Source organism: Pseudopodoces humilis, chromosome 3, assembly GCF_049639895.1.
Source record: "Pseudopodoces humilis isolate 2021_Gansu_Grassland_sample_001 chromosome 3, ASM4963989v1, whole genome shotgun sequence".
Classification (NCBI taxonomy): Eukaryota; Metazoa; Chordata; class Aves; order Passeriformes; family Paridae; genus Pseudopodoces; species Pseudopodoces humilis.
The window spans coordinates 75,554,736-75,626,824 of record NC_142202.1 but is presented as its reverse complement, the minus strand read 5'-3'; the positions used below and the strand labels follow the sequence as shown (position 1 = coordinate 75,626,824).

At 35.7% G+C, this 72,089-nt stretch overlaps 1 protein-coding gene across 1 annotated transcript; it reads left to right on the top strand.

Moving 5' to 3' along the window:
* Nucleotides 1-28,448: 28,448 nt before the first annotated feature.
* Nucleotides 28,449-46,363, top strand: MANEA (mannosidase endo-alpha). The gene is made up of 5 exons (XM_005518216.3): nucleotides 28,449-28,504; nucleotides 33,712-34,304; nucleotides 37,629-37,738; nucleotides 40,053-40,129; nucleotides 41,363-46,363. The coding sequence occupies exons 2-5, from the start codon at nucleotides 33,755-33,757 to the stop codon at nucleotides 41,997-41,999; spliced, it is 1,374 nt and encodes a 457-aa protein (XP_005518273.1). The 5' UTR covers nucleotides 28,449-28,504; nucleotides 33,712-33,754; the 3' UTR covers nucleotides 42,000-46,363.
* Nucleotides 46,364-72,089: the final 25,726 nt, after the last annotated feature.

Sequence of the window (72,089 nt, the reverse complement as noted above, 5' to 3'; positions counted from 1 at the left end):
TCAGAACTTTTAAATCTAACTTTTTAAACTATAATAAATGATAGATTTATGAGTTTAGTTATATCTCATATGTGCTCCTTGGCAAATGATGCCATATGAAATAAACTTCATTAGTACAAAATAGAGAGCTAACATACAGCAGTACTTTAATTTAATAAACAATGACTTTGAAAGACCTTTCTCAGATTAATAGTTCACTTATATTGATTACACCAAGATTTTCGTTTTAGCCACTTTAACCAAGATAGTCGATACTACGTTTTGGCTGTTACACTTTATTGCTTTAAATTATTCAGGAAAGGAAGTACAAGGGCAGACAGATAAGGTCTTTTTGTTCTTGCTATAAGTAGCATACCATATTGTCTTCCCCTCTGCCCTACTTCTTCCCTTCCAGTTTTCATTTTGATGTTCTTTAATTGATCACAGTCTGATTTCAATATTTAGTCCTTTTTTTCTGAAGTCCTATAAACCAAATAATTAGAGAAAGTAAAGTGATACTCTTCTAGACAGAAGAGTGACAAAGCAATGCAGAACACATTAAGGTATCTTGATATTTGCAATCTAGTTTTGATCACCTGCATTAGTCAAAATGAAGCCTGGATCTTCACAATGTAGTACCTCATAGCTAAGAAAGTTGAAAGTATGCGATATTGTTACATGCAGCAAAATATATAAAAAAATACAACAGCTATTTCTAAAATGTCATCATAATTTTTATAATACCATCAGTTTACATTGGTAGGAAATTTAGGATGCCTACTTTAGATTCAGTGTAAATACAGACATTTTTCTTCTCCACTGACAAAACTTTCAAATTATTAATGCATGTGCTTAAGCCCCGGAATTACCCTTTTAGGGTACTTTTTTTGATGTTTCTATATTATGGTTCCTACAAGGGGCAGGCAGCATGTATCAATACCAGTCAAACAAAAAGGAAAGTCTTGATCATTACTTGCTCTGATAATGAAAATCAAAAGGTCTTTACAAACCTCATAACAGAATTCCCAAGTCAAGCCCACCCTAGCACTAGGCTGAAGAGCTACGGCCGAAATACAACTTCTGTGTTTAGATTATCCATTTGATTGAATAAAGCTTATTCCCATTTCATCCTGGGAAAATGCCATCTGATCCTCAGTGTATCTTCTCCTGGAACACATGGGATACTTAGAATCTCTAAAATTACTTCAGAAGAAAGTTAGGGAATGTAAAGCCAGAGTAAAATGGAGTAAAATGTTCCCTCTTTCACTTCATCTACTTAAAAGGAAAAATATGCTGTTTCTTATCACCTGTCATTTTGATATATTCCCAGGTTCCATAGAACCTCTGTTCTATGTTGAGACAAGTTATTGAACTGAGTTAATGTCTGTTATTTATAAACAGGCACATCTCCTCCATAAGGTTTAGAACACTGAAACTCTTCATGTCATAGTGCCCTAGCAAAAAAAACAACTAAACATCAGTTTCTTAGTGCAGGATGTTAAAATTATCATCTAACATTTGTTCATTAAAGCTTGTAATATAATGAAGTTAATTATTTTTTGGAAGAATTTTTGGACAGAGATTATTACCTTAATTATTGATGTAATTTCTAATGAGGGAATTCTAACATTCTGAGTAATTTTAAATTACAAATTACATATAAATGTTAAATCTTGCAGCTTGGTATTTTGAACTCTATGGCATGCATCAGGACATTTTAACATAGCTATTCAACTGAGTACAGGGGAAGAAGAGCCTGAAAAGTTGGCTTATCACCTCATAGTAGAAAGGTCTATACAGTGTAACAGGAATGTGTGGGAGTTTTTTTTAATTTTTTTAAACCTTATGAAACTCAACAGTACATATAATTTGCAGTAGCCTTTGAATGTTAAGCTCTGTAGGGTGTCTTCATCTTGAAAGACATAGAGTAGCTTATAAAAGTCCTTGGTGCACAGGGGAAGATGGGGATTGTGGTGGATAGTCTCACTGAGACTTTTTTTTTTTCTTTAAGACTGCTGCTGTGGCAGGAAAGCACAACACCAAGGGAGGTAACATGGATCAAATCCACATAGCCTAAATTCCACAAGAACACAAAACCTAAAGTATTATTCTCCAGTTTAGGGGCCTTTGTATTTAAACATATCCAATGCTTAAGCATTCCCCTCATTGTCCAGTGGAAAAAAAACCAAACCCATGCGTAATAAACAAACATCCATACTGAATTATACCTTCCTACTGAAACCATGACTGCCTTGATGCATTTTAACAATTTAAACAAAAATTTAAACAAATTTTTAAATTTCATTAAAAAATTTAAATTAATTTAAACAAAATTTAAACAAAAGTGTATATATTTTCTAAGAAAAAAGAGACAAATGATAGCTATATGGCAGTGACATGTAAGAAAGTGGAGAATGTATCTTGTTCTAGAAATTGCTCTATGGATTGGGCCAAACATTTACAGTACTACAAAATTACTATATCCTTTTAGTACCTAGGCAACTCCCTGAAAATGCGTTGACTGTAGTCTCTGACAGGCTGTTTTTTGGGCAAATCAGTCAGGTTTGATACCACCTCCACCTCTGCTAAAAATGAACTGAATCTGTAAAAAATTGCTTTATTTTCTCATCAATGAGGCCACAGTTCAAGTGCTATCTCCAGTCCTGGGCCACTCATGACAAGACATTGAGGGGCTGCAGAGTATCCAGAGGAGGGCAGTGGAGCTGGTGAAGGGATTGGAGCACAAGTCCTATGAGGAGCAGCTGAGTGAGCTGTTCAGTCTAGAGAGAGGAGGCTGAGAGGTGACCTTATTGTTTTCTACAACTACTGGAAAGGAGGTTGTAGGGAGGTGGGAATCTGCCTCTTCTCCCAGGCAACAAGAGGAAATGGCCTCAAGCTTTACCAGGAGAGGTTCAAGTTGGACATTCGGACAAATTTCTTCACTGCAATTGTTGACAGCCACTGGAATGGGCTGCCCAGGGAAGTGGTGGAGCATTCCCTGGGAGAGTCCAAGAAACAACCGGATGTGGCACTTAGTGCAGTGGTTTAGTTGACGTGGTGGTGTTTGGTTGAAGGTTGGACTTGATGATTTTGGAGCTCTTTTCCAACCTTAATGATTCTATGAGCACTATCACCAATCTTAGGTGTCACAGCTAAAGTCAGACAATACACAATTTTCAGCACCACTGAATATTCATTATTCCCAGAGAAGTTAAGTTTAAAACTAAATTCAACACGTCAACTTGCACAGTACAGAAAGCACACAGGTTATTTTCAAAGCAAAGTAAACATCTGTGAAACAGAAGTAACTCACATTTATGGCAGCTGCCACACATGTACCATAGTTTATAAAGTGCTGTTTTTCCCATTTCTAGTTACTAGTCTTCATATATTTGAAGGACAACACTCTAGACATTTAAACCTGGGACAAAGCTTCTGATTTGAAATATAGAACTTGTACTCTATGATTTAAACAACAAGGAATGAAAACTGGTTATGAACATTAGAGAATTTTGACAAAAACCTCAACCTCCTGGTATGCCACAAATAATTTTCAAAAGGCAGAATGCAAAAAGATTAATATTCAAAAAGACAAGAAAGCATATAGCAGTAACACTAATTAAATCACACTTAGCATGTATCAAAAAAAAAAAGCGAAAAAAAAAAAGCTTTTTCAAATCTGGAAGAATAATCTCCTATCTCTCTTCCTCTCATTTTCCAAGCCCTTCAGGCAGTTCCAGTGACAAGAAATATGGTCCATAAGTATGTTCTGATACCACATTCATAGAATATCAGGAATAGCAGCTTCAAAGTTATTATATCTCTAAATTATTTTCTGGTAATATAAAACTGAAAAATCTGTAAAGACAATATGATTATATACATATATAATTAGAAAAAAATATATCAGGTCATGGTCAGAAAGTCTTTATTTTAACAAGAAACATAGCTTCAGGCTAATGATGTTTTCCACCATTAGAAACAAAAAAAGGCAAGTCAGGCTAATTGATAAGCTGGCTATTACCCAATTACTTTAGTGACTCTAATGGAATTTGGTTAAAGTCAGAAAACCTGAGGCTGACTAGTCAGGCTTGACATTCCCTGCTAAAAAAGTTCCTTCATCAATTATATTTAGGGAAAAAAAAAAAAAAAGTATCTACAATACTTGTAATGAAAATACTGTTTTGCACCTCTATAAAACCCTTGATGCTAATTGCATAAACAAGACAGCATGGTGAATGCAAGCTACTTTTGGTGCAAACTGGGACCCAGCCAGGCCTCTGAGGCAAATCATACACTGGTTGAATAATTTCAATGTGCAGACCCCCAGAAACCATTCTGTCTGAGACTTTAGATTTGCCCTGTCTCATCTGAAAAGTACTTTGCCTCCAAAACGTATCTACATCATGAAGGCTCCCAGATGTTGAAGACATCTCTGAGATGTCTTGAGGGACCTGAATGACCTTGCTGCTCCCACAATTCCCCCGTGGGTCTCCCCTCCCATGTAGCTCTGAAAATAACAAGATAAAGTGGTCCACAGCACAGAAATGCTCAAAGAAAAAATTATTACATCTCAATTATCTTATTTATAGGAATTTATCTTACTCACAGTGAAATGGATAATATATATATGAAATAGTCTTGAATTTGGCCTTGACTTTCACCCTTTGGTATATGCTGTATACACACTTGGTGTATGCTGTACAGATGCCTTTGCAGGATAATTTGGTTGTAACCAAACTATATCTTACCATAAAAATCATATTATTTTTTCAAATGTGCAAAATGATTGATTATTATGCAGCTACTATTTTACAAATTCAGTTTAATTAATCATATTTTTAAAGAAAAATTAGAATAATTAGAAAGAAGCTCCTAATTGCAGTGGGTTAAATTTTGGTGTTTAGAAAGTAATGTTACCATACAACATAATCACAAGCAGTATTTTGTGCATAATTGAATAGTTTTTCTAGTTTAAGAGCTAAAATAAAAAGTTTTGAATGGAAATGTAATTTCCAGTTTCCCTTTTGGGATCTCTGTGTTCAATTATTGATAATCAAAATAGTGATTCAATCACTTTCAAAACTAATTATTTCTAAATTATCCATTAGCTGTTCCAACTTTTTTAATTAAAGTAAACAGCAAGCAGCTGTTCTTCCACAGTCACTACCTGCTTCTTGTAACTGAATCCCTTTCATTTTCTATCTTGATGAAAATTAAAATACTCTTTTGCTAATTCTATCCAATTATTTTTACCCTCTAGTATATAGAATTCCATTACATTTCAAGTATCTTTGAAGGCAAACGAAGATGTACACAGAATGAGGATGTGCATATATTTAACAAAAATAAAATAGAAGTTCATAAAATCTGAAATTATGTGGACGGAATCAGAGTACTTATTATGGAGAGATCATAAAATCAAAAATTTTAAATGTCAGTGTATCTATTAGGTTAAAGCAAAAAAAAAAAAAAGACAGGTCTCCAAAATAAGCCTCAACTGTTGCCCAGCTTTATAAACAAGTTTTCATTCTTATTTCTTTGGATAATTCACTGTGACTACTCAATGAAGAGAGAGAAAGAAATTTCTTACGACCCACAGAGGTTTTGAGAAGCGCCTATGGAGAAAGGCATGATGTATTTTCTTATAAACTTTGCGAATTTTAATGAGCAAATTTAAAGCATTGAAGCAATATTTCATGGAGATAAGAATAAGTGGTGCTAAATTCTACCCCTTCATAAACAGCAGATGAGAATCTTTTTCTTGTCTTATAATCACCTCCTTTTATTTTGAACAGGCATGTACTTTTTAAAAAAATTATTTCAGAAATTACTCTTGTTCTTTTACACTTTTCTGGCTCTTTTTTTCCTTATCATTGTAAGCTTTGTTTTTTTCCTTAATACAGTTCTGTCCAGAGCTTTTGCTGAATTTTTTGGGGGAGAGAGGGGATGGGGAAGATGAGGGATGGGGGGCAGGGTTTTTTGTTTGGTTTGTGGTTTTTTTTGGAGTGCATGTACAGATGGGAGGCTGCTAAGGCAGGAGATATGGAGACAGGCAAAATAAGCAGAGGGAGTCCAAAACAATTCCACTGAGAGTTTGGATGTGTATATCCCTTCCTTAGTTCTTAGGAAAATATATGCTGTCAGATGTTCAGGCTGTGTTCACTTAAAATATTGCAGACATGATTTCAACAGAAGTGACAATTATTTCCTAAAATTTCAGAGAATGTGGAAAAAATTCCCTGTCACCAAAAGTAGAATTTTCTGCTGACATTAGAATGAATCTTTATTCAAAATATGGAATTCAAAAATAAAACCTTCACATCAGAAATTACTTCAGGAAGAAATATGTTATACAGTTAGTACATACATAGCATTGGAACTCCTTTTTCCTCCCTATCCTATCACCAAGGATTTCTCAGCCTATTTCATCCCCAGGATTCACATTTCTATACTGTAAAGCATTGAGTGCTGGGAGAAGCAGGAATGCTTCACTCTGAATAAAATGCAGGGTCATTTTATGCACCTAAGGAAATATGAATCATTTCCTCTGCCACTCTCCTGCTCTCCCTGTCAACTTCCAACCACCAGACTGCCATGCCCTCCCCCTTTTCTGCATCTATGCTGTCTTATTGACAGTCAATCATATCTAAATGATAAACAAATGGCTAGCATATTAAATCACACCTATATCACACATTCAAAGTTGGTTTGACTCTAGGTTTGTACTTGCACACTGTTAGGTAGGTGTGAGTACTCTGTGGAATCCTGCATCTCAGGCCACCATGCCAAACTGATATGTGAGCTGATTATTTTTGAAAAGCAAGTTTATAAAGCTGTTTTGAAGCTGTTAACTGCTGTTTCCTAAAACGAGGAGAATGGAGAATAACTCCTGTTAGCTGGGGTCAGACTAAGGTGAGGTATAACAACAGTTCTTACCAGCTGATATTGCCACCACTCCTGCAGACCTGGCTCTCATTTCTGCTTCTCCCAAGAGCAGGCAAGCACAAGATTTTTGGGGAAAATTGCTGTTATTCCCCACCTCTCCACTGAAATCAAAGCATAGATGCAGTGGCACCTACCACTCACCCCTGCTCCTGGGAGGAGAAGCCTTTCCAGGAAAATACTTTCAAAAAGTCTGAATATACATCACTACTCAAGCATTCTAGTTACAGTTTAAACACACAACCCATTATTGCAATTGAGGCTTCCTAAATTCTGACTTTTCTGGCAGATAAAAAAGGTGAAGGGGTTGTGATGTTGGCAATGACTCCTGTCAGGACTCCATTAAAATTACATAGCATACTTCTTTCTCTTTTGTTGGTCAAGAGAAGAAACAAATCAATGTTTCTCTGCTTTCACTATAATGACACCACCCAAAATAGATGGATAGTGGAAAGTGCCATCAAATTCCCTCTGTCACAAAAGCTCAAGGAGTAACATGAAGAGCAAAATACAGGAAACCCCTAATGCACCTAAATATATTCCCATGTGGAAAGAGCAAGGATAAAAGGCTGTGGTCCACTGAACAGGACACTGATCAAGGAATAGAAGATTTTTGATTCCCTTTCTAGCTTCGATGCTAATCCAGTCTGCACTCATATTCATGTGACCTTAATGCCTCATGACTCAGAATTCCCATACCGGCAATAACTGCAATAGCCTTTTACAGATAGCTTCTGTTGCACCAGATTGAAATTCAAAATTTTTACAGCTGTTTATTTAAAGCTAGGTTTTCTTCTAAGATTTAAAGTGAGCAGAATTTAGTAGGAAAGAAACCATTTTCAGCTTTTACTGTGGTTTGCAGGAACAGTCTGCACCAATTATCGTGTATCACTCAACCAACAAAATGCAAAACTAGGAGCCAAGGTTTACTTATCCAAACATGAAGACTTCATTTCAGCCCCTATGATCTTAAACAGAAAAACTATAGGGTTTTTTCCCCCATTTTTCTTTAAGATTTGAAATCATAGGATTTCAAATTTGGTTCAAGTGAAATTAATTAATCCTTTAACTTCTACCAATGATATTCAATAGTACATCATCATCCCTAGAAATTTTTCACTAAACTTACAAGTTTAGTGAAATTTGCTACAAGTGTAGTGAAACATCTGGTTTTATATATTGTTGAATAGAATTATTCCATTTATTTTTTACTGGAAACATGATTTCAATTAAACACAAAAACCATATGAAGAACAGAGTTTAACTGCCCAAATGAAATCTTGGAATTATTGTTCTTAATCAAATCTCTTGCAATGCATATGTCAACAATTCATTGCTCTCATTTGCAATAGTAATAAATATTAAGGCTGCTGTTTTGTACATTCTAAACATGTAAATTATAGTGAGTGCATTAATTAGCAAGTGACATATTACCATTTAGAAGCTTTAAGGAATACCACTGCTTTCAACATATGCTCTTCCTTATTTGTTAATGAAGCATAATTTGAAGTGTGTGATATCTACTGCAAAGCATGACAGCAATCATTTTTCAAGCACATGTGGATCACTTAATTTATAATTTGTTCTAATACCTACGTGCTGATTTCTAGTGTTTGAAAAACACACACAAGGAACACAGAAGACTTCCATTTTGCTATAAAAATTATAGTGAGAGGCTTTAGTTCTTCTGATGAGGTCTGTCCTCTTGCAGTCACCAATTTCTAAATACTACTCACAGCAGTAATAGAATATTTTATGCATATACAGAAACTAAGACATCCGGAGGGGGTGGGGGGGTGAGAAACAAAAATCATAAGCAATTCTAAATTGATTGCACATAGAGATTTCAAATCAACATTTCCAATTATTTGCACTATTTATAAAAAAATACACAAGCAAGCATGTGACAAAAATGAGTTTGCTGATGCTGATACCTGTGCTGATAATGCAAGTCTAGTCGTTAAGTATTGAAATACTATTTATTATTATTATTTATTATTAATATATTTACTATTATTTATTATTATTATTAAATCTTTATGAACAGAGAGAAATGTAGAAACAGACTAATGGCCCTGTGGATGTAAACTTTGACTTAACAGACAAGAAACAAAAGTATACATCTTACTGTTTTCTCGACTCAATCTTCTTTCTCACAGTCAAAGTCTCATTATTTAAAGAAATTCGTTTGGATTATATAAATGCTGATATTATTCCAGACTGTTGCTTTAGATACTTACCTGCTTAGTGACAGTGTACAGCACCTAAGAACATTAAGGCTATCAAGAAACTCCATTACCTGACCCAGGGACAGAAATGATGTCTTACACAGTGAAATGCCTAATGTTTCAATGTGCTCTTACTGCAAGAGAAGATTAATAAACATCATCGCACAGACAAGCTGTAGATTCCACCCTGAAGGGTTTTGTTTTATGTATAGATCAAATGTATAGACTGAGTTGCCAGCAACTTCTTCTGAAAGCAAGTACAGCAAAGGCCCTATGAATCTTTAATGCCCACACATTATTAGAATACAAATTACAGTAGGTTATCTTTTAAAGGGACAAAATGTGACTCTCTTAGTTGAGACAGATCAACAAGCGATTTGAAAACAAATTTTTCCAGGCCTGTTTGAAAGTTTAGAGAGTCAGTCCTTATCCTTTCAAGCCTTTTCAGTGGCTTTTAACATTGTATTAAACACTGTCTATCCATTTGCTTTCCATGGCTACATATTTCCCTTCCAAGCCTCTGAGACCTGTCTGTGTTCACTTCCTATTCAACATCCCTTCTCTCCAACATCCCTATTTCTGTCATTCTTTTTGGCCAACCTGCCTTTCTGAAGATTTTTTCAGGTGAGTAGTGTCATTTGTTCTCAAGGAAGACGGTCTCATTTCTGTCCATGAACTTGGAGGCAATCTTTGAGTAGGAGCCATGCTAATCTTTTCTGTATCATTCCATTGGGACTTCCACTTTTTTTTAATATGCACTACTTACCTCGGCTGTAGATAGTATGAATTTCTTGGCTTATTTCAGTCTTGAGAAGAATTAAGAATTATAGTTTTTCATGAAGGACAGAAGGATTCAGCACTTACTTAAATACACAGATTTATCAACAAATACCACTGATAACAGAGATTTCATTGAGCCTTTTTAAAAAAATTAAGATCTGTTTGACCTGATACTATTCCCTTTTCCCTTGGATAGATTCAGTAAAACAATTGTTTTCTTTATCAAGCATATTCCTAAATTTTTGGGAAAGCCTGGTCAATATTTTTACTTTTGAAAGAAACAAAAAGTCATTTAGTCATTTAGTAGTTAAAATGTTAAAGAAAATCTGAAGTAATCTCCAAGTGCACAAGAAAAAAAGTTTATACAATTTTCAGACAGTGCTTTGCATTGTCAGAACATCTTGTAATCATGTAATGAAAAACTGTTTAATAATACCTCTACCTCAGATGGGCTGATTGAATACTATTAGTATTGGTGTAGTGTTCTGAGGATGTGAGAGGCTCTGTAAAAGACAACTATTACTGTTATAGATGATAGCTGTAGCACAGGGACTTGCAAGACAAAGGGGAGAAATACTGCCTAACAGATAAACCCCCAAAGAAATATTTCAAAACAAGCATCAACTTCTATGGTTGCCTGAGTGATTTTCACTTTGAGGGACTAACTTCAGTGCTATAAGGAAATGCCAGTAGATGTGTTAAATTTAGCCATTTTAACCAGCCACTGAAATTATTTTTGTCTCTCAGTTTTATATAGTCTAAATCATTCCTCAGTTAAAATGTGCAATGAATGAAAAAGTCTAGGCTGCAGTGATCAAACCAGTTTTCAAAGAGTTTAGACATCATTTTATTCAGATAGAAGCCTACATATATTATGAATTTATTTTATCACATAGACATTTAAAGACATAACATTATTTTTAATTAATATTTATTATGCATGTCAAACATTTACTAGAAGGTGATAATGAATGGGATGTCAGGGTATTTTTAGAGAAACAGAATACAGGTTAAACCAGGAGAGGAAAGGAGCTATACATTAAATCATGTGAACTATATATCATCCATATCCACAAGGAACACAAAAACCAAGCATACTGAAACCCGTGGCAATATAGTTAAAGGAAAATATTTTGCCTAAACACTCATGACGGTAACAATGAGAACAATTTGATAAGAAGTCAGAGACAATATTAATGAAAGATTTGGCTGGCATATGTAGACCCCATAACAGCTATGTCCATTGGAAGTGACATTTATAACTCCTCTTTATGACTCCTTGAAGTGATTTATGAGGGAATACAACAGAAGAGAGATTTGTCTTCTGTATGGCATAAGATTTGGTACAGAATGTGATGCTTGAAGATAGTAATATACTCAAATTTAACTTTAACAAATTAAAAAGTTAAAGAAATGCACTATATTAATATCTTAACTTTTGAAGAAGAATTATAGCAACTAAACTTATTTTAAAAATATTTTAAACAATTGGTTAAAAGAGAAAAATGTGGTTGGTATAGAGACTGTTCAAATGCACTCATTTAGAAGCTGATAGTAAAAGAATATGTATACTATCTTTAAGTGGATAGATTATTAAAAAAAGGATAGATTATTAAAAGAAAATCTGATTAAAAGAATTGCCTATGATAATAGCTTAGCTGACTGGGAATTAATGAATCAGACAAAAGTCTATGTCAATAAAGTCATAACAAAACAAAACAAACTGAAAAAGTAATTAAAAAAAATGAAAACAAGAAAAATACCAAAGCTAACTAGCTATTTATTGCTAAGGAAATGGGCCACAGAGGTAGTCTTACAAAAAAACTAGCTTGTCATTTAAGAGAGATCAGCAAGTCAAATAGCATGTTAGGAAGAAATAAAGAACAAAACACAAACCCAGTATCATGCTATGATATAAACTCAGAATTAGTACCTATGACAAATGCTGTGTGTGTTCCTGACCTCCACATATCAGTAAAGCTATAATAAAAGCTTTAAAATAACATAGGTGGCGGGGAGGAGCACAGAAACAAAAGAGCTTCTCTACAAGAAGAATGGAATTGATAACAACTCTCCAACTGGAGGGGAGACTCCTGGTGAGAGATATGATAAATTATAAAAGCATGAATCATATGAAACTCAAACACCTACTTTCCATTTTCTCACAGTCCAAGATCAAAAAAAAAAAAATCTGTATATTATCAGACAACAAGTTGGAGGTTCTTTAAACAAAAATGAAAAAAAAATTAATTTAACATATGCAGCATGCAGTTGAAGTGTAGAAACACACTACTACACAAACTTATTTAAATCAATGGTATAAAAGAAAAGGTAGAAAACAATTCAAAAGTGAAATTGACAAATCCATTGTGAAGACAGTCTGGTACACTGCTGGAAGCAAGCTGGATGTTCTAGGGGACTCAGGATAGGTTTGATCAATTCAGGTACTTAACGGGTCACTGGAAAAAAGACAATATGGTCTGAAAAAGATGTTTTGTTCATCCTAGTGCCAGAAAGAGTGAAGAATATCAAACCATTTCACAGGCTTGATCCCTGAGAAGATGACATCTTCCCAAACTCTTCTGAAATTCTGGAAAGAAGATGGATGACACCAATTTGCTGCTCCTCAAGATGGATCATACGTGTTGTTTACAACATTCACAACTCAGATGTGCAAAATATAATTTTCCCCAGCAGTTAAAATAATTGCAAAACTTGGCAGCAATACAAGCACTTCCTTCTGAACTTATTTTCTACTAAATTAGTAAAAAACATGTGCACTAAACAGTAGCACAGCTGCAGTACTAATAACATGGCAAAATCTGGCATGCAATTTTTCACAGATAGAAAAAAAAAAGGGAATCAAGTATGATTGTCCCCAGGTCAATGAAACACTAAAGGATTGTTGTCATAGTAATTAACAACATAGCATCCTAGGTAAAACAGGTAGAATCAATTTGTTATTTTACACCATAATCATTGTTTGATTCAAAAAGAAAAAAAAAAGTCATAGAATACCTTATTTGGGCCTACTTTATATCACAATCCATGTAAGACTAAAGGAAACTATAAGGTCTTTCTTAAGTCAATGGCTTAGAAAATCATTATGAAACCCTGCTATAAAATAGATTTTCTGCTGTTGGGTATTGAAGCTTCTCAGAAGACTATGGCTTTCTTAAAGTATTTTATCTTACCGAAATCATATGGAATACTGTATGAAATAACAGTAATTGTAGATTTGGGGGATACTTTTCTTAGCAAGCTACAGTTTCAACAGAGGTAGTCATATTTATTGTGCAGGAAATTAGAGACAATGTGATACTATACTTTCAACTGTTCAAGCTGTCAGAGAAAATACCACGTTAGAGAAATCTAAATACTACAGAGACAAAAAATGCATATGCCTCGCTTATGTGACCTACTTATTCCCTTTAATATTATACTACTATAATTATTCCATTAGTCCCTTTATTATCCAGTTTTCTGCACTATCATGGGTTTACACATATTTGGAGAAATTTGTAAAGGGTTCAGTTGCTATTCATGAGGAGAGCCAGTTGGAAATCAATGCAAAAAATATTGGAAGACTGTTATAACTATTTATTAATTAAAGATGTGTTTCTCTGAAGATAATTAAGAGAGAAAAGTTCAGTTCCCATTTTCCTCTTTTCCTAATAATGCTCTTTTTCTCTTTATTATCTTGCATCAGAAATCCTAACTAATAGACTCTCATCTGTGAATACATTGTTAAGTTTCCCATTCATTTTAGTCTTCATTATTTTCACACTGCTTCTCAACCACTGATCCTCCTGAAGTAATTATTTCCATGTTTTGTTTGAATTTTTTAGCTGGCCTTGCATGTCACATGCCTTCAAGAAGCCCTTTTGTGTGGGAACATCTAAGCAGTATGATCACACAGCTGCAGTCTTTCCCAGACTTGAAGCTCATTTACCCAATAAACACTATCCTTCTGCCTCAGAACAGCAGTACCTCAGCTGAGAATTCACGTAACCCATTTCTTTTTCCCCCTCCAAGTTCTCTGCTTTAGCCTGCTTGTGTTAAGGCTTTGCAAATTGCCATCCATATCCACCCATTTTTGCCCAAGCCTTTCTCTCACCTGTCAGGTTCCAACCTCATTTCCTGCTCTGAAGAATAAAGAAACCTAGGAACAAAAAATACTTTCTGAAATTCTGCCCAGGTGGCAACCTAAAAAATAGATGTAAGAGCTTTGCAAATAATGATGCCTAGTTTATTTATTTATTTGCAACTTGCATTGTACTGTATATATTTTACTTAACTTTAGAAGTTGCTGTTAAACCATAGAGGTTTGTTGTGCTGCGTGTGTTTATGACCATTTGCAAGTATCATCTAGAATTCAAAGAAAAGCAAGAGATATCCAAAAATATTCAAGAATGCCCATATTCAAAACATAAACAACCTGCAAAATAAGTGAAAAAAAAAATTGTCACTATTAATGCTGGCAGGAAACTGTCACTGTCAAGTCATATTAGAAGTTTATCCTATAGTTTGAAAGTGGACTGTCAAGAGCATGTTGAAACACACAAAATGGATAAAAGCCACTTTTATCCATGTAGCAACCTGGAAGGAAAGTACTTTTCAGAATGGGGCATGGAAAATCTTATTTGCAAACTCACATTTTAAGTGAGATTTTTTTTTTTAAGGTTATCTTTTCCTAGTTTAACAAAAACATTATTTAGCCATGGAACCCCCGCTCCCTTTTTAATGCAAATAATCTCAGGATAAATGGGCAGATGCACCTTAAAGCTTTAGCCTAAATCACTTTGAGGTCTGTCCATGTAAAATAAATCTGTAATTTATAAGAAAAAAATATTTGTTGGCTATTATGGATGGGAAGAGACGGCCAAAAGCAATACAAACACTAAACAATAAACCCCACTCTTCTTTCTTAGTTATTTGTGCAAAAGGTTTATGGATTCTACTGTGCTAAGGATGTTGTATGAAACTACTTCTAATTGGCATACTATTTTAAAAATAAGAACAACAAAACATTCATTTATTGTGCATTCATTTATTATCAAGACAGAAAAGACCAATATGATACATCTCCTCTGGTATTTAAAAGTTATATGAAGTAGATTTGCTATGCAGTAAACGTGATTTATTGTCGTGCTGGGTAGAACAAACCGTAATAAACACTTACAAAAAGACCAGAAGAGTTGAATTTCCCTACTTTGGGAGAAGGCACTTCTCAGCATGGAAAATGGGTTACTGGAACAGTCTATGTTTATATATTTTCTCCTAACTTCTTAGCGACTGAAAATTTAATTTATTACATTTTTCTTTCAATTCTTTCTTGATTTTTCTGAATATTTGTGTGATTGTATGAACCACTTACTAGTCCTCCAAGACCAAGAACAAGTCCTCTGTGGGACTACCAGCTGAATAAGATTATCAAATTCAGAGCAGTAAGTAGAACAGGAAAATACAACCCTGCTTATGGCAAATGAGGGAACTATTTCTCCTTCCTTATTAAAGTAGGATATAAATTTCTAAGGATGTCATAGTCCTCAGCATTATACACAGGAATTATGTAAAGCCCAGTCCTGATGCAGAACAAGAGTGACTCATTTTTGCCGTTCTTATGGAAGGATGAAAGTTGAGTGCTCTAGAAACTATATATTTGAACCTATAGTTTTCACCATAAAAGTAAACACATATAGACCTAGAAGAAACTGCCACTACTATTAGCCTGCTGGGGAACAAAATATTTTCCAGCCTGATCACCATAAAAGTGGCATTAATATGGTCTCATGTCAGATAACAAAAATAAAAGCCACTTTTACAGTTTGTTAAGGAAGAATGCAAGACTAGACTGGATAGCCATCAATATTGCAGAAAATGATTTAATATTACACTGGATCACAGCCTCTGAACAAAAGTTAAAAATATACTTTTCTTGTGATAAAATGAAGTTCTGGAATTTATATACAAGAGTGTTGCATTAAAACACATTCAGAATATGTCTTTCTGTCATGTCAATACTCTTCAAGCATCTGCTGGCTCTTTATTTTTTATTATTTTTTATTATTTTGTTGTTGTTCTTGTTATTTTGAAGGAATACAGCTTAGGAAGGATATGGAATAATTTGAGACAGTCCAAAAGAAGTAAATAGAAATGATAATTGGTATACATATCTTGACCTACAACATACACAATTATTTTTTAAGACTTTGAGAGAAGGTCTTAAATAAGAAAATTCATCCATCTTTGTATAGTCTGAAGACAAAATAGAAAGTAATAAGATAAAATTCCAGAAAATGAGATTTAAATTAGAAATCATGAAAATATCTTGAAGAGTGAGGACAGCGAAGTACAAGAACAGGCTGTTTAGGAAGGCTGTGTGATCTATTAAAGGAAATATTTTACAACCAGCCTTTAAGAGTGACACAATTATAGTATATTCTGTCCTCATGCACAAAATATATCCAAGGAAAGGATAACCATTTTTACTGCTATTTATTACTCCAGTGATCTAATGAACCTGTAAATATATCCCTATAAGATGTATTTTCCCAGGAAAAAATTCCACTGAAAAATATTTTTTTCAGTTAACGTAATGTATCTAGTTCTTATGCCTAGAGTTTGCACTAGGCATAAGCAAAGAAAACTTGAGAGTGATTCACAAGAATGATCAAAGCCATGTGAGGCATCTCTTCTAGATGTACAAATTAAATTTAACTTATCAAACAAAAGAACAAAGAGTGACTTATTCTTTCTACCACCACCAGAATGTAAATTTCAAAAGTAACAGGATCTTCAAAGCAGCAGACTAGAATATAAGGCACTGTAACAGCTAATGAGCAAGAGCACAAATTTTTAACAATTAAATCGAATTAATTTACCAAGGCCTATAAAAGGACATACACACTTATAGAAACAGATGTGAAAATTATACTCATGTTTAACTATAAATTTAGACTCAGAACAAGAATTTTATATTGACCCATTGACATATGAACCTTCATTCAATGTCACAGGTGCAACATTAGTAGGCAGGAGCTGAGATGCTGAAGTGTTTAAAATACCTGGTGAGCTGTGAATGGAGAAACATGACACACCAGAAAGTGCAACTGGATTTCAAAAATGCAGAAGTATCTACATCTCCCTTGAAAGGGGGGACTGAAGCCTTGCAGTCTGTTACGGTGTGTTTGTGTTCTTTATATTGTTAATATTATATTCCTGAAAATTCTCTGTCACCCCTCGGTTCAGGTGGTTTATTCCAAGTTGTGCCCTCCTACCCTGGTTGTTTATCTTACCCTAGACGTGCCCCTTTTATACAGAAAATTCCCTGTCTCCCTTTCCACTGAGTTGTCAGGTCCACTTTGTGCCAACCCTTTGTTCCAGAGACTTCTATGCCAATTTTATGTTGCTCAAAGCCACATTGGTTTATGTAAGTTGTTCCCTCCCCTTGTGTGTTCTCATTGGTTGCTATATTGTAAACCCCGCCACATACTCCTCCCCTGTATGTTCCTTATTGGTTCAAGATTGTACCCTCACCCTGAGACCTCCCCTGTATAAAAGGTCCTGCACACCCAATCTCTTTGTCTTCCGTCCTCGGACCTTCCCAGGAATAAAGCCTTCCTTAGAACCCATACAAACGACCTCATCCTTACCTCCACTTGTGCCTGACAACCAAACTGTGCTGGCTCCCAAGGTGTGTCCCGCTCTTGGCACGGAGCTGTGGGTGAGCTAGCTGGCTCCGGCACCATGTCAGCAGTCCATGTAGAAGTTTGGAGACACTAGGGAGGCAATGCAAGTGGAGTTCAGTTGTCTAAACATACTCAGTCTCATGATGTCTTCCTGTTCAGTATGTTTAACTCTTAAGACATGGATGTTTCACCAGAAGGAGGGAGTGAGAATCTGTTGTGATGGTCCAAAATCTTAACAATCTTGCCTTAAGGAAGGATAAAAAAATAAGTAACAAGTAAATAAAGAATTATGGATTCACTGCCCAGTGAGGTCACTGAAGGTTCAAAGTTTGAATTTACTCACTTCCTAAAGAATTCTATATTTGTGTTGAAACTTCCAGCTCCAAATGTATGGGAGTTTTATGATGATCTAGTGGATTTTAGATGGCACTGAGTGATTTTGTTTAGGTAACATCACAAGGTTGACTGCTGATAATCAATTTTTTAAACCTTTCGGTGACATTTTTGTCATAGCTGTGGTCAAGGTAAATTATCTAAGCCACTTTCCAAAAACTGAATGCCTGAATGCCTGAGGACTTGAACTAAATACGTTCTGCTTCAGACTAAAACGGGAATGAAGGAAAATACTGACAGAAAATACATGTTTGTATTTTTTGTTTTGTATTTCAATTATTGTATATTATATATTAATTTCAGTGGCATGCACAGGATATAATAAAGAATTAAACTCAACTATATTATTCTTGTTGCCCGATCCGAAGAAAACACAAACAACCGAAGTCGTTTATGCGGTGCTTTATTGAGGGCCCGGGAGCCTGTGGACTAGCGTCCAAAGACAGAGCCCCATTTCACAGAAAAATCACAGGGTTTTTATATGTTTTCTACACGATTTCTTCATCATCATAATTTCTTAATTCTCTCTCACTACCTGGTACGATTATCTCTCTGACATTTAAATTTTGCCAAAAGTACATTCCTAGATTATCTCCTAGTTACACTGCTTACATTGCAATATCTGCCGTATAGTTCATCTGCAGGTTACATGTGGCCTACCAAGCCTTAGCATAACTACTACTAATGTCAAACTAATGCTAACTAATACAGTTTATTGAACCAAATGGCAACATTCTTATTTATATTATAAAATATATTATTATATATTATATAGTTGCATGTACAGAACACAAAGATCATTCCTGCTCTCTAAAATTTTAATGCTCACGGTCCATCAGGCTTTTCTAATAAATAATGAATTATAAGTAAAGAAATAGAAGGGCTTTTTCTTTGTGCTATTTTCTAATGCACTATTATGTAAGTTAGTTCTTAGAACATTGCTAACCACTCATAAAAGATGATCAGAATGTGTACTTGACCCCTGATGCCAATAGGCATGCAAAGAATCAATCACTATGTATAAAAATAAAATGTTGCATATATACTTTTTTACGTATTTTGCTATTTTCTTTTTTTCAGTACCAATTGGAGAACAGGTCACTTCCAACTCCACTAAGAAAAGCAGATACAGTGAAATACTACTTGCCTTTCTTCTCCTCATACATTTTTCACTGGAGTATGAGGCAAACAGTTGTTTCCAAGCATCTGCTGCTTTTACTCACAAATTAACACAACAGAATTCTAGAAGGCCATCAAAATCTCAAGGTTAACTTTCAGAAAGAAGCGACTGAAATGCATCAGTGCTAACATTAAACTGTCCCTTTTATCTTCCTCTTTGTGCTGTATTGTTTTTCCTTCACATGATACCATACTGCAAGATAGATTATAAATTATTATCTTTGATTCAGTGATTTTTGTGCTAGTTATATGAGTCTTTGCTTTGCAAAGTTTTTTTGAAAGTGTGTACTAAAACATCCCTGAAACATAAAAGAAAATATCCATATAAAGATTATGATGGCCTGTCATGTCCATTAAAGAGCTTTCTACTCCCTTAATATACCTTCAAGGTAATAGAATTAATCACCTGTGCAGATTTCCTACTACAAGTTCATGTAAAGCAATGTCCTTGAACCAAGAGTGGAGGCTGAAATGTGCCTACAGCTCAGAACTTACTTGAACACTTCTGCAGCTGTGTTAGCTTTTCACAGCATACCTGGCCTTCTGCTGAATCCTGTGGATAAAAAGCCTTTTATAATGGTTTCTAACTTAGCAAAACAGAAATTGTAATTTCTCATGATCTGCTACTTATTTGTAGGAAAATTGCAAAAATTATGAAATGGACTGAATTGTTTTTAATCGAGGGATATATTTATTCCACAAAGCATTCTTGTTTTATCCCCAGTGACTTCCTAGAAGGAATTCAGTCCCACAGCAGAGTTGCCAATCAACATCTATATTGCCTGCAGCATAATACTGTATCATTAAGCAGGGCTAATTATCTTTACAATAGAAAATCAGTAATTACAAAATGATTTTCAATTCATCATCTATGTTGGGAACTGTATTTTAATTAACCTCTTGGCTCACATAAGCTGATTTTAAAGAAGTGAGAAGAAAATGAATCCTACAATAAGTCTTAAAAGTGAACAGTCCGTATGTTTCGTTACAGAGAGCAGAGAAAGTTGTTCTTCCCCGAAGAAAGACACTCCACAGAAAAATCAAGAAGTCCAAATATTTCCAAGTGAGAACCAATTGGCATGTCATCTCTTGACAATTTTGTTTCCTGAGAGTAAACCATAACCAGCTATACACCTGGGTACTATATTTTAGTAGAACAACCACAACAAAAAGGCAAAATCTGTGCTCCCATTTGGTATTTTGCTACCAGCTTCCAACTCATCTATGTAACTGTCTGTGTTTTCCAATATCCTACATATATTTTCTTCTGAGCAGACCTGCAGTGCCGCTAAGGTTCTCATTCAGACCAATTTATTATGCAGGTCCTACAAGAAGTTAGCCAACTAAAACTGGTGTCTTACTCCATTTTTGGAAGTATCAACATACAAATTACAGTCATACAGGATAAAGCCATCAATGCCTATGAGTACATCTCACTTCTAACACCATATTAAATCACACTTGAGAGGCTCTCAGGACAGGCAGTATCTCTTTTCACCTATTTTGAGAAGCACTTTCATCCAATTAGGTGTTACAGTAATAAATTCTTATTTTCATTATTAAAGAAGCACTGTTAATAATCTAATGTCAAAAGACGTTAATGTTTGTAATACTGAAAGCTGCAGTGTTTGATAATTTGCTAGCTTTGTCAGGGTTCATCTTCTCTTTGTGATAAATCAGATGACAAGTTTGCCTACAGTCTTGAGGCAACTTCAACGAGCTGTATGAAGTTCATCCTCTCTCACCCTATAAAATAATATGATCTTTAAATTAATCAGATGCCTTCATGATGAAGCCAGTTTTAACTGCGTAATTATGGAAATTACTGCACTCGCTTGGCAACTTTTCAGGCACTAATGCGTAGCTATACTGTACAAATGGGTTTTTTTGTGAACCAATGCACTCATTAATAATTCCTGGTCTCTGTGATCTTTCTTTGCTACTCCAAACTTTATCAGTGTTACAAGATCCCAAATTTTTTGTAGGTAAAATACATCTCCAAGTGCAACAGAAAATGACTGAAAGAACAATACAGATTCTATGCCTGTGTGGTATGCTCCTAATGTTTTATGCACCAGCACAGCATCTCAATTACATACACACAGACATACAGATGGAAAAAAATGTTGTTTTATAGAAAAAAACTGTAATAAAAATGGTAAAACACTTCCCATTCTAGCTTATGAGCTCAAACTAACAGGAATGGAAGACAGAAGTACTTCAACACAAATACATCTCTTTTTTTCTTTTCTTTATGAGGAAAATCTGTGTTTCATAGTGCTTCCATTACTAGAACTTCTCATTCCATCGTATAATTCCACATATTTCCTCCATTCCTTTGTGTCTGCTTCAATGCCAGCATCTTTAACAGTGCAGCCTAATTAGGCAGAATATACACTGCTTTGTAATCTTCTGTCATCACAGCTGCACTACCATTATCAGCTCATGCATCAGCAATACGTTTTGGTGGTTTAAGACACTGCATACCTTTGTCTTATCTTGAGACAATATTTATATTTAATATATGAAAGTATTTAAACTTGTTTACTGGGAAATGAGAAAAATATTTTTGTTTATTAGTGATCCTTAAATTTAAAAAAAAAAAATTGAAATTGTATATTTGTTGCCATTTACTCACCTATAGATTAATTGTGTACCTAGTGGTCAAAATGAAAATTTAATCACTTTTGTATGACATTTACATGTTTCAATGTGAAACGCGTTAATGATTCATTTATTCCTGAAATAAAAGGTATTAAAAAGTTGGAAGTGCAAGAATGATACATTATTTGATACTTCTACATTTTCATCCTGTTATTCCACCAAACAAAAAAGTCACTGTTAATGATAGTACTGATTTGAAAAGGCAGCAATTAAGTATATGGTCCCTTTAAACCTCAGAGTTTTCAATAGTGGTGGTAGTTATTTTAACTCTGGAGAGGGTTATGGGTACCTTACAAGACTGGAAGAACTCTCTTTCACCCTGCAGAGCTATCCTGACAAGATTACAAAATCACTAGACTGCTGTATCATGAGAAATGTAATTGGCACTCTAAAAAGGGGCCTCTTAAACTAAAAAGAAGTACTGTGAACACACAGCAAGGAAAATCTATGCTTGTGTACTTGCATTTTACCTGTAAATTGTCTTGTACCTCAACAAGAAGGGTACTTATTTCTTCTGAAATAAGTATTACTGCATTAATACATGACTAGAAACTGAAATGCTTGAAATGCTTGGTTAGTCCTAGAAGTGCGAAAAAATACTATTCAGATAATTTATTTCCTTTCTTAATATTAATCTAACTAAGGATGGTTAAATGGTATTTAAACACTGAATCCAAATATATATGTTTACCTACAGACTATGTGTGTCATATTTTTTTAAGCTCTCCCTTGATTTGGCCCCTTCTTTTCATCAATATCACCCTAACTCAGATATTTTTAAAGCGTGCATCATCCTCTAATCTCAAAATTATTCTTCTTTGAAAAACTATTTCTTCTTTTACAATTGAGGAAAAAAAAAAATTAAAAAAAAAAAAAAAAAAGGAAGAAAAGAAAAAGATAAAGGAAAAATGAGTGCACAAGACTACCTGGGCTGAATTATGTTTTCTGCAAGAATAAGAAAACATCACTGTCCCAGCACAGTTCATTTAATCTGAGAGGAAGATTCTAATTTCTGAAGGAGATAAGAATCATAATAAAATACATCAGCAGGATAGCTATGTACTTTAGGGGAAATCTTAAAAACAACACATAAATTCTTTCTGTACAATTTTCTTTATGGGCAGAGAGAAAAATTTGTTTCCCCTCACTCTTTACGATGTCATATAATTTTATTTCTAACAAAACAGTATTAGAAAAAGCTATGTTTTATCTGACCATACCATTCCAGAAAAGGTCTTAAAACCTTTTGTATAAAATGTATATAATGTATAAAACCTAGTATGAATTGAATGAAAGAAAAAGCACATCCCAATATGTGCTGATGTAAATGATGAGACATGTATTTTCCATACTCATTGCCCAATCAATAACCTTCACAGAAATCCAATATATACAACAGGACACAGTTCAAAAAGCCTGGTAGGCACTCCTGGATTAACAAAGTATACAACATTTTGACTTGTACAATTAGCTACATTAGATTACTTCTCTTTTTAAGTAAAGGAAATTTCTATTTGCACGCATTACCTTCACACACAAAATAAAATGGAATTTTCTAATGTGAGTAGAGTACATTATCATAATTATCATTATAATTACAACTCTTTTTTCTAGCTTATCCTGCTGGATTTTTTTAATCTCACAACAAAAATATGTAAAGCCCTACTCTTTGTGAAGGCAAAACCCTTGTTTTTTAAATACCAAAATTACAATAGAGTATGACATAACTTCTACACAGAAAGAACAGTTTCCTTTCTGAAAAGCTGGAACAAATCTCTCATATACTGTGCTGGTTTGGACTAGGATATAGTTAATCTTCTCCTAAGAGCACCTAGTATGGGCTATGTTTTTGATTTGTGCAGGAAACAGTGTTGGTAATTTCAGTACTGCTGAACAGTGCTTACACAGTCACAGCCTTTTCTGCTTCTCACTCCACCCCACCAGTGAGAAGGCTGGGGGTGCACAGGGACTTGGGAGGGGACACAGCTGGGACAGCTGACCCCAACTGACCAAAGGGATGTCCAGTACCACGGGGTGTCATGCTCAGCACATAAAGGTGGGGAAAGCAGAAGGAAGGAGGGACCTCTGGAGTGATGGTGTTTGTGTTCCTAAGTCACCATTACATGTGACGGAGCCCTGTTTTCCTGGCGATGGCTGAACATCTGCCAGTCAAATGAAAGCAATGAATGAATTCCTTGTTTTACTTCACTTGTGTGCATGGCTTTTACTTTACTTGTCAAACTGTCTTTTTCTCAAGCCATAATTTTTTTCACTTTTACTCTTCTGATTATCTTCCCCTTCCCACCCAGAGTGAGTGTGTGAGTGGCCATTTGGGGCTGAATTGCTGGCTGGGGTTAAACCATGACATACACACAGTTCAAGAAACCATTCCAAATAATCCAGAGATTATTTGCATGACAGAAAATGAGTATGAGCTTTAATAAATCTTGTTTATATTTCAAGTTTGAAGATCTATAGCTGTCATAGGATGGCAGACAGGTAATCCATCTGTGCGTTATTAAAGTGAAATAATAAAAGCTTTCATTGCTCTAAATCATCTGTGCTGCCAGTCTTTACTGTTTCAAAGTTATCTTTTAAGATTTGTAAAGAAGCAAGAGTATAGTTATCCAAATTGAACCAAACTCTTACTGTATTTCTACTGCTACTAAAAACTTCCAGTGAAAAATGGACCATCACTTTGCCACTGTTTTTTGTAGCATAAAAGAAAGGTTGTCTTAGCTTATGCTCAGGAAAAGTATGTGATGCAGCAGTAGGAGGCTCTGGGAAGAGAAATTCAAAGAGATGGCTATGTATCAGATAAAGTGGCAGAGATTCTCGAAACTTCAAAGGAGGAGCTCTGGTTCAAGAATGATTACTGGAAGGAAAATAGATTCATGATCTGGAGACAGGTAGGACTATTAAGAATAGAAGCAAAGGCTACATTCACAGACTATTCCCTGTTCTGTGTTTGTTCTGAAGCCAGAACAGTGTATCACAGCTATTATATCCATAAATACAGTACAAGTGAGAAGACACAGGATATAATGGAGAAGAAAATAATGGAACCTAAAGGAAGGATAAGAGTAACCTTAATAGAACCTAAAGGAAGGAAGGAAAATAGGTTAGGGAAAACTACATCTTGAGCTTACACTGAAAAAAACCAGCAGTCACAAGACCAAGGAGGAAAAATAAATATAATGCAAGACATTAAAAAAGAAAGTTAATCGATAATATTACCACAATCATATTAACATCCCTTGTTCCACTTAAACTTACACTGAACATAATTACTTCATTTCCTTAGTGTGCAAAAAAGCTTGGAGGAAGTTGTGTTATATGGGTTTCCTTTTCTTGCTTTCTGAAATCTTAGCCAGTAGATTCAGTCAAATCAGCAAAAATCCTCTTAACATAATAGAACTATGCCAGAAAAACAACTTTTAGAATTTTTTCCTTCTCATTAAATTATTTTTTTTCTGCTAATTCTCTAACATTAGTATACTTTTAGCTGAGTAAACATGTACTCTTAATGGAACATTATCAAATGCTTCATTTATTTTTTTACACTCTTTAACTTTCTGATTATCTTATTTTCAAACAAATTTTCTTAGTTCCAGTAGAAGTTCTTCCACGTGGTAAAGAGAAAGTGAAAATTAAAGTTATGTCCTCCACAAAATAGAAGCCAAGAGCACCCCTTCAATACCTTTTATTTTGAAGGACAGAAATAAAGAAGAAAAAAAATGAGAACAGAAAAGATAACAAAAGAAAGAAAACAGTAAAGAAAAAAACTGAAGAGACTGTGAGGAAATAGAACAGATATCAAGGTTTGATCTCCAGACTATTCATATGCCAACTAATTTATTATTAAAGCATGACATTTCTGAATCACTTACAACATGCTTTGTTAATGAAATAGTTCAGATACATTCAAGAAATATTAGGAATTAGAATTACTGCAGGTATTTTCCCCATAATATCACTCAGCATAAAGAAACAATCATGCAACAGTTCCTTCAATTTTCTCAGAACTCAAGGAGAACCATGGGAGCTATTGAATTTACTTGTTTATATCTACAGTATGAGACATTCATTCCAAGTCTTTTCCTTCACATATGAGATGAAATCCTGTCTCTGTTGATTTCAATGAAACCACAATTCTGATAGTGTTTGTAATCTCTCTCATGGCTTAGTGAGATTCTTAACAAAAATTCAGGCAAACTACACCACAGGGATCCGATTCATTACAGTAATTTTTTCATATGGCAGAGGGAAGAAATGTTTTGATTCAATGGGAAGATTGTGATGTTTACCTAGTGCAACAATTTGCATTGAGTCAATCTGCAGTGATCATACACAAGTGTTCTGTTCTTCAGACTTACGTTGTTACAGTAGACAATGAGAATATATTTATTTCGTTGATTTGGTTATTAATCTCATTATGAGAACGATTCATAGCTCATTTTCACTGCGTAGGAAAAAAAAAATAAAGCACATATGAAATGTTAGTGTATGAAAAGATCAGTGAAACCATTTTTACAACATTGCAAAATTATAACTACAAAATGACTATATAACAGGATTGTTTAATGAATTTCTATTCACATATTTTTTCCCAGATTTATGCCCATATAGCTGACAGAGTCAAGGATGGTAATTCCCCCAGCGCAATGACTCTCTCAATGTATCATTGTATCGAACACCCTACTCTAATGTAAAATTGAAAAACTTCTTTTAGGGGGCAGAGGTACCATACACAACATCACACACAGATTCAAGCCCATTTATCCAGTCATTACTTGCCCATCTCTGTCTTGTAACAAGATGTGCAAGTAAGATAACAGAGCGAGATGACAAATGCCATCAAGAGCAAGATAGCAAGTTTTAAGGGAACCTGCAAACTGCAAAATAAGCTAAAAACAAGTCAGACTAAAAAAAATGAAGCACCAGGCATGTGCTGAAAATAGAGGTAAAATGTTCAAATGTGAGGAAGACTATAGAAGCCTTCATCAAAAGACCACCAGAAGACTGATGACGACCACAGAAGGAACTGACACATGCGCTGAAGCAAAAATCTGTAATAAAACTGTGACACAGCTTTATGCAGTTATAAGTATGCTAATGATGTTATAATTGTGATGATGTCTAGAAGGACTTTTAAAATATAACTGTTATAAATACTATTATATTGGCTTTTCACAAAATATTGAAATCAATATTATATGTATGTTAAAGTAACTTTGCTATATTTTTATTTCTGCTATTAACTAAACTTAGGCATAGCAGTGAAATAGCTGATATAGTTATGCTTGTGGTAATTGAACTGCCTGCTTGGTCATAACGTCCAATGAACGTATGATGAAGAGCCAGTGCTACTGATATGCCAATTATCAGCACCTACCATTTGAAGAATGTATGGAGCAAAACCCAAGCTGGAGGTGATAATAAGAAGGGACTAAAACCACAGCCAAGAAATGTGCATGCTCTAAAACATCCATCCTGAGGAGGAGCCATGCTAAACAGTTCTTGGAACATTTAAACTGGTTTGGAGAAAAGTTTAAATATTTATAACTGTTTATGAATATGTAATAGGCTGATGCAATCGAAAAGGTATATAAAGGGTGTCTCCGAAATAGCAGGTGTGCTCTTGGCTTGAATGCCAAGCACCCAGGTGCTAAACTTTGCTTTCTTATCTTTGTTTCCTATTGTCCTTTATTAAACTTTTAGATTTTACCAGGAGAGTGAACCTTGTTTTTCACATAACAGAAAGCCAAAAAGGATTGAGTGAATTTTTGGCAGAAAGATCGTCCTCACTCCCAGCACTGAATAAACAAATACCTGCTCTGTAGCCATCTGACTGTAGAGTTTTATATTCTTTCCCAGTTTTGTCATCCGTCTAGAGAATGGTACGAAAGTCAGTGAAGGGCCTGGAGGATGTTTCCATGAGGAGCAGCTGAGGGAGCTGAGACTGTTTAGCCCGGAGAAGGCTCAGGGGCGAAAGGAGGTTGTAGCCAGGTGGGGCGTTCAGCTTCTCCCAGGCAACCAAGGACAGGATGAGATGACATAAGCATAAAGCTGCATGAAGAGAGATTCAGGTTCGACATTAGGAGGAATTTTTTTCACAGAAGGGATGATTAGACATTGGAACAGACTGCCCAGGGAAGTAGTGGAGCCACTATCCCTGGACATGTTTAAAGAGAATGGATGTGGCATTCAGTGCCACGGTTTGACAGGGATGTGTTCGGTCATAGCTTGGAGTCATTGATCACAACCTAAATCGATTCTGTGACTACCACTTCGCAAAGCAACCAACAATCCAGAAAAGCTTTGAAAGAACTGTTTTATGTCTTTCGAGTAAAAAAAAAAAAAAAGACGAAAACAAACAAAACAAAGAGCAAACACAATCTGAAATCCCAGCGGAGGTCCTTGCTGCTCCCAGGCTCCCAGCGGAAAAGGCGGGAGCGCTGCGCGCTTCCCCCCAGCGAGAAACGGGCCCGGCAGCCGCCGGCCGCCCCGCGCATGCGCCCCGGCTGGCGCACGCGCCGCCGCCGCCCCGCCCCGGCGCCGCCCGCGCGGCCCCGGCCCGGCCCGCGCGGCTCCCGCAGGGGCACGCCCGCGCGCGCCCGCCGGCAGCGGCCCTGCCTCCCGCGGGTGAGTAACGGCGCCGGGCCCGAGTCCCGGCCGGCCCCGGGCACTGGGGAAGGGCTCCTGGGGGCTGGGAGAGGCCGGGAGAGGAGGGGACGGTGCCCGCCCCCGCCCGCAGCCGCTGTCACAGGGGCCGCGGAGGCCCCCGGGCGGTGCCGTCCCTCCCTCCTGCGGAAGCCTGGCCGCGCCTCTCGTCCGCGGCGGGCGCTCCTGTGACGGCGGGGGCTGGCGCTTGGTTCCTCAGAGTGAGAGAGAAGTGTGAACGCTCGGAACTCGGTGGCTTGCTCAGGGCATGGGAGCAGCGCAGCCAGCTGGGTCTGCTCCCCGCCCTTGCGTTTAACTCTTGTCAAGCAGCCTGGCCCGAAGTGCCCCGGGGAGCTCCCCGTGAGCCCCGGCTAAATGTCGCTTTCTTCTCATGGCCTGCAGCTGCCCACAGTTAGGCGTGTGTTTCCATGTCCTTTCGAAGCGGGAGAGGGCTGGCTGGCATGTTGAAGGCAAATACTCTAATGTAAAAGCTCTCTTAGCACTTTTACAGCAAAGAATCCAGAAGGATTGTGTTTTGTTACTCCTGCTGTCTTTCTTAAATTCAAATCACGTTTTCTGGTTGTCAGATTTAGAATATCTTTTTCTAAATTGAGTAGACCAAAAAGAAATCTTCCATTATTGGAAGTGTTTAAAAAGATACCTTTTTAGTATGCAATACAGCAGTGAAGTGTCTGCGTGCCATACCTAATGTCTTCTTACATCTTGGTGATTCAAGCTATTTTTAAAAAAAGGCTTTAGAAACAGTCTTTTAATATACAGAGAGTTTTTGAGAAATACCCTGTTTTTTTCTAACACTAGGAACACTCACAAGGTTCTCACACATATGGTCAGCCTCTGTTGCTTTTTATTCTTTGTGATCTCCAGGTCAGAATGTGCTATGTAGATGTGGTGCTTTAAGCACTCTTAACAGTCCTCAGTTTAGTAAACTTCACCTCGTCAATCACTTGGAAAATGAATGTTTCTAGGTGCCGTCTGCACTGTAGCTCCAGAATCAGGGCTTTAAGGCCTAGGAGCTTTGGCTCCATCTAGAACTGATCTATCACTTCAGAGTTTTCAGTTTATTTGAGCTGAGAAAACTTAGTAGAAACTAAGCTTAGATAACTTACCTGGGAAGCTTTGATCCCATCCATGAGCTACCAGCCTCAGTGGCTTCTGGATGACCTTACCTTTACCATAAAATCACATTTTCAGAGCCCTTCCCTGTATTGCATTTCGGTTTGTTATGGTTAAGGAATATCAGAGTGAATAAATTATGGAATTTGCTGAATCCTACTTAACTAGATAAATCTATTTTATCTGAGCCTAATTTCTTTGCATAGCATATTTCTCTCTTGGAATTTGTAAAACTGAAAAAAGCAACCCACTGGGTAGGATACTGAAACTTGAGTTACCTGACCAAAATTATCTCAACTAATTAAGCACCATCACCCCTTTCAACCACGTTTGTTTTTGCTTTTTTTTTATTGCTTTTTCTTCTCTGACTAAAGAAACATTCTTATTTGGGAGAACGTGTCAGGGAAAAAAAGCTATGCATCTGTACATCTGTATGCTTTTTTCTTCATATGGAGGAAAGGATAAACAGTAGGTTTTCCTACACAGTAACTTAAGAGTAAAAAAAGCACTAGTGAGGGAGAAAAAAAAAATCACTGTCAGGTAAGAGCTTGAGACATTCAATTAAGTTTGCAGAACAGTTAGGAAAATACTTCAGATTTTTTCACAGACCTTTTTTTTCTTTTCTTCATGGAGGAATTGTTTTAAGAAGGCTGGAAATTTAGCCTGCTGTGATGAATTTAATGTTATTTATTACTAAAAACCCAAATTAATTTGGAACAGAGATGATCATAATGGGATAGACTTACATGTATTTTGTGCTTTTAATTCTATATAGTAGTTTACAAACTAAAAAGCAAAACAACTGTGTCAGGTGTTGAGGGTTTTTTTGAGAAGAGAATGAAATGTACAGGAAATACAGGTTTTAACTTTTCCTGGTAAAGCTTCATATTTTTCTCATGTTATGAAGGAAACTACCATCTGTATTCAGTAATGGAGAAACTCTGACCTGTTACTGATGTTTTTTTCCTTCTTTTAAAATTTATTAAGTATGCAGGAGAAAGAGCCCAAACTGCTTACATTTTTGTCTGGTACACCTATATGTGTCAACAAACATGGAGTTTGAATTCAAAAGCTTCTGAGTCAGGGTAACTGCATGTAAGATCTTAACCTTCATAAAGCTGAAGTTATTCAGCCTGACTTTTCTCAGTAGGAAAAGTCAATTGCTGTTAAATCCAAGTGAATCCAAAAGTCCTAGGCAAGATACTTCCTAATGTACCTAATGATACTTCCTACATGTACCTCAGTAAATACCAGTCAAACTCTAAAATTTGAATGTCCATGACAAATGCAAAATCACAAGCTATGCTTTGTCTACTGAATGTTGAATCAGAAATGTATTTTTAAGGTTTTTCCACTTCCAAGGACAGACATAATTTCATGTGGCTGTTTCACTGGCATGTTTGCTCAGTCTGTTTCCTTTTGCTGTGGCACTAGCATTGATGAGGGTAATTTATCCATCACTGTCTCTGAAAAGTAGATCTGAACAAGATTAAATGACATGTGAAGCACTGCTAACCTGTAGCCTTTCGATGCAGCTTTCACAATATAGGTGTCTGTGCCAGGTCTAAATTACATTATCATCATTGAGACTGATGTCTCCCCAAAACACAAGCCTTTACCATAGATATCAGTTACTTGTTCTAGAAATTATGCACTTTGATGCTGAGCCTCTGTATAAGCATAGCAGAAGTTCATAATATGGTGTGGTAGACCAAGGTCTGTCTCAATGCTAGTCAAATGCTCGTAAGCATGCTGCTCTTTTTTTAGTATACTTCAATGTGAATATTCCATTGAAAAAATACTTGTTGAAATAATAACGTGGAGCACCAAGATCAATTCCTGACACTTCAGACTAATGGCTTAATGATAGTGAAATCTTGATCTAAACAGGAGAAATTGAGTAGTTGATATACCAACCACGAATAAAAAGGAACAGCTTCTTTGATATGGAATAGGAAAACCCACATGAAAAACCTTGAGCATTCCAATTATAGGCATTGTAGTCATGAGTTCTTCACAGAAGAGATAAAATAATAATTGCAGAGGTAGTTTATCTCTGGCAGTCCTGTATGTTGTTTAATGAAGATCAGTGGCATCTGGGTTAAATTAAATGGAATACATTAATACATTAGTCAGATGAATAATATTGTTTCCTTAAAAAAATCAAAACCCTTCGGAAAACCTTAATTTATCTAATCGGAATTAATGAGTTAAATTACCAGGTAGGGGTAGCATTATCTACTAGAAAGAAGACTGAAAAGGTAGTGAAAAATAGCAGGAGCATTTTTAGTGTATTTAAAGTTAATTTCTTAATAAAGTAAGATGTTCTGTACTCCAAACAATCTCTGTCAGAATTCTAAAATCATGGGATGGATTGTTAGCCATAGAAGAAGTACCCTGTAATTTGACATAAAGCAATGTGAAATCCCCTAAGCATGTATGCTGTAAAGCCATTTTCCCTGGCAGTAGCCAAATGTATGGTTTCAGAATCCATTTGGGCAAAATGAACATAATTTTCGTAGTCTAGCCTTGCTCCATCTGTTCTTTGTTGGCTTTAGTGCTGTGATACTTATTCAACTGAGTCCACTCTCTAACTAGGTAAAAAAAGTGCATTGGGATTTTCATGTTGTTTATTTTTAAAATGTTAACTGGGTTTTGCTCTTAAAGTAAATGAGTGATCTTGCTGTGAAAACCAAATGAATCCCAGAGGTAAGGACAGTAGGATGAACAGATTAATACTGGAAATGGAAGCAAAAGTTCCTGTTGTGGCAGTGTAATACTGCTAATTCAATTCAGGCTGTATTGTTAAAAAGCATATTCTAAAATTGCTTATCTAAAATTATCATAGCAGTAGCAAGCAGTATATTGTGACAACTGAGCTCTATGTTAATGCACTGTAACATTGGTAGGAAGCAAAGGTCAGATAATTGATAAGTATTTTAAAATTACCTGTGTATATCTCAGTAAATAAGGTTCTAAAATTTAGGGGTCAGTCACAGAAATACAAATTACAGCTATGCTGTGTCTAATGACCCTTGAATTAGAAATTTAGTCTTAGATTTTCTAGTTTAGTGTTGTCAGTTTTATTCATAATCTTGTTCCACATAATTCTGTAGTAACCTAAATTTTGTTAATACTTTTCGCTGGTTCTCTTGTGATAATGTTGTACAGGAATTAAAGTTATAAATAAAGTTAAGTTATCAGACCTTCCATTCCATTCTAGTAAATACTGATTTTCTTCCCCCTACTTTCGTGGTTCACATCTTGCTGTGTACCATTGGTCTTGTTTTGAATTTAGCCCTGGAACACTACATGAAGTGTCAGGCAACTGTGACATTGTACTAACTGGCTGCCAGCAGCTAACTCACAGGCTTTCTGCTTGAGATACATCCTTATTGCTCTGCTGTTTTTTGCTTATGTGATTCAGATTCAGAAAAAGAAAAAAAAAAAAAAATTTAGATGTGTAAAGTTGCAAAGCATCATGGTTTCAAATTTAATTTGCTGGAATATTTTGTTAATATAATGCTTAACAGAACACAAAGTGGTTGGTCTGAAGCCAGTAAATAGCTTAGTGAATGAAACCTTCATTCTGAACATAAGTTGTAGTTCTGTCATACCCCATATTGTTTTTGATGTTTGTACTGCTATGTTATTCTCCTTTCATGGCTTCTGCTTTTTTCTTCTGTTTTATTTATTATTTCTACCTGAATAGCACTTACAAAACATAATAGTTCTTAAATACTGCAACCAGAATTTACATTTCATGGGATTCATCAGGGTTAGGATAAAAATTAATTTCAAAAGTAAAATACTTTATAAAATATTTGAGTCCTTGGTGGTAGAACCTCAAAATGTGACACGTGTTCTCAAAGAAAGAAATGGGGTTTTTTTTGTGTACCCCACCCTCCATAAAGGTGTTCCTTCTGCGGTCAGTTTTTTCACATCACGTTTGTCTCTGTGTTATTTTTATTATGTAGAGATTTTATGAAGTATTTCATACTGCTGAATACTAGGTAATAAGAAATCTGACTTGAGAATATTTGTCTTTTGATCAGTTGCGGCCAAAATCCTTCTGTTGGGATTCTGAACTATGACATCATGGCAAGATTTCGCAGAAGAACATGCATCATTTTGTTGCTTTTTATTTTGTTTATTTGCTCCATAATGATGGCTTTGAAGACTCTGAGACCTGACAGAGCTGGCTTTGGGGATCCATTTGGACTTGGTTTGTTGCCGGAGCTTCAACAACGGACAGTGCTCTTAGACAGTAAACAGAATTCGTTAAATAGGGCTCAAGGAGATACTGTGACACGTGTTAGTAATTTGCATAGTATTGCTGTCAATACTATGAAAGCATCTATGTTTCCAGTAAAAAAGCTGGAAGAGGAGCTGTCTTCTCCTAATTATAACTTTCATATATTCTACTATACTTGGTATGGGAATCCACAGTTTGATGGTAAATATATTCACTGGAATCATCCGTTGTTGCCACACTGGGACCCCAAAATTGCAAACAATTATCCAAAGGGAAGGCATACTCCTCCTGAGGACATTGGGGCCAACTTTTATCCAGAACTTGGATCTTACAGTTCCAAAGACCCTACTGTCATAGAAGCCCACATGAAACAAATGCGTTCAGCTTCAACTGGTAATGAATGTTAACATTTCAGCATGTTGTTCATTTATCCAGCCTTACATATGTGAATGAGCACAACTGAGCTATCCTGCTTTCTTTCTGTGTAATTCAGGAAATATCTGAAACTGGTAAATGTCTTTATATGTCTGAGTTTTAACCCCCAACTGAAACCTTCATCTTCAAAGCTGTGTCTGATGAGTGTAACAGCACAGAAATGTAAGAATGGTGTTTGTAATACTCAAGGTACATGTTTTTCATGACTTACTGCTAAACACTGATAACATAAATGAAAATACAGAAACCTTGGCTAGAATATATTGTCTGTGTATTTTATTTTTGGAGATGAATACTTCAGTTTAAAGAATAGGTTTCAGTAAATCATGCTAACATGGTTAAGGAGCAGTCTGTTCAAATATGAATGGGCTTTTTTCTCCGAATGCTGTGTGTGCAATAACAGTTATGTATTGATTCGTTACTGTCTAAAAGTATCTCCTTTCAGCACAATTGATGTTCCCTTTTTCTAAATAAGATTAACTGTATATATAAGAATATTCAATATATTTTTAGTGTCCTTCCTGGTTGTTGGGCTTTTATGGTCCTTTTTATGTTAATCTTTAAAATAAGCAGTCATATAGGCTAATATTAAACTTTGAACAGCTTCTGTAAATGTATGTGGAGCAACATGACCAAAGTTCATTATTGACATAGTGCTAATCACCTTGTATTGAATGTCCTTCATTCACCTCATCACTAAGGTATAATATAATTCTTATATTTTGATTGATGGTATTTACTTGTGTAGTGTTTACTTCTTGGTTATTGTCATCTTCTGGGTTTTTACCTCACATTTATTTTGTACAGGGATTAATACAAACAGGAAATTTCTGACCCTCTTGACTAATTTAACTGCATCGACAGGAGTAACAAGACTGTTGCAGAGAAATCTCAGATATAAGTTGCCAATAAGCACTGTTTTAGTCTTACCTAAAACAAGATAACGTATCATAGTGTGATGAATGCAAGGGGGGCACTTGCAGCTTTAGAAGAGTATGTGATGTTTCTCATCATCTTAATACAGATGTCTAAGAAAGTTGAATTGCTAGTGGAAAAGGTGTCAATTACTAGAAAAAAAACATTTTGCATAATAAATTTCTAGTAGCTTCAGTTAGTTTTCCATTTAAAACTTAGAAATGTGAATGAGTAGTTCAGGTTTCCTGTGACACGCTTTGTAACATAACTGATATTTATAAAGAGTCACTTTTTCCCTGCTGTTGTTCTGATTTAAGGATTTAAGTGCAATTTAATTTGTTCTCTTCCATCTAGATTTGACTAACGTAAATCATCAGGTGTTTTTTTAAAGAATTATACTTTGTTCATTTTTTGTGTACTGTGAGGTTGACTATTTACAGTTTATCCTTTTTCTCTCTTAGCCAGTGTCTCATCCATTTTTATATTTTACAGTCACATAATCATTTTTTCTCACCATTTTTGAGGCTTTATCAAAGAACATATGAAAAAAGAAAAATGTAAGTGGTTCTTTCAGCAAATATTGTCTAATGATTGAAGGCATATACGAGATTGGGGCAACAGGAGTCTCATGCAGTGCTCTCCTGTAGTCTTTTTATATTTTACAATTCTTATATATTAATTTCCTAATATTTTACAGATTAATACAGTATATTCTATTAATGAGATTGCTTGGGGAAGTTTGTTTTTTTTGCAGCAACCTTTTTTTGTGTCCACTTTTGATTTTACTCACTTTTCTGGTTCTAAACATTTATGACACTATTTTTAGTGTCAAATTCACCTCCTTTTTTTTTAGACTATTGAAATGACACATAATTATTTTTTTTTAACTACAGGAAAGAAAATGTGTAGTAGTCTTTCTCAGAAAAAGACCAATGCAAATTTGAATTTAGGTTCCTTGATCAACAATTCTGTCTCCTGAACTTTTATGTATTTCCTAAAGGTGTAAAAGAGGGTCTTGTCAGATATATTCAAGATATCCAGATTTGTTGCTGTTCTGCTTGTCCTCTACACCTTATCATTAGCATTTAGTCTTTTTCTTTTGTGTGAAATAAAAGGTAATCTGATAAAATGCAATAAAATACTGCATTTTGCTTTCCTTGAGCAGACTGTGTCTTGTGATTATCTGTTATTTGTGATTTTCTTTTTGATAAAATGCAGAGCGACTGTGTCTAAGAGTAGTTGAACTCCCTTCTGTGTGTAGTGAATTGCAGATTTCTGGTTTTGATATTGTATGATTATTCACTGTAATTTATGGTTTCTTTTTCCTAGTTTTGGAATTGTTTGTTGGAAATTGTTCAGAAATGTTAGAATGTTAGTAAAGATACTTCCCTAGCTCAGTGAATTTATTCATTTACTTAAATCATTACTTAGTTAAAAAGAACCATATTCACTTATTCTTCTGTATGTTCTAAATAGCATTGCTAGGAAAATATTTCTACATCACTGTTTCATGATTTTTTCAGACTTAGCTTCTTTTTGATACTGTTTCCAGCTGTGCACCTGAAAGATCTAATCTGTTTATCTAGCAGCATTTTGTTTTAGCAGGGAAGGGTTTAGTCTTTCTGAGGAGCGTGTTCTTTTGCTTTCTCGGGGAGCATCAGAAAAAAAGACATGTTATTTGTTGTCTTTTTTATCCACAGCACTGGTAACATCCTTAAATTATTGATAGTTACTCAAGCATTTTTGAAGACAATAAATTTAAAAACTAATTTTACATGCTTGGAAGGGTGGATTATACCATAGTAATTGTATGAGCAAAAAAGAAGGTTGTGGGATTGAAGTCACTGTTTCTAGTAATAAATTGTTTTGTATTTTAGCCAGAGATACAATGAGGAAATATGATGGAGAGTAAAGTTTAATAGGTTAAGAATCTTCTTCATCACGTGTACAACTCTTATCTCTTCAGTGTTCTATAACCCATTTATCTTGATACTCTCTGCCTGTGTCATGGCATAGCTATAATGCCTTAGTGGAGAGCACTCTTTTCTTCTTGTACAACCTGAAGGTTGAAACGCTGTGCTGAAAAGTGGGAGGGGACAGCTCTTAAGTGTTTGGCTTAGGACACTGAGTACAGATTTGTTCCCTTGACAAATGATCTAACCACTCTTTGTTTTGCAGTCCTATAAAGAAAGGAGTTAAAATCCCCTCTGAGAATACTGAGATTTTGTAACTGCTAAAAAAATTATTTGAGATTCTGATTTATTTTTTGTAGATATCACATTAATAATTGTAACTCATGACAATGTTACAGTATATATACCTGTAATATGTTAAACAACATTTAAAACTCAAGTTTTATATTTTCAGGTGTAATAGTGCTTTCATGGTACCCACCAGGTATGGCTGATGAAAATGGAGAACCAACTGATGATTTGGTGCCAGTTGTTTTGGACTATGCACACAAATATAACCTAAAGGTAAAGCATTTGTAGATGACTGATAGGACCAATTAGGAAAGTAAACCTTGATATTGTACTGCACTTTGTTTTGGTCAGGGAAGCCTTTGAATTGCACTGAACTTTGGTAGGACCCGAGTAATATTCCCCTATAAGCAGAATAAATATTGTAATCTGCTTTAGCCTGCAGAATCTGAGGCATAGTGTGGTGCATTTTTATTTTATTTTAATTTCTTTTCAGGAAACAGTTTTTAAAATAAGACATTATATTGTTTTCCAGTGAGTCTTTGGAGCTGAGGGAAGTATTACATATTCCAAAATACTGTGAAATACAGTGAGCTATAAACTAAGGACCTTTGAGAAAGAAAAAGACTTATCTTCATTTTGCTTTATTTCATAACTTGTTAGCACCTGATCATAGAGATCAGGAGCGAGCATCTATGAGGAATAAAGATAGAATATCTAGTTTGAATGAATGTCTTTATTGCAGAAGGTACCAGGAACACTTGCCTTGGACTGTAAGGTCAGACGCATGCTGCTCAGACTTCAGAGTTACTTCAGGGCATGACAGGGATAGAAAGGCTAAGTTACTGGTGTCTTAAAATAGGTAAAAAATCGAGTTAAAGATTACATTAATTGATCAGTGGAATCTTAAATTGTGGTTGTGTTTTGTTTATTTTTAGAATAAAACTTGTATTTCCCTTTTGTGGTAATGAAAATGTGCATTTCATTTTAATCTCTCTCAAGTAATAAATTTGAGTTTTTAAGTAGCTGCATATGTTTCATCTCTGGAGTGTGCTGTCTGTACTGTGTACTGAAAACACAACCTGTTCATCTGCTCTGGTTTTAGTCGGTTTTGCAAGTTGCAGACTCTCAGTGAAATTTCCTGTCACTGGGGGTAACCATAGATTCCTTAGCAAGCAGGTGGAAAATAGGATGATTAAAATTGATACAGAAGTAATTTTGAAACTGTTACAAATACTGTCTGATTTGCATCATATGATATAGGTTGCACTCTATCTAATAAATTTTTAAAAAGACAGAAAATGGTATAATCCTTTCCCAAAATCTTCAGACCATCTAGTTGAGTTTGCTCTCACCTCAAAGAACTTGTTAACATTCAAGTCTCAAAGGAGTCAAGGCCAAATGAAATAAGCTACCAAGGAAATAGTGTGTAGTAGTATGATAGTGATTGCAAAATGGATGAAGCTGCTGTTACCACTTGGAAGAATTACTGGAATACAGATACTCAGGATAGATATTGCAGGAAATGCTACCTTCACTGTAATGTTTTTAAGTATTCTAGCACTAGTAAGTTATTGTAGTAAGTGTTAGGAGTCTCAGTAGACCAAAACAAATATACAAAATACGTTTCTGTTTTGTCTGCAAAATAGAAGTCTGGGAGAAAATATGCCCTTTTGATTTGCCTGGTTTTGATAGTTGGAAATGAAAGATGAAATTATAGTGCTTTTCACCCTCTACTGTCAGTCTTAGTGATTTAGTCTAAAACTATTTTTCTATAGTTTCTACTTAATAGAGAGATTTGCTCTGCAGTGGAAATTTTCTACTGTTGCAGAGTTGTCAAAGACTTTATTAAATACATTCTGCTCTAAAATTGCTTATGAAAAACTTGTTGCTTTGATTAATGTAATATATTCTTCCATCATTGTCTATTTGAAAACAAATTTATTCTTACATTGGAATTCACACATATTGATTAATCAACTCTATAAGCTCCAACCTTGATATTCTGAGCAATAGCAGTATATTGTAGTAGATTTAGTTCCAAGAGCTTGTTGCTGTTGATAAATCTATAAAATACTAGATTAAAGTTTTCATTTCCCAAATCTTGAAATGTATTTTGACTCTGAAAACTATCCTTGGAGCATTTTTAATATTTTTTAAAAATAAAAAATTAAATTTTAAAAATAATGTATTATTTTTAATAGATTAGTTAGAAATAAAATATTTAAATGTTTCATTAGATTATCAGTTCTTTGACATTCAAATAGCTAATATTTTAAGTTTTAGGTTTTGTAGCTTTTTAAGTTTTCTGAAGCATGCTACACTTGCTGTAGCCTACGGTAAACAAGCAGTGTTCTATGTAAAAAACCCAAGTGTTTAAAACCAAACTTCCTGGGATCTGAAGCTTCTAATGAATGTCAGTTGTGCAGGAGTTGTACCAGGGTTTGATTATTCTCAGTCTAGACTGATGAAATGTTTGGTCTGTAAAGAACTGTATTTTTTTGACGGGTTCTTGCTTCATATAATACCCAGTGCCCATGTATTCAGTCATGTTTTACATTTGTGTTGCTCTTACGTTTTCATCTATCAGGTCACTTTTCATATCGAACCTTACAAAGACAGAGATGATCGCAGCATGTACCACAATGTCAAGTACATCATTGACAGGTGAGCTTTTTCAGAACCGTTTCCTTGGGGTTTCTTACATGCTGATTTAGGGGACTTCGTATATGAACTAAAGCTTCTAAAAATATGTAAGGATGTCTACTGAGACTGAAGAGAGCTGAAAGGAACTTTGTTCATATTTCATTGCTGCAAAACTCGGTCTGTTTTTTAAATATTGAAGTGTGAATTTTACATAGATTCTCAAATTTAAATTGCTTTCAACATTTTTAATATCACAAGTCATACTTTAGATACTTCAGGTTAGCAACACATTTTGATAGTGACAGACTGGCAGATAGAGCTTTATTGCGTGGACTTCTAATGGTTTAACTTCACAAATTCTGTACAGCTACTAGTTGTTTTGCTGATCAGCGCTGCTTAGACTGTTGTTATTTCATACTGAATTAGGGAATTGCCCTTTAGAGGAAATTGATAACTGTAGCACAGTTTGACACTGTCACAGTTTAACCCCGGCCAGCAACCTAGTTTACCACCAGCTGCCCCTTAATTCCCTCTCTCATTCCCTAGCACTGGGGAAGTGAATCAGAAGGAAAAGATAGACTTTGTGGGTTGAGCAATTTCATGATTGAAGCAAAGTAGTATTATAATAATTACACCAATAGTATTATTAGGAATGTTAATGGAAAGGAGAAGGGGAGAGAGTAACAGAAACCAAGATGAATTGCTCACCACCTACAGGGCAGTACCCAGCCCAGCCCTGTTCAGTCCTCTTCCAGGTAGCTCCCTCAGTTTATATATGGGCATGATATTCTGAAGTGTGGCATATCTCTTTGGCCAGCTCAGGTCAGCTGTCCTGGCCTTGCTTCCTCCCAGCTTTTTGTGCAGCTCCTCATTGGGAGAGCAGGAGACACTGAGAAGTCCTTGACTTATGGTAAGTACTACTTAGCAGCAGACAAAACATCAATGTGTTATCAGTTTTATTCTCATGCTACATCAAAAAAAATCACAGCACTGGACCAGCTACTAGGAATATTAACTCTGTCCCTGACAAACCCAGGACAGTTACTAATCTGTAGTAGTTTAAAGGTTCATTGAAGAGTCGTTGTTTGATACTTAAGCAAACACTGAACTGGCAGTGGATATGATGTGCTGTGTTTCGAAGTCCATGTCCTGTAGTTTAAAATTAATTTTTGGGAAAAGTCTTCAGCTCAGATTGTACAAGAGTATTTTCCAAATGGCAAATTTTTGTCGTAATGATACTTGTTTGCTTTATAGATATGGAAGCCATCCAGCCTTTTACAGGCATAAGACCAGCACAGGTAGACTTCTTCCCATGTTTTATGTTTATGACTCTTACGTAACAATTCCTGAAATATGGGCAAATCTGTTAACTGTCTCTGGATCCCAGAGTATTCGAAATACTCCCTATGATGCATTATTCATTGCACTTCTTGTAGAAGAAAGACATAAGCATGACATTCACAGAAGTGGTTTTGATGGAATGTACACGTACTTTGCTACCAATGGCTTCTCCTACGGCTCATCACACCATAATTGGGCAAGTTTAAAAGCCTTTTGTGATAGTAACAACTTAATGTTTATTCCAAGTGTGGGGCCAGGTTATATCGATACCAGCATCCGACCATGGAACAACCACAACACCCGGAACCGTGTTAATGGGAAGTACTATGAGACTGCCTTCAGTGCAGCCCTTCTGGTGCGACCAGAAATTATTTCCATTACATCTTTTAATGAATGGCATGAAGGAACTCAGATTGAAAAAGCGATCCCTAAACGGACTGGACAGGTGGTTTACCTTGATTATAAACCCCATAAACCAAATGTTTACCTAGAGCTTACTCAGAAGTGGTCTGAGAAGTACAGAAAAGAACAAGAACAGTGGCTTATGTGAGTTGTCCCAGCTGCAGTCGTTTCCTAATGCATTGACTGTATTGAGAAAGAAATTGAGAGCTGAAGAATCTGTTATTAAATGTCTTTATTTTATCTTTTGAATGTATATGCACTACTACTGAATTTTAATTTTGAAAAGTAAAAAGATTATAAGAATATTGGCAATTCTGTCTGACTGGATATTTTAGTTCAAAAATATTCAGGGAAAGCTGTTTGTTATTCAGTTGTTTATGTTTTTTTATCTTTGTAACTTGCATGCTGAGTTTTCAGAACATCTGCATGGGACAACGCTACATGACCAAAGTATAACAAAAAACTGGCACAGTTTCTTCCTTCCTTTATTCCTGTAGTTGTGTTTCTAATCAAACTGATGCTGTAATCTAAATTCTCATAGATTCTTGCAGGATGCATGTCTACAGTGTGTGGAATAATCTACATTTTGATGCTTTGTATACAGAATTCTTGACATATGAAAGGACTGAAGAGTTATGTGTGATGCAACACCACTGGGTTTTGTTTAAAAAAAATGTATTTGAAAGAAAGTTCCAAAGAACTGCTGAAAGATTTCTAGTTTACTTACATTTTCTCTGTTTGGTACATAGTGTAGACTTTTGCAGATTACTGGATACCAACCAGGAACGTTTGTTTTTTCTATTACTTTGAATTTAAAAAAAAAAGTTAGAGTGGAAAATATTTTTGAGGGGATAAACCCCCTAAAGATGCAAAAAGTTTATTAAAACTTCCATTGTTGCATATTTTCTGCTAACTGACTGAATACACAGATCTAGTGTGCTTTTTTAAATGTTTAAAGTTTCTAGTATCTTACTTGTCCTGCAATAACTGAATTGTAGGAATTTTTTTTTTTGTCTCTGATTTAGGAGCAACCTAGTTTGGTAGCAATGAGAGCAACTACCCATTTGTTTAATTTGAAATCTGAGATTTCTCATTTTCATCTAGTCCATTTAGTTCTTCCAGGATTCAGAACTGTAGATACTAGTATCTTGCTGTTATTCAAATAACCACCCTACCAGTTCTACCTGTAAGACTGTGGTGTGCCTGGAAATGAGTATTTTCAGTCCTAAGAATCTCACCTGTGTAATGTTGTGATTATTAACTGACATTTTTTATGAGGTTTGAAAGATTCAATCACACAGACATACCTCCTCGGAAATACATTTTTTGGGGGATTTTCATAGAATTTCATAACAAAGCTGTAAACTTTGGAATTGTAGAAACAGCACTGTTTTGTTTATTTGCAGGAAGTGTTTAATCTTAGCAAAGTGGATTCTTTCTTAGTTGTTAATTTAATTTTTTTAATCTACATACAAGGTTCTGATCCTGTGTTTTAGTTCATATGCTCAGACTATTGTGACCACTATTAACAGCTAGAATTCCATTAATTTCAGCACAACCCATGAAAATTACACTCTTTACTCAAATCTCAATCTGTAATCTGTCTGTTAAGTGGTGAGGTGAATGTGAGAACTTCTGTTAAATCAGAAACCAAACTAATATATTTTTTTCCAGAAAACTTTGTCATTCCAAATAAATATAAACCAGTTACCACTATACATTTCTAGAGTCTTTCTGGTATGAAAAAGGTTTATTTATATACAGTTTAGATTTTTTGTCATTTCTTTGCAGTAGTTCAAGTGATGAGGTGTCATCTTATGCCCTCAGCTGCTTGAAAAAATAAAGAAATTGGATGGCAGATATATAACCTGGCATGTTGAAGTGTGCCTCTAGTGTTACTGGAGTCATATTAATCTCTCTTTATTTTTCTGCATTTTCCTATGGCATTTCTGCAGGGTCTGAAATGCCTCTAAAGGAAATGTTTACTAATGCTTATTTTCTTTTGCTATACTCCGGTGGATGAACTGACAGACATAGGTATGACCACAGTCAGAAAATAGTGTCTGAGACATTAAAAGCACTTGTTAGACTTTTACCAATTCCAACTACTCCCTTTTTTAAGAAATCTGATATTAATTTTACCATAAATCCCTTAAATAGCTATACATTACTCATTTTTATAATTTGTTGTATGTTTATGCTTTTACAGCTCAGAGTCCATATATTTATTTTAAATGTGAGGGAACAGTTAAATATTTTACATATGTTATTAAAAGATCTTCTGAAATCAAACCTTTTGAATGGACAAGTCACTTTGTTGTCCCTTTGATTAAAGTTTTGTCATCCACTGGTCTTTTCTCATTGTAGTTATCTGAGCACTTTACTGGTCTTGGCGACTTTGCACTCACCTTTCAGCCCTTACTTTCTCTTAGTGGCAGTTTATTTTCTCTGTGACTGTGAAAGTCACTCCTTTGTTGCTGTGTATAGAAGCATTTGAAGTCTGTTGTATGGTATTGTAAAACTGAGGTGATCTGTCTTGTATAAAATGAAATTTATGGTAACTATGTAATGGATCTTCATTACTCCGAAAGACTTTTGTAATTGCTTTAAGGGCATTGTTTAACCCATGCCATGAAGTGGTTTGGGTCATGGCACACTGATGTCTAATGGGACTTTCAGAAGAAATTTACAGAATTTCTCTAGAAAATAATGAAAGTTAAGTGCCTAGAAATTCATCACCCCTGATCATTTGCTGTATTTTTTATGTGCTTGATGTGTTTTAAAGCATAAATATGCAACCTCACATAATATTTCAGAGTTGAGAATTCAATTTGATGATCTTAAGGAAAGCTGATGGATTAGCAGCTACTAGAACTAAACCACCTGCCTGAGCAATGCTTTCTCTTTACTTAAAGCAAGTCAATGTGCTGCTTCTTGTTATGGGGAGTGGAGAGTTTTGCTTATGGACTGTTTCTGCATTCATGATGATTCTTTGAAATTTGAGTAAAAATAGGTCGGTGGGAAAGGATTTGTTCAAATGAAAAGGAATAAGATGGTTACAAGGGCACAGTTGCTGGGGCAAGGGAGGAGAAGAGTGAATGTATTTAAGAGGGTGGTGACTCCAAGCTTTAGGATTACAGTAGGACAAAAAGGGGAACTCCAGTGTGCAGCCAAAATTGAGAGGTGGGGAAGAATATTTGAAATGATTTTGAGATTTGAAATAGATTGAAGGAATATCCAGATCCCATTTCACTTTGGTGTCCCACCAGTTTTACTTCTTGGCCAACTGGGAAAAAATACTGTAATGTCTGTTTTTAATATATTTACAATGATTAAATGCACTTGATTCATCTTGTTACATTATTTCATGGTACTTAGAGTGATACAGGAAGTTCTAAAAGAGATTGTGCCATGTTATGCCTCTGCAAATACAGAAATAGCTGAAGTCATCAATCACATACTGCTGACTGAGTATTGCCAGGGTGTAAATGGTTTCTAGACAAGTAACAAGTCCTTGTGATAAGAAGAGAACATATTTTTAAAAGAAAATCTATATGTTCATTTCTGCTTCTGTGAGTTATGATCAAGTAAATTGTTTTAGTTCTGTGAGCTGTCTCAGAACTGAAGCTTAGAACATCAACTCTGAAATAAGAATGTGTTATTAAATCTTGTATAATAGTGCATGTTTGTCAGGTCTATAATCTTGTAGTGAATTTTTTGGCAAACGTGCTGATGCTGTTACTATTTTAGTGGCAAGCTTTGGATTATTGTGAGTATAGTTTCTGCACTGATGTTGATCGTATTTGTCTAGTGCATCTCTTTTGAGGTGCCAATGATTTGTTTCTTAAGAGGTTATTGAAGCAGAAGGCTCTTCAGTGAAAACAGTTTTTTTTATGAAACTTGGTATGTATATGCTCTGCATAGTTTGAATGAACACATTCACACACACATGGTTCTTAGGTTCAATTGAAAACATCTCTCAGGAGTGTTTTCATCTCTGTGTTGCCAGTAAATGTATCTCTGGGCACATGGATAAGGACTTACTGTGATTTAAGGCACTTTTTTTTCCCTGAATCTCATGAACATAAAAAGAGGAAATAAATAATTTATAAACAAATTATTTGCCACTGGATATCAGAGGAAAATCTCTCTCCCAAGTCCTACAAGTACTGTCTTCAGCTTCCTGATTCATTAAGATTGTGTCAGTGTTTTGTTTCTTTTTATCTTTTACTTTTGACCAGCATGTTAAATGTTATATAAGTTCCTAAGGTGACTGTATTTCTAAAATTTCATAGTTAGAATATTCAGTAAAGAGAATCTATAAGATCAGTGGCAAAGCAGAAAAGCGTGATGTGAATTTGATACTGTATAGGTGAATATGTTGTGAATGGATAATGTATCTTTGATATGCATTGAACACAAATAAAAAATACCTTTCTTGTAATACCCTACATGGCTGTGACAGAGATGAATTTGCTTACATAAAATAAAAAATGTGTGTGTTTCTGTTTAGATATGTGCATATATCTGAAGTCATTATTTTTAAAGTAATATTTCATTGTAATAAAATTACAAACTGGGTTCTGGTACTTTTAAGTAAGCAGTGGTTTTAATTCCCTATGATATTTACAGAAGATCTTTTTGCTTATAAATGTTTCCATGAATAATAAATATATGCCCAAAAATTACAATTTTTAAAGGAATTTGTGATGGTGGAGTCTTTTCATAATATGAGTTTTGAAAGTTAATTTTTATTTTTCTATTGCTATGTGTGTGTAGAATTTATTAGACTCAAAACAACAGGCTTATCACAATTTTTTATAAACAGACAATGCTGCTGAAGTTTTTAGGCCTAATTTTATTGCATCTTATTAGGCTGCTGAGTTCACTACTGCATGGTGTTGCAAGTGTCTTTTGCATCCTGAGGTATAAGTGTATGTTGACAAAGTAAAACTGAAGTTTGCAGTTCATACTGAAGTTTAGGAGGGAGGGACACACAAATTATTGGCCTTGCAGGAGAATGGTTTACAACTGATTATTACAGAAGGATGAATTAAGTATTTGTTGCATTCTGATAGTATATTGTGCTGTTCAGGCATAAAAAATTTGGAAGGTTAACATTGCCATTTTATTTTTCACAGCAGTGTGAAATCACCTATGTGTTTGAAAAACGTGTTTTGTCGTTCAGACAAACTAACTGCACTGGTATGAAAGAAATTAAAGCTAATTCACACACATAGTATTGTGTATTTCTGTACATACAGTCATCATACAGTATGATGATCTTGTGGAAAGATGAGAATCCTATTTTGTATATTCCATTATTGCTACTATTCAAAGCTGGCTTAGCACATTCAAAAATTAGGAAGTTTTTTAAAATTGAATTTGTATGTATGCAAATATGTGCATACACAATATTTTCCTCATGTCTTTCTGAAAAATGCTACTGCCCTTGGATGGATAGAAAAAATCCAGAGCAGTTTTAGTCATTCCGAGATCTTGTCAATGTCCATGGAGTGATCCAGAGTGGCTCACTTCTTGATCCTAGCAGTTAAGTAGTGTGGATAGTCAGAAATAATCAGAGTATTCAAGTTCATTTCCAGTGGTCTAAAAATACGGGTAAAAATCTACTGAACTTTTCTAAATTAGAGAATTTTAGAAGTGGTTAAATGAAACTGTTTGCAGCATATATATATATTATATATATATATATCTTATATATAGCAAAAGTATACACTAGCTAACTAAAATCCATGTTGGAGAAAAAGAAATGTTTTATTAGGTAATGTTGATGCCTGCTATTGCATTCAGAGCTGATGTACCACTTCTAGAGAACAGTTTTGTTTTTAATTTTGGTCTCTGCTTAGAGTATTTAAGACCTTTTTAGTTAGTTAGAATAGCTGTTTCCTAAAATCTTGAAGAGGTATATTGCTAGCTCTCCACAGAACCAACACAATGACCAGTGGTTTGTTGTTTGAGGGGGAGGGTGTGTTTGTTTGGGTTTTTTTTAGCCCATGGAAATGAGCACTATGCATCTGACAGCAGGACACTGTCTTCAGAGTTGGTTTTGTAACTTGAAGTCATTGCTATGGAAACACATGGCACGATCTTTCAAGACTAATTTCCCAAACTGCAGTGTGATTCAATAAACAAAGAACCAGCCATAACTACTGTTGATTTTTAGAATACTAGTGAAAATTAGGATGTTGGTTTGTTGTGATTTTAATGGAAGTTTCTTGGAAAATTGTAATAGACTATGGTAGAAAATAGTTTTCTTACAGAGCTGAGATTGATAGTTCATTAAGTTCTGATAGCCAGTTAGTATGAGAAGTATGATTTTAATTATGCCATATGTATTTTTGTAATACAATATTTCATAATACAGTTGCCACTATTAAAAATAATTTAATAGCAGTGAATGCTTATTTTTAAAGGGGAAACTAAAGAAGAACTAAAGGGGGCTTCTAAAGAAGCCATTAGCCTCAGGAAGCAATGTTAATCATTAATTAATTGTTAGATTTTTCAGGGGAGAAAGAAGTAGCCAGCCATTTACTTTGTGAAAAGCTGTGCAGTCCTTATTTTGTCTCATATATATGATTCTTAGTGAGTACTCAAATTTAATTCCAGGTGAGTGAAGAGCCTACTTTCAAAAAATAAAATATGTTCTGAAAACAGAAATTAAATTGTATTAGTTGTACTCTTAGCATACCAAAAGTACATATGCTTTCCTATTTATGTCCAACCTTTGGCTGACCAACTTCCTGATCTACTAATACATTTGGAATTTTTTTGCATATATTTGTGCTTTTTTTTTATGAAAATGTTGGAGAGAAAATACAAAGCAAAATTTTTCAAACTCCATTGCAGTAACATGACATTGAAAAAGATAAGCTGTGTAGAAGGGAGGAAAGTAGTTAAGAGATGTCAGAATGATAAAATGTCTGGAGGCTTTATGCAGGCTGTATAACCATATTCAGATTATTGTATCAATCAAAAGATTTTTAAGAGGCCTGGGAAAAGTCCATGTAGTTAAACAGCAAAATAAAATGTTAGAAGTAAAAGATACTTTAAAATGCAGATTCTGTCCAAAGGATCAAACCAGAAAAGAACTAAGTTCTGGCAGTCATTCTAAAGCTAAAAAAAGAGAATCCCCTACCAAACTTGAAGGAACAACTTCCTAGACCTAAAATAAATAAAAAAGACAATAATTAAGCTTCCCCCATCCATCCTCCAGAAGTAAATATAGCAAACCGTGCTAGGCAAGATGTAATATGATATTAAAGAAAAAATAACCAAACAAGAATTTTTAAGAATTATATACTAGAGTCTTCTTTAATGCATGTTTCTAAAACATGTCACAAGCAGACAGAAAGCTGGTAGTGTGCTGGTAGTGCTGGCAGGTAGCAGAGAAGCAAAAGGATCTTTCAAAGATTGTTTGGGTCTTTGATAAAGCTGTAGTAGAGAAGTTTAAAGTGTTTTGTATCTTTATTACAGAAGAGGTGAGATTTTCATGCTGGATCCAGTATCCATTGGTAATTAATCAAGAAATAAGTTGAAATGTCATATAAGTGTTCTTGTGACTGGATCAATAAAACAAACAGCAATAAATCACCCTGTCTCAATAGTACTCATTCAGGGGTTTTCAAGGAACTCAAGTATGAAATTCATAAAAATGCATATACTTCATTGTAAATGGTAGGCACATGAAGAAAAGAGGACAAATGTGGTATTTGTGGTAATTTTAGAAAGACTTCTAGGAGGGCTGCTTGGAGCTGTGAGCAAGTCTGAAATCCATACTTGGTCAGAAAAGTAGTAACAATAGACATTTAAGATAGATGTACTGGGCAATATCAGTGTAGTTTTCCAAAGCAAAGTCATGCACCAAAAATCCATTACATTTTTGAAATTGTAATTAGAAATGTGGTCAAGGACAATAAACCTTCCAGCAAAGTACTTGGCTTTCAAAAGATACTAAATTTTTATAAGATAATCAAAATCAAAAACCTAATTACATAATAGTAACAAATTGGTTGATAAAAGAGCTGGAGAAACATAGTATCATGTGCATGTATAGTATCAGTACATACGATACATGCACAAAGCTGTACTGCGTTATAGTGCTCTACTGCTTAAAATAGATTTGGCTATCCGTTTTCTTAGTACTATAAAAAAATTAAGCACAAAGATAGTAAACAACAAATATATTATTAGGAAAGATGACAGAAAATAGCACTATGCTGTTGTATAAATGTGTATCGTGCTTGTGTCTGGAATACTGGTTATCTATATCCTTTTTTAAAAATAACTGAAAAGATACATGGAAAGATTGCAGAAATCAGACTAAGAGAGATTTGAAGCAAGGAAAATGTACATTAAAAATACTAAGCTTCAAGAAAAATTGTTCCTTAGAATGTGCCAGTAGATCATTGAAGGGCATAAAGAAAATTAATAGAGAACAATAATATTTTTTTGTTCTTTATGCCAAAAAAAGGTTGTCCAATTAAATTTTCAGATAATGTATTAAAACATAGAATAGGAAGTTGGGGTTTTTCACTCAATATAGTAAAATTATCAAATGTACTGCTACAGGATATTGTAGAAATTAAAAGTATAATAGGTACAAAGTCACAATAGCATTTATTGAACTTCATAAACAGGGTGGTCCAGGTGCAACTTTTGCCTCAAAAAATCTCTGAACAAATTATCAGAAGGCGAGAGAAAGTATTTTTGGAAATAAATGAGTTCTATCTCATGTAATGCTTTAGACATTTTGACTTATGTGTGAAAATCAAAAATGCCTTCATCTGTTTCTGAAATTAAGAGGGATATTCATATTGGAAAGCAAGAAACTGATTTAGTGGTAATTAATATTTTAGTTTTCTTCTTTTTGTAAGGTTGAATGTTGCTGGCTTTAAACTCTGGACCATCAGAAGAGTAACTACTCATGCTATGCTGAACTAATGCCATTGATTCTTGAAGATATTAAAGGATTGTGTGTGTTGCTGCTTATGTGCCATGAAAATTAAACCCCATAGAGTTTGGAGATAGACCGCACATATTGCAGAAAAGTTCAGGCTATCTCTGTGTAGCTTCTTCAGCCTGGTGCTACAGATGATCAGTTTGATTGCAGCAACTTTTGGAGTTTAGCAGAGAGACTTTGTGGCATTAGGGGCCTTTGAATATAGATTATAGATGTAAAGGAGAGAACCAGAACATTAATGATTGGGTTTCCAGGGAATCCACCATAGAAGACTTTAATTTGATAAATATGTAATTTGGTTTATAACCACAAATTTCAGTTTAGCAGTGGGGAACTCCGTACAAGTTAATGACTCTTTTTTCCTTATATACCCATTAATGCTTATATATTGAATTTCACCTGCAATTCTATTTCATGATAAAATTAAGTTTCATAAAATCTTTTTTTTTCAGAATCCATGCAGTTCTGCAAATTAGCCTGTGATTAATCCTAATTCATTAAAAGAGTAAATAAATTCTTTAATCATTATGTCAAAACTTTTTGGGCTGCTCACTGCCAGTTACCACTTATGATAAAGCTAGGTAAGTGATTGCAGAATCACTTTTAGAAGATTTAAGTGTAAAATAAAACATGGCTTAAACTATCTTCATCTACATCTGAGGTGAGAAACTGGATTAAATTAATTCAGTGGGAGTAGAAATATATTAGCTCTTCACTGGAACACAGCATTACACGAGCAATGTGGGACTATTCATGTGTTGTGAAATAGCCAATTCTTAAAGTGGAATGTTTTCTACCATATTTCTTATTCATCCAAAGGCTTTTTGAATTAATCTACAAAACCTAATGATTAGGCTGTCAATTTTAACAACTTCTTATTTAGCAAGAGTATGTTCTCCTGAGTTAAAATACTTCTTTGTTCATTATAGGAATCTATATTGTTTCTTTTATTTGTATCAGGAAGGAAAGAGGGATTGCACATCCCATAGATAAACCCTGAATATAGATAAACCCTGAATATGTGTAATACATAGGAATATAGGGGTGATATAAAGGGCTTGTTGATAATTTTATGCACACCAATTCATACTTTTATTTGAAAATGTAATGCTTAAACAAATTTTCTTCACAGTAATATACTAACAAATGTTGTTCAATTAGATGTGTCCAGTAAACACATAAACAATTCATGACACTGAAAAAATATTCTCTATTCAGTTATATTCATTTTGTCCTCTACATTTCTTTCAAATAATATGATTCTATGTTCATAGGTACTTAGATCTCTTTTTGTAATTTGGAATCTTAAGTATATTTCTGTGCCAAGTCTGTATTGATGAAAAAATACATAAAAATTTAAGATTCTAAGTTTATATGAAATATATAAAAAAAAAAACCTCTTACACCTAGCTTGCAAATTTTTAACACTTAGCATGATTAAAAAAGTTTTTTCCTCTGCCAGGATTCAGCCTTCAATGGAAGCTTATGACAAGAAAGTGAACAAGCAGGGAATGCAAAATATAGGGGGTTTTGTTCCCTTTTTTTCTGACAGTGCTTGAAACCTACACGGTAAGACTGCCATGTGATATAGAATTCATGTGCTCAACCCTACGCATGCAATATTTTCTTTAGCTGAGATATCATAAAATTTTAATCTGTAGCATGTACAGAACATTGGAATATTAGGGCTTATGATTTTTGAGCTTTGGTTTAGGGCCTAGACAGTTTTACCAAAATCCATTAAAATAACAGAGAACCCAGAATACTGGTGATAAGAATACTTAACATGTTGTGTACATAGAAGCATGACAGCAACAGCCAAAAAGCCTTTTATATGAGAATAAAAGTAAATTGAACATACAGTGTCGGTAATGTCAATACGTAGTGTGAATCTAATGCTACCAGAGATATGTTAGTGTAAGATACGTGAAAAATTTTGAGTGTAGTTCTGAAAGGTTGGGAGTTTTTTATTATAACCCCAAATCATGACATTATAGAAACGTTAATGCTATTCATAAACTTTACTCATAAGCCCTTCCCCTTCTTTCTCCATCTTTACAGTTGCATATTTTATTCTTAGGGGAAGGGTAATTTTTTATTTATTTGCATGAGACTCAAGATACAAGATTCAGTTCTCTGCTGTGTTACAGCAACTTGCAGGCCTCAGGCAATTACCTTAGTCCCCAGTGTGTAAAACAGAAGTAATATTCCATATCCATTATGATCTGTCTGTCTGATTCATTCAGTTGTCAAAAGTATTTTTTTCAGGCAAAGACAGTTGCTTACAACAATTTGTGTGCAAAGCACAGAGGGTACCCTGTCACTGCCAAAAGCTTATTGAGATGCTGCTAAAACAAGCTATCTTCAGAAGCTAAAATCTCAGAGCTTTCCTCTGGAGGTGCCTGATGTTTCTGTTTTTTATGTAGAGCAGTTAAAGCTTAGCTTGAGATTCAGCTGCACAACAATTGGTCTTCTAACTACTACCTTTCTTTTCCTAAAGTAGGAGAAAAAAGGTATTATCAGAAGAATTCTTTTATCATCAGATATACCATCTGGGCTGTTGAGAGGATAACATGTAAATATTGCAGTTCCCTTAGACAAGAAAGAAATGAGGGACCCTGAGGTCCTCAGGGAATGCTGCAAATTGCTGATTATCTGAGGAAAAGGTTGTCCCAGAATCACTTCCTCTAGAACTGCAGCAACTATTTGAGGCGACTGAAGAACTTGCCTTTTCCTTACTTTTCTGGTTCATGCCGTTCTCCTATAATTCACAGGGTTTATGACATCTGTTCTTCCTGAAGTTTGCATTCCTATCTCACTGCCCTGTGCCAATTCCCACACTTGCTGCCTCCTGCTTACTTCACACTTGCCCTTCACTTAAGGTTTTCTGAGTTTTCTAATAGCTAAGATTGATTCAGTGAGAAGCAAAAAGGAGCAACCGCTGGCATGAAAGAGAAGATTTTTAAGAAAAACTCAAAATAATAGCTTTCATTTTCTTTGGTGGAAAAGGGGCATTCAGCAATGTAATCTGAGAGTGGTGTACAGTCATGAAGGGTAATCTCAGTACTGGACTGCAACATGACATCCAGGTGTTTACCCCCAAAACTAAATCCTATGGGTCCAATATGTAAAGTAAGACGTTGTACTCTTAACACTTTGCTGACTGACAAACCCAGTTTCAAGTGCAAGATGAAAAATGACCCTGAGCTGCGAGTATCTTAAAACCAAAGTATTGTTTTCCAGTTTTAAATTTCTGAATAGGTATTAACCTGCAAGTAAGAGCAAAGTTCTGAGCATGAGTCCTTCCTGCATCCTCAGATGGCATTTAATGCATGAGCAAGACTTGCTCACAATATGGCAAATCAGATAAATATATTACAGACAAGAAATTGCACAGTGAAATTCAGGAAGTCTTTCAGAGTATGGGTGCTGAGGATCTAAGGAAACAGATTAAAAGGAGTAGGATAAGGTTGAGACATGAACTGTCAGAAAAGTGAAAGAACAGCAGACACAGCAAAAAATACTGCTACTATCTAGGTGTTCCCTTCATGAAAGTAACAATGATTGGGTAAGCTACTGAGTGCACACACTCAGGAATCCAAAAAGCTTGATAAACACTGGAAAAACCTCCTTAGAAGTTTGTGTTTGACAGACATTGGAAAGAACATGATCTTATGTGACTTCCAATTCCTTTTATGCTTTATCTGATCAAATTGCTAAATGGATGAGTCACTGTGGATTGCTTGTTACTGTCAGAGCTATTGCACAAGAACAGGAGCAGTTTGTAGGAAATGGGAAGCTTTTCTTGCAGTTTCAAGTATGTTTCTTCTTTCCTAGCACAGGTGATGAATGGCTTGGTTGTTGGATACTGTGTTTTTAGACATCCCTAGCACATTGCTCTCTGTTCCATACCATAAGCAGACATTCTTTGGTTGTATGTGAGGTAACCAGAGTCAGTTTCCTCACGGAGCTCTTAAATTAATGACTTTCTAATATGTAACTATTTTACACATAGGTACTTATCCCCAGTGACTTTTTATATAAATGTAGAAGCACATTTAATTCTTTGCATCCCTTAGAGCCCTTTATTCACCTCCTATTGACAGACAAGTTTTTCAGTTCTCTTCTGTTTTAAATGGATTTAAATAATTCTGAGGGTTTACTGCCTCTGCAGGTTTTACTACTGAGTCCAGCTGAAACTTAGTTTGGAGCTGTGGCTCATTTTTTAACCTCCCAGTCTCACAGAGGAGAGAGCTGCATACTGCAGATTGTCTTGTTCCATATAACAAACCCACTGTACTTGTGCAGAGCAGCTGTGGCTTTGCAACAGTAAATCCCGGTGTAAATGGCATACTCACGAGGCAATGGACTTTTATGCAAGCAGTGACTTGGTCACATGTTGAAAACATTGGGCTAATTGCTGTTCAGCAGAGGAGCCAGAAAAGAGTTGTGAACCCTGGAAGTGCTGAATGCCGAGGGTGTGTGCAGAGCTGAGCTATTGCACATGCCTGGGGGGAGTGGTGTGAAGGGAAACAGCCAGACTTCAGCAGCACCAAGCAAGCCACACAAATTCAGCAATTCCAGAGCTCCCAGGACATGCCAGTTCTTTGCTGGGCCAAAGGTGCAAGAGGAGAAAGGCCTGAGACCCCTCCAAAAGGCAACTAGGTGCTCTTATATCCACTTCCAAAACAGTTCCCACAAGTGCCCTCAGGCAAAATGGGGCCAGCACCACCAGTGGCTGCAAACTGACTTAGGCCAGGAAGGTACAGAACGGGTCTAGAAACCACTGCAAACTGAAAGGCAGCCGTGATCAAGAGCAAATGCTTCCAACACCATTCCTAGGGTGACTACAATATAATTTTTATTTGTTAATTAATTTCTTCTGGCAATCAATTAATGTCTCAAGCTATAGTCTGTGCAAATCTCAGCAGTCTATTTAGGACTTAACACAGGTATGTTGCATTAAATTGCCCTTGTTAAGTGGAATGCCAGCTGTATTAATTAAAAAATTATGCCATACCTAGAGCATTTTATGTAATGTTTTGTTAATACTCCATTAATTTATTATATTTTTTGCCTCATCATTTAGAACACTTTGGCTAAATCTTTTATATTCCCTTTTTCCTATTAATTTATATAACAATAATTTCAAAAAGCGTATTTAGCTTATGACTTTTTATCCAAATAAGTAGGATTACCCATGATATAAATTACTGGAGCTATATAGGAATTCAGACAACACTTGGACCATTAAATATATTTGGGCACCTTAGTTAATATAATTACACAGGCAAAACATACTGATTTTTTCTAACAAAATGTTTCAAGAACTCTCTTATTTTTTTTTATTAGAATGCAGAAATGTAGTTTAGCAGAACCTTTCAAAATAATGAGTCATTGCACATGATTAAAAATTGAAAATCAGACAAATGGCAAATCAGCATTCAAAACACAAGTATAACCTATTCCTGAAATAAACTGTGTTTATTTCAGTTTAAGTACATCATCAATAATGATTAATTGAATTGTCCATGACAGTCAAAACAGGAAGGTTGTACAAACACTGTTGCACACCTCTACCCGCTTTTCCTGAAGAAATGTTTGAATTTGGAGGGAATGATGAGAGAGGATTAGAGAAATGGTGATGTCTCACTGTGTAATGCATTTACTCAGTACAAAGTAGGATTAGAGAAAGGGTGATGTTTCACTGTAATGCATGTACTCAATACTTAGTATCTCATACCTATGATACTGAAATTTCTCACTAGTTGGCTGTAACCTATATTCCCAATATTAAAGTATTTCCTGATCTTGCATTGCCTTTCATCTAGAATACTCAAAATATTTGGGAAAGGAAGAAATACCTAATAATAAATAATACACAACACATATGTGTATATGTTTAGTGCCACATTCTTCAACTTTTTTTACATGCTTTGAGAAAACAAAACTATTGGCCTTTATTAAGCCTTTCTACCAAGCAAGTAGCACTTTTGCCAAGAGAGGCTACTTTATATAGGACCTGAGAAGTTAGCCTGATGATTTAGTCAAGTACCCTGTTCCTGACCCTGTCGCCAGTCTTCAGCATGATTTTTGAAAAGCCATATTCCCATTTTGTTCTTCCAGCCTTGGCCTGGCGATTGAGACCGATAATATTGATTGTTCTTTTTACAGCACTGTGAGATCCACAGTGACCAGTGTGACCAATGCTTTGTGAGTCCTTTGTTGGCCATATTTTGTCTGATTTGGAAATCTTCGAGCCTTTATGTCCCATCTCAGCTGATAAATAATGAAGGAATATTCATGTAATTTTTATTTTACATGTCTAAAAATGGTGTTGTGAAGAAACTAGAAAACCTTGTTGCCCTGGTATTTTATCTGTGTAATGTATGATTACTGGTGAAAGCAGATATCTTTAGAAGTTTCAGAACAAAGTACATTCCGTGAATATGTCATTCCAAATATATTGCATTTTCCTGGGCAAGAAAGGGCTTGGCTGAAGCTGAGGAGTAAAGAAATGAGAATGGAATAAGGAGAACAAAGGCAAAGAAAAATACACACAGAAAATGTGAAGAAAATAGGACAACAACAGAAAATAAGCACAAAAATAGGCTTAGATTTTAAACTGTTAGGCTTTTCCTTTCTAATCTGATATCTCGTTTTTGCTAGTCTTTTTAATGTCTTTGAAATTGATTATTTAATTAAAATTTCATCCTAGTAATAGGTTGAGGTTGCTTCTTGATAATTTACCAGTACTGATCCTATCCTTCTCTAATATACTATGAGGCTTTTGGCCTCAGAAATCGGCCTGAAAATTATTATTATTGTCTAATTAATGGGGAACTTCCTCAAGCTATCATTGTATTATTTATAAATCTTCAGACTACACTGATAACTGTCCTGTTTTACCTTGTGAAGGGAATGAAAACATGAGATCTTGCTATATAGATCACTCTCTGTCAGTCAAAGGCAGAAAGAAATTTCTGGGAGAATCTTGCAATGCAGCCTTGTGGTACCTAAAGAGAGCTTCCAGGAAGGCTGGAGAGGGACATTTTACAAGCTGGAAAGGGTTTGTAGTTGTAGGACAAGGGCGAATGGCCCTAAGCTGAAGTGGGGGGTAGATCTTGATTAGATATTAGGAAGAAAATCTGTACTATGAAGGTGATGAGGCACTGGAATAATTTGCCCAAAGAGTTTGTGGACTCCTCATCCCTGGAGGTGTTCAAGACTAGACAGTGCAGCTCTGAGGAAGGTCATCTTTCTATAATTAAAAAAATGCTCATAACTTAGTATGAGCTACAGATTTATTCTTCCCATGTGTGATCTTTCTGACAGAAGTGAATGTCAAGACAAGGTGTCTAATTTTCTCTCATATTTTGTAGTGGATTGCATTTGCTCTGTCACATCTTTAGAAGATAGATCTGCAATAGAATTTTCATAATGTCATGGGTCTTGCTTTGTTTGCATTCAATTCACATCCTTGATAATCCTTTAGGACATTGTACTGCAAGGTGCTGAGCAAAACTGGGGAGTTACTGAGCAGTGTCAGTTCTCATAGAAACCGGTGAAGCTAAGGGCAATTTGCTACCTAAGGAGACCTTTAGTACTTCAGAGTTAGTTAATCCATTTGTCTAGTAAAATAAATGAATAAGACTGGGGAGGAAAGCATCTTACCTGTGGCTCCCCTGAGGTGTATCTCTGCTGCAGTCACAGGACTGCAGGCTGGCTGCTTTCACACAAAGCTCTGCATAGGCTGCAAAACCTGTCCTGGAGGGAAAACAGCACCTGCCAGCAGGGTTGACATGTTGGGCATGAGACAGAGTTTCAGAAAACATCTGCCAAATCCAATCACTGGTAGAAGGTAGTTTCTGAATCTGACAAAGCACAGTCATGAACTGAATCCAAGTGTGTGGTGTGCTTGGGCCTGTTGGGACTTGAGCCATTCTAAGTATAAGTAAAAAATCTTCAATCTGGACCAGCAACATTTCTTTGGTATTTCACCTTAAGGAGCCCTGTGTGCACTGTAATGTCCTGTTCTGCTGCCCCTGTCCCAGAGTAGTCAGCCAAGCCTGGATCCATAATTATAAGACACCTCACTAAGCCTTGTTTTCCTGCACTGTCTCTGCAGACAATGAAGAAATATTGAAATCTCTCATTTCTCAATTGCCCTTGAAGGCTTTGCTGTGTAAGTAAATTAGGGAACATTTCTAGGTGCTGCTCCTGCTAACCTATGCTGTTGATGTCTTAGGATGGACCTGGCACAGTTTTAGCCGAAGCTAATGCTTATTTCATGTCTTCAACAGCTTCTATGTACAGTTCAAGCTTCAACACCATTAATAGATAATTTCCAAATGGAAGTTTCGATGTGCCCCTGTTGTCGATGGTGAGAGTATGGCTGCAGTATGTTCTCTGTCAGCCAGCAGCATCAACTGATGAAGACTGAGAATATATTTTATTTGCTGGTGGAGAGAGCTTTCCATTCTAATACAAAGCACAGGTGGAAGAAGTGATACAAGTGATACCAGCTAGTTATTTCAATGTGTTGTAATTTCAGCATTCATACACAAAGAAAGATTCCTAGCCTCTAGTGTCTTCTAAACATTTGGTTTCCGAACACATTCTTGTGTTTGCTTGGAGGCTCTTCTAATTGTCAAATTATTGACATAGATTGGGTTGAGAGCAAAGCTATTTGTCACTTAACTTAAAACTAAGTCTTGTGAATTCAAGCAATGATAGTGGCTAGTTGATGCCCTGTGTTCAGATCCTGACTGTAGAGGTTACACTTGGATGGTCTAGAGAACTTCAAGGCAGACTTTATTTCTCAAACCAGAGAATCACTTTTCACTGAGAAGAGGTTGAACTCAAACTAAGGAGAACCACAATCCCTTTGAAAGTATATTGACCATTGGATTTCAGAGCCAAGTATGGCCACAAATACTTTCAGTTTCAGGTGCTGTACAAGGGACCCTGACCTTCTGAAATGTGATTAGATGGAGACACAAAATGGCATAACCAGGTCAGACACCTCATATTCAGCATTTCCCAAGCATATGTGCAATATTGCAGATTTTTTTCACTTAAACCTTTGTTTCTTAGAGTAACCCTTATCTTTGCAAGAAATCTGAGTTATCTCCAGAGATTACTAATAAATTTGTTAATATTCAGATAGCATTTTGAATCCTTCTATGCTCTTTTACATCAAAAAAGGTTAACTCTTCAATGTATAACCTCATTAGTTTTGTTAGTTTTAAGCCTTGTTCTTGGCTTTGGGAAAAGCTGAGCAACATTTGCAGAATCATGTTTAATGAAGCTTTGGCATTTAAGGGTATTCCAAATGCAAATATCATGCTATGAAAGTAATATTTGTGTGTTATAGGAATTGAATCCTGAAATATATTTGAATCTAATAGTATGAAACTTGGGCTTTTCCTTGAAGTTTACCAATATCTGCCAAATGCTTGAGAAAATGAGAGAGAGGAGAGGAGGGAAGGGGAGGAAAGAGGAAGGAAAAGGAAAAGGAAGAGAAAAGAGAAAGAAAATTTTAGTATGCAGGAATCAATGTAAATGGTCTATTTTTGCACCTAAAGCGCAAAGCTAGTCTTTTTTTTTAGTTTGCTCATTTTCTGCTGTTGGTTTTTACTTTGTAAAAACTCTTGTCTTGTATACAATCAAATGCTGAACAAATGCAGGGAAAGGCAAATGAATTCATGTGAGTAATATATCCAGCCTGTCCTAGATGTTATGGGTATAGATAGTTACATAGGTACATGTATAGCTTCCTTGTAATATGATAATTTGTAATCACAATATAATGTATAATTGTAAGAGTATAGTACTCTAATATGACAATACTACAACATTTATATGTAGGGGAGCATTTTTTTAAACCCAGGAATGAGCAATATATAAAGCATAAAGGATCATAAAGGTTTGAATTCACCAGACATTTTAAGCTGGCTCCTGAGTTATTTTATGCTTCTTTCACTCTTACAATGGCATTTGAAATACCATTGTGCTCTGCTTCAAAGTCAAGTTAGTGCTTCTGTATATAAGCACATTCCTTTCTCCATTTTTGAATATGGGGTCAGCCAATTTTGTTAGGGGCAAGGCTCTGAGGAAGGATAAGCAGGAGTGCTCTGATGACCTTGCATACATTCTGTGAAGCATGTCATTTCTCATTTGTCCCAGTTGCACTGCTCAAATGCAGTGTCTTCTTTTCCCACTGTAGAATGAGAGAATGCAGATGTCAGGACTGCTGGCCATGATCATTGTTCCAATCACAGATATTCACCGTTTGTACCTCTTCTGGAACAGCTGTAGGATTTAGGATGATCTGACACTTTCCAGCTCCCTGTAATGAATTATTTTCCTGTTCACTGTCAAGCGTGTGCATGTGTGTGCAGGTGTCTGTCTGTAATGATGGGACAGCCAGTGGATCACTGTTTGGAAATTACTGTTCAGGCACAGCCATCCTAGCTAAAGATAACATTTAGTTCTCATCATACTGCCTGCATGACCCAAATGCATTTTCAAATTCTTGATTTCTATCTTTCTCTCTGCCCTTCCTAATCTCTGATGCACGTAGCGGACACCATGAAATGGATTTTTCTTGCATTTGAATTTCACTGATTTCCTAAATCCTGTTTGCCTGGAGGCAGAATGACAATGTGTTTTCCTCCTTTTCCACTTGGCTCTCAGAGGTAATGCTCAGGACAACACTATGTATGTAGTCACTTAAGCATGACCAGAAGTACTTCCCACTATGGCCAGTTCTTCCCTTCATCTTATTTTCCTTTCATATTTTTATAAAAACTTCACTATTCTTTTTTGTGCCTATTCAGTTCTTGCTGTTTTGTGTCCTGAGCCACTGTTCAGATCATCTTGCCTATCTAGAGCAGAAAGGGAAGTCATCCCAGGGAGCTGCAGCCAGCCCAGACAGCTGTATTGACTAAGGGTGTGAAAAGCTCATCCCACCAAACTGACATCGTCCTGTTCCCACAGCTCCTGTGACCTTCTGTTTGTTTATTTTCTTAGTTTATGTCAGAGGCACAAAAAGGAAGAAGGGTTTTGCTGGGTTTGAACCAGAGCTGGAGCCTGGTTTCTTCATATGTCATTGTGGTTGCAGGGTTTTCACCCTTGAAATTTGTCATGTGGACAGAGGTTTTGAATAAAATCCAGACACAGGACACATACTTTTACATCAAAGGTAAGCACCAGATTCAAAACTGCAATTCAAACTCCTTCCTCCACTCAAAGGGCAGCTGCTTAGTCTTCAATCAATAAAATGAACACATTTTGATTTAATTTTAGTACTTCCTAGTCTCTCTGGTGCATAGAGTTTTCCCTTAAGACACCCTTGGCATAGTTAAGCAATGCAGTGCCTAGATTGACTTGGTGTCCAAAAAGGATATATCCAAAGGAGAGGTCGGTCTTCTCAAAGCATTCCTAATACACAACAAAGGGATTATCCTGCTTCAAAAACATGTTTATGGCAACTGCTTTCTTTTGAGGGCAAGTCTAGAGTGAAAATTACTCTTCCTTCCAGAAAAGAGCCTACTAAACATTTGGCAAGGAATTGAGAGAATCAGATCTGCTGTCCTGTAATGTACCTCTTTCTAGAAAAACTCTTAGTATTATACTACAATTTATTTAAATTAAGGAAGGACACTTCATCTTTTCCCTCTTAATATTATATCATGGTGAAAAAAAGGCATCAAGATTCAATGACTTAAGAGAGGGAAAGGAAGAACATTGACAAGGGGCCATCTTAGCCATACCATTTACTGCTCCTTGCTTCTACAACTGGTTATTTTGTGAAAGACAGCATGGACAGTAAATGTTACAGACAATCTGATCAATCCAAGGAAGTGGGTGATGCATTTGATCAGGAAATTGAACTTTAATGTTAAATTAATAAAAGGTCAGAGGCCTATTAAATTATTCCAGGTGCAAAGCAGAGTTATAATAAAAGTAATTTTGGCTTTAGGTACCAATCTTCACCCAAGTATGACTGAATGGACTGATGTGTGGTTTGTTGTTTTTGGCTTTTTCTTTTGTACCCTGGTTCTTGTCCTGAGGCATCCAAGGCAGTTACATGGAGCAGCTGGATTTTTTTACTACATTTTCAATAACATAAACTGGATTTTGTCTGTGATTATTTTGGCGCTGTGGGGATTATCAGTGCTACCCTTATGCTGAGTCAAAGTTCATTCTTAGGAGGCCTTCAAACTGTCTAGTGCTTCAGGGCTGCTGTTCTATGTATTAATTTTTAGTGAACCCTTCCTCTAATTATAGCACAGCCACACAGCAGTTCTCTGGACTCTGTATTAAACTTTGTGTAAAATCCTCATTGTCTCTGTAGGAACATAGCTACCAGGAAACTCAGGGGACAACCATGTCAGACCTTTGAACTTTTCAAAAATTGAAAAACAGTGTGCTCCAAGGAGCCTGCGTAAAATCTTGCACTTGGATTCAGCTTATGTTACCATGTCAGCATGAATTGCTTGAGGGAAGAGAGAATAGCAATGCTTTTCTATTTCTAAAAACTCTTTTTTATATTTGTTTAGTTTATGCAGCATAGTGTCATTTCAGTCTATGCAGTGTTATACTGTTGGCACGTTGCTTTCACTATTCACTTAAAATAGAGAGTATAAAACAGGAAAAGTAAACTGCGGCAAGGGGGACAGATGGAATTTTTCCTCTTATATAAAAAATATAAAGTAATGAATATGTATGCCATCACTTTTTTACATATGACCAATGAAAAGGTCTTTGTGTCTCTATCATAGCTCCCTAAAATACTACAACCTCACAGAGATTCTTATATGAATCAAATTATGCACAATCTAATGTCTTCTCATTAGCAAAAGGGAAAGATGCCCCTCCTTGCAAGGAGTAGAAAAAAAAAATACCCACAGATACTTCATTAAAAATATTAAAGCTGTATGTTTTTGAACTAAAAAAATAGAATGCCACAATAAAAACAAGTAGCCTAGGAAGGAAACAAACCACACTTTCAACAATTGCTCTCTTCTACCCTCTATCAGTTCTTTTGCAGCAGCCATTATCCAAATAGCTGAAGGGCTTCTTTTAAACCTTTGCCTGCATCTCTTTTTTGTCTGATTTCTGTATTAATTTACAAAAACTGTGAAAGGAAATGTAATCATACCATCTAACAGTAGGATTCACATTCTGCAGTATTTTCCCAGGAAATTAGGGTCTTATTTTGTAAACAGCTGGCAGAAATTATAATCAGTAAAGTATTTGATCAAGTAGTTTAAACAGCCAAATATAGTGAAAAGTTCATTAAATATATCTTAATGAAAACACATGTTGTCAGAACAGAGCCTTCAAGTCAGTGTATATCTTTGAATACCTCTGAAGCTCCATTGTACATACCAAGTACTCAAAATAAGAAGTAAAATATGCAAAAGTGAATTTTCAGTTGAGTCTAGTGAGACAAGTATCAATCCCTTTTTTGTCTCTACATTTGGGTGATCTGAACATGAATGATTTTATTTTCTCTCTAAAAATACATTCAGAAGAAGGCAATTCCTAGACCATTGATTCAAATGAAATTCAGTAACTGAGTAAACAGTAGCTCATACTGTATCCCCTGCAATATCTAAGTATGGCTCAGGAGTGCTGTTGGAAAAGCTAAACTCCAAATGATTTCTGGACTGAATTCTTCCTCCTTGTTTACCTTGTACTGCCTGTGAACCCAGAAACCTTATGCCCAGTAGGTTACTTGAAAGCAGGTGTGACAGGTTCTTATCTAACATTTAAATCGTGAGACTGACTAAATAGAACATAATTTTTACAGCTTCTGTTCCCTGGCCATTTTCTGTTTCTCCGGTTACTGTATATGGGCATTTATTTTAGAACCTACTGTTCACTATTTGGTTAAGTCATAATTGCTAAGCAAATACATCCTTTCAGTTACCATAACACTGAGCTATTGTTTTGAAAATTTGTGCCACTTAATTTACAAATCCAAGATTATTTCATCTGCTGTCTTTTCCAGCACAATGGACTTTGCCAATCATTGCACTAAATTTGCTTAAGAAATGAGAGTTAATATGAGCTCATTCAGCTTTGTCATCTGTCATGCAGCAGCACTGAATGTCCTCTTTAGTATGCAATATAATTGAATGTTGTCCTTGAGGAGTTTGCATATTGCTTGTTTTCATTCTCCTGTAATAGTGGGAAAATTGCTTCACCTTATAAACTTCATCTCCACAGTCCTGTATGAAAGATGTGTTTATTTACTGTATTTTAAAATAGAAGAGATAAACTCCAGGAGGTGCAGGAGGTGAAGACCTTGTAATATATTTGCTTTTAACTGAACAAAAGAGATAGTACCATCATACATACCTGAGGGGCCAAATGCTGGGAGTCCCCGGTGGGTCATGCCACCCCTGGAGAACTGGCTCTGCACAGCCCTGCTCCTGTTCAGCTGTTGCAGTGTGCTGAGGCACCTCCAAGGCCAAGCCAAGAAATGAAGCATCAGTAAGGTCCATGTCCAGGTACAATCCTTGGTTTGTCCTCAGTGCAACTGAAGGCACAGGCTCCATCTCCAGCATGGCTCTAAAGTGCTTGGCTTCCCACTGCTGTTGCTCACACAGACCAGCCACATCATCTCAGAGCTGGTCTGAGTCCCACAGCCAGAGCTCCAGGAAGGTCAGAGACACTGCAGAGCCTGTTGATGCTCTCAGGGCCCCAGCAAAGAGTAGAAACAAAAACTACTGAGGCTGCCATAAAGTGCTGTAGTGGTCCTGCATTTTGTAGCATCTCAGAGTCATTCCCACAGTGTTTCCATAGGAAAGCAGAGGGGGTGCTAAAGAAATATCATACTCTTCAGCTTCTCCTGAGTAAGGCTTTGCAGCCAATGACAATATTAAACTCTTTCTATATGCAGAGCTAAGAATATCTGTAATTGTTTCCAAGACCACATTTTATAGAATCATGGAGTCCATAGAACCTTAGAATCATGGAATCATAGAATCACAGAATCATAGCATGGCTTGAGTTGTAAATGACTTTAAAGATCATCTAGTTCCAATCCCTCTGCTGTGGCAGGGATACATTGTACTGGACCAGATTACTCAAAGCCCCATCCAACCTGGCCTTGAACACTTTCAGGGATGGGACATCCACAACTTCTCTGGCAAACCTGTTTCAGTGCCTCACCACCCTCAAAGAAAAGATTCCTAATGTCTAATCCACACCTGCTGTCTTTCAGTTTCAAGCCAGTTCAGTTTGAAGGACACCTATCGATAGTCTTCTCCTATAACTACATGCCCTTGTAAATAGTCCCTCTCCAGCTTTCTTGTAAAACTCCTTTGAGTACTGGAAGATTTCCAGAAGTTCTCCCTGGCACCTTCTCTTCTGCAGGCAGAACAGCCCCAGCTCTCTCAGCTTGTCTCCACAGGAGAGGTGCTCTAGCCCTGATCATCCTTGTGGCTTCTGTACTCAGTGCAGTGGCTACACATCTTTCCTATGTTGCGGGCATCAGAACTGGATGTGATTTTTATTTTAAAAGTTCATTGACTATTTGAGTTGTTTTGCTTTTAGAAAACCAGAATTTACACACACACTGACCTTTGTTATTTCTGAAAGTGCAACCCATGTAGGATTAATACACTTTGCAAATACAAATTACTTTAAGCATGATTTTAAACTATTCTTCATCTTGTGTCAATACTGAGGTCTGTCCATATTTTTACACAGGCAGATTTGTATAAATATATATAATTTATTGTAGTTTCGTACAACATGAATTTGCTGATTAAAAGCAGGGGGAAAATGAGAAGAGAATTAGACAATCATTAGTTTATTGAATGCTTTGATAAAAATTACTGTTATAGGGAATGATGCAGAAATATGAGAAAGTGTTTGCAGAAAAAGCAAAAACAAAAGCACACAAACAAAAGACCTGAAAAGCAGCAAGAGAATCAATATGAAGTCTCAAATCCATGATATATGAATACTTCTTGTACTCCAGGTGATCAGAGAAAGACTAAAAAGGGCAGAGCTTGCATAGATGAAGACCATTCCATTGCAATGCTCTATTCAAAACTGTTTGCAGCTTCTTAAGAGAGCATTTGGCATCTCCACAAAGGTGCTCATTGAGCATCACCCTCTATTATGAGAAATACATATAATGTACCGTCAAATAGCAGGAACATAAAAATTAAAGAAAAAAAATCTGCATTTTTAATTTTAATAGGTTTTCTTCCTCCTTTGTACTTCTTGATAAACTATGTTGAGAATTTTAAGTGTCATGGAATATTTAGGGTCAGTTTTTCTGTTAATGTTTGCCTAAGTTATCAAGCAAATGCCCTGGTCTACAATATTTAAAGGTTGTTACTGGACTTTAGCCCCTGACAACCACCTCTGTCAAACAAGTATGAGAAAAAGCATGAAAATATAAGTGCTAAAGCAATCTGCGAGTATGGGGCTAGTCTCCTCGTCACTCTCAGGTAATATTCAAGCCACATACCTTTAAGTAATAAGGGCAATAATAAAAGTAATTTCTAGAACTTTAAAAGTCTTTCAAGTAAACACATATCTTTGAATTTTCTTGGTAAAGGGTTTGCAGTCTCTTTACTAAAAAGGGGGGGAAGTTTTAATTGCTTCTGCTGTCTTGCCAGAAGAAGTAGGAAGGTTACAGACAAAGCTACAGGAGAAATACAGGATTGCCATTCATATCACACAGCCTAAGCCAAGAGAGGAACCTGTTTCCTTTATTAATTCACTGCTTGGTCATGTTCAAACCTGTTATTTGAAGCCCTAATTTTGAGAACTGTTTCACACATATCACCTTCTGTCAGTAGGTGGGACAGAAGTGACACAGGTAGCTCTGCTTTCCTTAATGGCTGAGCTGGCAGGAAGCTAATGAGGCTGCTGCTTTCCACCACCCCCTCAAAACATAAGCAGATTTGCAATTACCACAATGTTTTCTGTCTTTCCAGAAGTGTCCAGAATCCAAGTCCATATGGCACCTACTTTATGATCATTCTTCTGAGAACATCTGTTTAAAGTGCCCAGCCATTTGTAGGTGTTTTTAATCGACTCAGACTTTCATGCAAGATTAGAATTGTAAAATTTGCTGAATTTTATATGATAGAGATTTAGACAGAGATTCCCTCAAAACTGACTGGACAATACCATGACAGCCTATTCTTTAGGCCTGTCAATTGATGTCTTTCACCTGCCTTGTGTTTTCTCCATAAGATGTCAACACAGAGCTGCTATCCCTCAGAATGGTGAGCTTCACTTTTAGGCCACCCTTTTTAAAGATATGCTAAGCACAGCCCCAAACCAGGGTCAAAGTCTAACAGTAGTTTAATTTATATGTCTTTTTTCACCTTCCTGAAATACTGCCTTGTTTTTAAAGCAATGTGCTTACAGTGGAGCCAGAGTAGAATGTTCCTTCAAAATTTTAAGAAAATTTCTCATCATATCTTTGAGTTCTAGGCTGCAGAGTTACCCTGACTTGAAATCTGAAGATTTGCAGGGGCTTGTTTGGTTTTTTTCCTTTTTTTTTCTTTTCTTTTTGCCTTTTTTGTTTTCTTTCCTTTACCTCAATACCTTCTTGTTGACAGCTTTGCACAAACTTTAAATCTCCCAGGACTGTTAGGCACTAGCCATATTTTTGACACAAATTCATCACTTTAATTTCTTCAGGTGAATTTTTTTAGGTCCCAATTCTGTGAGAACTAATTAAAAAATAATTTCTTATATATCAGGAATTTAATGGAGGGTTACCATCAACTTTGCTGTACTGTTTTGCTGTTTTATTTCATGGGCAAATTGGAGCTCTAATTGATGGAGAGTTGCCAACAGTTGTGGGTAAGACAGCTTCTGTGCAGCTTCTTAAAAAAGAAAAAAACAAAAAACAGAAGCTCACAAACTAAATCTTGCTTTTCACCTCCCAAGAATGCAACTAATAGGGTTGAGCCAAGAATAGTTAATTTTATTTCTCAAAGATGATAGATATATGATATGAATGAGTTGGCAGTTGTACCTATCTAGTTCGGTAGGTATCTGGTTTTTCAGGTGTACTGGCACACTGTTTCTCAGGGTTTACAGCACCACTGAGAAATGATGGCAGTGTCTGCATGAGAGAGGAAATGTCAGATCAAATTGGGGCTGACACTGATTCAAGAAAAATTTTGTGAGACTAAGATTATGGAAAACAGTGATTTCTTTCTCCTGATAGATGAAATGAAGTCATTGCTAATTTCTTCTGTCAAAGAATATTGTTATTACAGGACAGTGTCTGTCTGCAAATAATTTTAAAGAGTAACAAACTTTAGTTTTAGACTGGACTGGTCATTTCTTTCTGAGTCCTGTGTCCTAGTTTGCACGTAATTAAATCAAGGACAAACTAAATGTGTCTGTTAGCTGTGAACTCAGATTCAGCTGACCTAATGATCATTACTTTATACCTTTCCATACTGCTAGACACAGAAAATTCATAAAGGCTTCTTCAGATTGGGGAGCCTAAACTTCATGTATTTCCACAAGGCCCAAGGATAAATCTCAGGCCCATAAAACAAACTGGGAACCATACCATGAAGGGGATTTATCAAACTATCATGGTGAAGTGATCATTAATGGTAGTTTTTTGTAAAATAAAGGTACTATCTGAATGTAATTTATAGACAGTATGTCATATGAAAAGGTAAATTAACACAATTCAAATTTAGTTAATTACAATTCAGGTTCATTAAACTATAATTACTCAAATAGATTAACATAACTGGGACCTGAAATTAATGATGGAGGACTGTTTCTGTCATGTATTTGCTACCCTCAGCTGAAGCTACTTCAGCTGCATGAGGAAGGCATCTGGGATTTCAGGTTATGTTTTCAAAATATTCACCTGCTGAGTCTATGAGAATTATTGCTATACCATCTTTACATTTATAATGTCATTTCTCAGAGATATTTGTATATTTCTGTGTGGTTGATGTGACCTCATCAGCAGTCAGAGCTCATTTGTGCATTTTTCCATGTTTTCAAAGCTAAAATTGTTTTCTGTCCTTTCCATGAATTCTTCTAAATTCATGAATACACTTTTGGAAGTGCTTAGGCAGTAGCAGGCATTATAGAAATGCTTTTGGCGTTGCTGGATATTCAACATTTCCAAGCTATTTCATCTATGTTCTTAGAAAGGAAGGGAAGCTTTTTTAGTTTTGCCCTCTCTTTCACAGGCTGGCCAGTGGCAATGACATTCCCTTGCCAGAAACACAGGAATGGTACATCTTCTGTCAATAGGTGTTTGTATTTAAAATCTTTTGATGTTTTATGTAAAAGAATCTTACTGGTTTCTTTCATCTCAACAGAAATAAAAAACAAAACCAAAAGAAGTTTGTTTGAACATCTTTGTCAATTTTACCAAATTCAATTCATATGGAGAAATACTTCTAGAGAAGTTTAGTGCTATTTCCCAGTATGACAAGTGCTAAGCCATTACTCATTAACCACCTAGGTTGAATTAGTCACCTTTTTAGTCTCAGATATATTTTTTCCAGTGGCATAGGACTCAGAAGAAATGAGTATTAGCAACTTTGCTTTGACCTGTCTTTTCATAAATGGGCAAAGCGATAAGGATTATGAGCTGAGATTCTTTTAGTTTCATGGCTGAGTACATAATCCCAGTTACCACAGGCAAGCACAATACATTTGAGAAAGCAAATAAAATTAGTTACAGAGTTTTCATTGTTTCTTCCACCTCCACAGCCAGGAGCATCCACAATCGCTCTCATCAGGGCTGAAAGTGTACCCTACCTAGCTACAGTCCTTGCCTTCCCACAGTTCAGAAACTGGACAAAACACTGATAAAAGTATAATATACATAATTCCACCTTAGGCACAGATGTGGACTACACATTCAAGCAGTCTTTTCTATCTCCAATATTCATTAAACAGAAAATACTTAAAAGCATCAGCTAATAAATTAGGAACCTAGTACCTTGCCTTATGTTGCTAGTTTTATACACTTTGTGAATGCATGGATTAGCTAGTAAAGGTTAAATTAGGATATAAATTTCAAACGAGAAATCACTGTCTCTTAATTACTTCCAGCACAGACTTCAAAATAAAGCTTTAGCATGGAAGGAGACTATCAAAAGCATAGCTCTGAGCCGGACATCATCAGCTTAAAGCAGGACTGCTTCACTTGACCAGGGTGCTAATGAAAAGCTTTTTGTTACATACTTTGTTCTTGAACTTACTATTAATTTTCTTGGACCTTGTATGTGCCATGGAGGTTTCTTCCAAGCTTCCTGCTGAGAGTTTTCCATAAAAGCACATGGGAATCAGCAGACCAGGGTCTTCGACTATCTGTGATATGATACAAGTGCACTTCACCTTTCCAAGAATATTCTCCCTGCTAAAACCAAGTAACAATATTCTGGCTAATTCTCCTTGAAGATCTCCAGAAGAGGACCAGCCTTACGAATACTAAGAGTAATTATTGCTGGATGCCTTGAATCAAATTAATTAGGTAGATATTGCACCCCTAAACGCCTGTTGTCTTGTAGAATGTTATGTGTCAGGTTTCATATCATCACTCTTTGCTTGCTCTATGTTATGTCTTCATCCTAGATAAAGAAAGTAACGTCCAATGCTTTTTTCATGATTTTTCATTGATTTTTTCAATGATTTTTTCATTCAAGTTTCAGCAATTGGAAGAGAAAAGAATCTTAGGGGGTTGAAACTTCACTATCTCCAATAACCATTTTGCATAATAGAAAAATTCTGCTTTCAGAGAATGCTACCTCATAGCCCGTTCCTAGTGTTGTATTGGCTATGTTTCCAGAGCGTTTCAGCTACCTAAGTTTTTAATGCACTTATAACAGAACTTACTCTTTACAGAAGGTTCCTATCCAGAAATCATTGTAGAGAACCCGCTGAAATAACTTCCCCTACTCTGACAAGCTGAGAGAACCTCTGACCATTTCTGTAAGATGCTTTCTTCACGGGAAATTTAGAGAGGAGAGGAATCTGGCTGGCATTCCCTGTTCTTGCTTTAAAATGTTCAAAAACACCACCATAGAAAGATATTGAGCAAACAACTAGATAGAGCTAATATTGGGACAGAAACAACATTTAATAAAACATCTTTCTATTGCAATTTATTGGACCAGTTAATTGTAGTTAAATATTTAGTAAAACAAATTTATTTTCTTTACATACTACTACTACTATTATTATTATTAGTAATAATAATAATAATAGTAATAATAG

What these genes read in the sequence shown, in the direction of transcription:
- MANEA (XM_005518216.3), top strand. Translation starts at nt 33,755, where the DNA reads ATGGCAAGATTTCGCAGAAGAACATGCATCATTTTGTTGCTTTTTATT. An exon ending in AATGCGTTCAGCTTCAACTG is followed by an intron (nt 34,305 to 37,628) that starts GTAATGAATGTT and finishes TTATATTTTCAG; the next exon opens with GTGTAATAGTGCTTTCATGG. An exon ending in CACACAAATATAACCTAAAG is followed by an intron (nt 37,739 to 40,052) that starts GTAAAGCATTTG and finishes TTCATCTATCAG; the next exon opens with GTCACTTTTCATATCGAACC.